The following is a 50,712-nucleotide window of genomic DNA, read 5'->3' as shown; positions in this document are numbered from 1 at the left end:
TCACCTCCAGGGCAGGGATCGAACTCATGCTGAAGTGGCTTTAGCTTCTTAGTGCTGTGCTTTAACCCGCTGTGCCACCAGGGAGGGCCCAGTATAATTACTTTCAATCATACAATAGTATTGAAAATTCTTATATTACATTGTAAATGCTTCCTGTCTACTTTAGTAACATACTCTGACATAAAATAGCTTTTTCTCAAAACTTTTTATTATTTGAATGTTTTTAATGTAACTCTGAATAGTAAGTCTTCATTTTTTTTTCTCTTTGACTGTTGCAGATTTTCTTTATCTGAATCAAAACATAATTGCCATTCATATTAAATATCCAAGTATCACCAATTCCAGTTTGAAAGAATATCCTTTTAATATCATTTGCACCAATATTTATAGTTTTCTTGTCAGTATAGTATAGTAATATTACCATAAACTACACATATAGTTTTCTTTTTCTTAATTAAGTATAATTGATATATTGCATTGTATTAGCTGTAGGTATTCAACATAATGATTCAATATCTGTAAATGTTGTGAATGATCACCCCTAAAAGTCTAGTTAACCTTCACCATACATTTATAGTTATTTTTTAATAATGATAGAATTTTTTTAAATACTCTGAATATCTTTCAAATATAAAATACTATTAACTATAGTCATTATTTTGTACACTAAAACCCTGGTATTATTTACTTTATGACTGAAATTCTATACCTTTGACCACCTTCATCCAACTCTCTTATTTTTCATTTTTTTTATATTGTTGTTAATTTTTGGACAGTATTTTATTTCTCCCCTCAGGTGTAGTCTCCATAGTTATCCCACCACCATAGCAACTTGGTCTATCACCACAGTCCCTTGTTCTCTTCCATCCCCTGTTTTGATCCCTCTTCCATCCACTCCTCTGCTGTCACCTCAGATCTCTGGTCAGCTTGCAAGTTTTATCTTTTGCCCAATCCTTTGTTTGGCTTCTCAATATTCCACATATAAGTGAAACCATCTGATGTTCACCTTTTTTCCATATTAGTTATTTTGATTAGCATAATCCCTTGCATGCCATCCATGCTGCTCCAAACAGCATGATGATCTTTTTTATTGCTGAGTAATATTCCATAGTGTATATGTACCACATCTTCTTGATCCAGTCATCTGTTTGGGGACATTTAGGTTATTTATACTTTTTAACTATTACAAATAGTGCTACTATAAAAGTGCAGGTTTCTATGGAGCTTCCCTACGACCCAGCAATCCCACTCCTAGGTATCTACCCAAAAGACACAAAAACACTGATTCAAAAAGATACCTTCACCCCCATGTTTATTGCTGCTTTATTTATAATTGGAAAGACATGGCAGCAGCCCAAATGCCCAAAAATAGATGACTGGATTAAAAAGATGTGGCACATATACACAATGGAATATTACTCAACAACCAAAAAAAAAAAAAAGAAACACATGTCTTTTGCAGCAACTTGGATGGAGCTGGAAAAGATCATGCTTAGTGAGATAAGCCAGAAAGAAAAGGAAAAATACCGGATGGTTTCGCTCATAGCAGGAATATGATGGACCAGGCAAGAAAATAACAAGAATAATGAACAACCATACACAGAGACATTTTATGGGGGTGGAGTGGGGGATGGGATCAAAAACGGTGAGGGGAGGGAAGGGCACTGGACTATGGTGATGGCATATGGGTGACTTGGTGATGGGAAACACATGGGGATTACAATTGAGATGGGGGAAAAAATGTACAAAATGATGTAAAAATAAACTATTATATTATTTTTTTTTAAAGTGCAGGTTTCCTTTCAAATTAGTGTTTGGCTCCCTTTGGGTAGATTCCTAAGAGTGGAATTGATGGGTCATATGGTAGATCCATTTTTAGTAGCTTGAGGGTCCTCCACACAGCTTTCCATAGTGATTGAACCAGTTTGTATCCCCACCATCAGTATAAGAGTTCCTTTTGCGGCCCTCCCTGGTGGCGCAGCGGGTTAAAGCACTGCACTAAGAAGCTGAGACCACTTCCGCATGAGTTCGATTCCCGCCTGCCCTGGAGGTGACCACATGGCGAGGCAGACCTCTCCTGACCCGCCCCCTGCTCCCCTCAGCAGTGTACTTCGTTGATCTGCCTGTTCTGCATCCCGCTCTGTCTCTGGCGAAGTCTTTCGCCACCCCTGAGTCCTGAGTCTCTGGCCTGTACCCCAGTTCTGTATGCACAAACAAATAAATCTTTAAAAAAAAAAAAAAAAAGAAGTTCCTTTTTCACTACCTCTAAACCAGCATTTGTTGTCAGGTTTTTTGTTTGTTTGTTTTTAAGTTGAGCCATCCTTACTAGTGTAAGTTGATATCTCATTTGACTTACTTTTCCCTGAGAATAAGTGATGTCAAACATTTTTTTCATTTGTTTATTGGCCATTTGCATTTCTTCGCAGATGTATCTTTTTAGCTCTTCTGCCCATTTTTTTTTATTAGAGTGTTTGTTTTGTTCTTGGTGAGTTGAATAAGCCCTTTTTTAGATCTTTTATATAAGTCCTGTATCCAATATATGGTGTGCAGATATTTTTTTCTTTTCAGTAGGGTATCTCTTCACGTTGGCTTCTGTTTCTTTTGTTGCACAGAAGCTTTTTAGTTTGATGTTGTCTCAGTTGTTTATATTCACTTTTGTTTTCCTTATTTCTGGAGATGAGTCCACAAAGTTGTATCTGAAATTTATGTCATAGAATGTTTTGCCTACGTTTTCATCCATGTATATTTTATGGTTTCCAGGCTTACATCCTAATCTTTTATCCAGTTGATATTTCTATATGGTGTGAGATAAATCTAACTTCATTCTTTTGCATGTGGCAATCAAGTTTTCCCAGCACCAATTATTTAAGAGACTTTTCTTTTTCCAATATGTGTTCTTTGCCCCTTTGACAATGATTAGTTGACCATGTATGTATAATTTTATTTCTCAATGCCCTATTCAATTCCATTGCCCTGGGTGTTTCAGCTCCAGTACCATGTTGTTTTTATTATTATGGCTTTGCAGTACAATTTGAAGTCTAGTAGCATAATGCCTCTGTTCTTCCCCTTCATAGTCATCAGGGCTTTAGTTATTCAGGACTTTTTGTGATTTTCAAAAATTTCAGCTTTTTTCATTTCTTTCAAGAATGCCATTGAGAATTTTTCATTGGAATTGCATTAAATCTCTAAATTGCTTTTGATAGAAGGCTGTTTTATAAAGTTGATTCTTCTGATCCATGAGCAGAGAATGTTTTTCCATTACTTTTTCTTCTTCTACTTCTTTGGACAATATTTTATCATTTTCTTTGTATAGTTCTTTCACATCCTCTGTTAGGTTTACCCACATGTATTTTATTATTTTTGGTACAACTGTAAATGGGATGGTTTTCTTAATTTCTTCCTCTCAGAGTACCATCATATTACACACATACTTTATTTCATTCAAACTTCCTGATACATGCCTCTTGGAAATGAAATCTCTTTTGTGTTATCTCTGAGCTGATTTTGGTTTTGGTTTGGCTTTTTATTCCACATGTAAGTGGGATAATATGGTGTTGGTTTTTATCTAACATATTTACTTAGCTTAATGTCATCCTTAAAAGTTCACCTTGGGCCTCATAAACAGCAAAGATTTCATTCTTTTTCATGAGTTAGTAGTATTCCATGACATTCCTATTTACATATATATGACATATCTTCTTTATCCACTCACTGATCAATAAACACTTGGGTTATTTCATTGCCTCCTTGTTGCAAATAATATCACATTGGACATAGGGATGCAGATTACTTTTGAGTATATTTTCATTTTCATTGACTAAAAGCCCAGAGTTGGACTTGCTAGATCATATGGTAGCTTTTAGGGCCTTCCATAATTTCCTGCACCCATATTTCTATACTTAAGAATGTCTATCATTCTTTAATTCCAAAAATATGCAATTGTTATATTTTACAGTGAGCACTGCAAAACACAAAAATATTCCAGGCTGCTGCAGCCACTGAAAATTTGGAAGTTCTAGGTTTGCATCACTGTGAAAATAATTTTTTCTTTGTTCTCCCACAAAACAACACATTGCTGTTCATGATATTAACAATAATATTTAAAAGCTTACCTGATACTTGTCTTTCTTTCTGTAAGTATTCGTCCAGTGTTTTCTAAATAAATGATTTAGTTTACAACTATTAAAGCATCATACACTTACAACTTACACAAAATAATTGCATACAAAAACAATAAAAATTAAATAAATCTTAACTTTTAAAAATGAAGACCAATTTCAAAGATGAAGATAATGAGATAAGTATCCTAGGAGATAGAATGTTTCTTGAATACCAGGTGGAGCCCAGGGGGCAGAGTAATACAGGTAGTAGAAGTTAGAAGCAATAAGAATGCATGGAACCTGCCCACAACCTGCAAGAGACAATGCAAGTATGTTATGGGGAATAAATGATACAAACAATGCAGTAAATAGGTGAGGGATCCTACTTCAGAAAACAGAGGAAAGAACTGATGAATGTAGGAGCTAATGAGAGGGGATGAGACCCGGGTACAGTTAAGGGACTGGTCTTTCACAGGACCATGGACAGCTCCTCCATTTCCTTTCTGATTCACCCAGGATGACTTTGGAAGGAATAAACTTCACCCAGATCTCTGAGTTCCTCCTCTTGGGCCTCTCAGAGGACCCAAAGCAACAGCAGCTGCTCTTCATACTCTTCCTAAGTATGTACCTGGTCACAGGACTGGGGAATTTGCTCATCATCCTGGCCATTGTCACCGACACCCGACTTCACAACCCCATGTACTTCTTCCTGGCCAACCTGGCTTCTGTGGACATTTGCTTTACTACCACCACCATCCCCAAGATGCTGGTCAGTCACGTCACAGGTTACAAAGGGATCAGTTACACTGGGTGCCTGACCCAGATGTTCTTCTTCATTTGGTTCATCTGTATAGACAGCTTCCTCCTGGGTGCCATGGCCTATGACCGATATGCTGCCATCTGTCACCCCCTTCACTACACCACATCTGTGACACCACTGGTCTGTTTCCTTCTGGTGGCAGCATCCTGGACTGCAGCCTTGGGGAATGCTCTGGTCCACACAGTATTAATGGCCCGCCTCTCATTCTGCAATCACAACCGTGTCCCCCATTTCTTCTGTGATGTTAGCCCTCTGCTGAAACTTGTTTGCTCTGACACCTCTCTTATCAATGCAGTACTGAACACTGTGGGTGCCCTTCCCCTTTTCATACCCTTCATCGGCATTTTGGTCTCCTACACAAATATCTTTGCAGCTGTGCTGAGAATCCCATCCACAAAAAGCAAGCAGAAGGCTTTCTCCACCTGTGGTTCTCATCTCTCTGTGGTGTCCCTGTTCTATGGGACACTCATTGGAGTCTATTTCAGTCCTATGTCCTCCCACACAGCCCAAAAGGACACAGCTGCTGCAGTGATGTACACCGTGGTCACTCCCATGATGAATCCTTTCATCTACAGCCTGCGCAATAATGACATGAAGGGTGCCTTGGGGGCCCTCTTCAGCAGGAAGCCCGCTTTTATTCTGTGAGCACAGCATTGTGACATCTGAGAGTCAGTGCCCATCTGCTCTGAATTCTCCTGCACAGTTCTGATCTTCAATACTTCCTTCATATTGTTTTCAATTCATTTATTTCTTGCTTCACTCTTCTAACACTTATTTATTGAACATCTATTAAATTTTGGCACTCTTAAGGACTGAGGTTCCAGTAAGGAACAAACAAACTCAATGACCTGTGACACTCTGCAACTTGAAGAACACATGTGGTTTATAAAAATAGGACTCGGTCTCATTTTTCTTAAAACTCAGCTGTAGATATTATAACAAAAAGGCCCAAAATATGAAAGATCAAAGGTCATAAGGTTTTTTCAGACTGAACCATTTACTGCTTTAGCACGTACCTAAAGAATTAGAATTGCACCTAAAAAAAATTGTAGGCATCTGGTCTGTTGCTTCTAGTTCATGTCACTGTTAGAAACCACAACCAATATTCCTTTTCAAGCCAGAGTTCATGTGTCAATTTAATTTGCAATATTTTATCCCTATCACTGCCTACATTTAGTGGTCTGTAAGTTAACAATCATCTGAAACAATAGCCTTGTGTGGGAGGCAAGGCTCTGATTCCTTAAAGAACAATTGGTCCTGTCCAGAATGTCAACTGATGCATTTGGTTCTTGCCAAAATGTCTCTGACATAGATAACAAAATCATTAGGAGTATATTTTTTAATACAAACATTTACTCTAATTCTGAAATTGGTGTCAGAAGTGGGATGCTATAATAAAAAAATGAAAAACTAGTGCATTTGCTTAGTGTACTGACAGGACACAAAGATTGCAGACCAGATTGCTGGTATCTCTTATGCCAATGAACATCATTTTTGTGTTACCATCATCTGTCATTAGAAAAGTAGATCATATGCCTACATGTTGGTTTTCTAGAAGCTTTTGGAAAGAGCTAAATGTCACTGTAAGTTGGCTGCTTGTTGGTGATTTGCCCCCACAGTCCTTCAACCCACCCATAGATAACATATAGGCAGCTCCTGTAATTACCAGCAACTGCCAACAAAGAGCATTATTGGCCTTGGGTGGAACAGTCCAGAATGCCAGGGTTTTACTCAGAGGTTAGAGGGGAGCCAAGCCCCAGTGGCCCACAGCAGTAGCTCACTCAGGGATGTTCCTCCCTTCCTTGTCTCCTTTCCCTACTTTTCATTGGGTTTCCAGGGACCACCTCCCACAAATCCTTATTTGGAGTCCATTTTTGGGTAAACCTAAAGTGATACATAAACAAACAAAAAAAAGTAGCAGCAATTTGGAGTGACTAATAGTGCATCTGAAATACTTACTTGGCACCTGGCATATAGGAGTCAACAAATGTTGCTAATTGCTGTTGTTACTTATTTTACACATAGTATAAAAATTACCATGTTAATCATTTGTTAATGTCCAGTTTGGTGGCATTAAGTATATTCACACTATGTGCAACCACCACCACCTTCCATCTCCAGAACTTTTTTTTTTTTTAAAGATTTATTTATTTATTCATACAGAACTGGGGTACAGGCCAGAGATGCGGAGGGTGAGAGGATTCACCAGAGACAGAGTGGGGAGCAGAACAGGCAGATCGATGAAGTACACTGCTGAGGGGAGCAGCGGGCTGGTCAGGAGAGGTCTGCCACGCCATGTGGTCACCTCCGGGGCAGGCGGGAATCGAACTCATGCGGAAGCGGCTTTAGATTCTCAGTGCAGTGCTTTAACCCGCTGCGCCACCAGGGAGGGCCACCATCTCCAGAACTTTTATCTTCTTCCCAAAATGAAACTCTGTTCCCATTAAATACTAATCCTCCTTCCCCTCCCCCAGCTCCTGGCACCCACCATCCTATTTTCTGACTCTGTGATTTGCACTACTCTAAGAGGTTCATTTAAGTGGACTCCTGCAATGTCTGCCCTGTTACAACTGGCTTATTTCACTCAAACTATGTTCTCAAGAACATCCATGCTGTAAGCATAGCTCAGAATTTCCTTCCGCTTAAAGGTTGAATAATAGTACCTTATATGCCACATTTTGCTTATCCATTCATCTGTCCATAGACAGATGGCTTCCATCTCTGGATACTACAAATAATGCTGCTATGAACAGGAGCATGCAATGTATTTTTTTAATCATTCATGCATTCATTTAAGGTTCCAGAAATTCCAGTATGCAAATGTTCAAGCTGCAGGATAATGTCTACATAACTATATACTTTAGGAATAATGTCTACATAACTTGGAAGTATAAAGATATTTCTCAAAAAAAGATTCCTTAAACCAAGTTAAGACAGGTTTGCTAAATGCCTAAGACACTGGTTCTACTAAAAGGAGTGCTCCTCACAAGGAGCTGGTTCAGACTACCCCCCAGGGACATTTGGCAATATATGGAAACATTCTTCATTGTCATGACTGGAGGTGGACTGCTAATGGCATCTAGTGGGTAGAGCCAGGGAAGCTCTGCACCCTGCAGTGCTTGGGGCAGCCTCACACTGTAAAGAATGATACAGGTCAAAATGTTAATAACACCAAAGTTGAGAAATCAGCCTTAAGGGATGGCATGCTTCAACTCTTCACCACCGAACTCAACACCAGTTAAGCCAACCGCTGAGGTAGGACCTAGTAGGCTAAGTCCAGGGTCCCAGGGGAGACATCTTGGTGATATGTGGCCTCACAGGGAGAGCAAGTAGGTGTCTAGAACTGTGAGGGGCCTATGAGTTTATGTGTAAGCTGACAATTTAACCTGTTAACACTTTCGCAGATGCTTCCAGAAGACAAGGGACTCTGGACTCAACGACAAGGTACTCCTGTTACTTGAGGCACAGCATGAACTCCGAATTTTTGCCATCCCTCGCAAGTCCCCCAGGACAATGCAGATGAACCCAGACAGGCACTGGCCATACGGTGGGCTTACAACACAGCTGAGGCCTCCCAGCTTAGAAATCCCAGTTTCTTCTAGTGAACTCCAAAGAAGCAGGCCCCACCTCTATGTGAGAAGGAGGCATTATTTTTATTATATGAACAGCAAACAAATCCTTCCTCTGTTCTACAGGGAAAAACTCTGTCTTCCAAGACTTTTTGTGACATAAACATCTTTGAAAAGAAAGCCCAAACAAATACTGTACATGCCCCTACTTACAAGTTGTGTAAAAATTCCAGAGACTCAGAGAGAATTGTCTCCCAATAGTGGTAGCACCAACACTCAGTGGGCAATGACTGTTCTCTGAAAGCATAATTTTAGCACAAGCCTTCAAGGGTTTAGAGCGTTCTGGGTATAAGATAGTGGTTCTGGGTGCAGACTCCAGAACCAAACAGTCTGGTTTCAATATCTGTATCTGCTGCTTTGTAGTTGTGCGGCCTTGAGCTGCTGCTTTGTAGTTGTATGGCCTTGGGCAAGTTATTTGACCATTCTGTGTCCTAGTTTCTCATGCTATAAAATTGGATGATAATAATAATAATCCCTATTTCGTAGAGTTCCATTAACCTATGAGCTAATGTCCAGCATCCTTAATCATCAGGGAAATGCAAATCAAAACCACCATGAAATATCACCTCACACCTGTGGAGAAGGACTATTATCAAAAAGACAATAAACAAATGTGGTGAAAGGGGCCCCGTGTGCTATGGGTGGCAGCATATACTGGCGCTGCAACGTGGAAGACACTATGGAGGTTCCTCAAAAATTAAAAATAGAACTTCCACATGATCCAGCAATTCCACTTCGGGACATTTATCTGAAGGAAATGAAAGCACTAGCCAAAAAGATATCTGCCCCTCGCGGCCACTGTGGCGGTATTTACAGTAGTCGAGACGTGGAGGCAACCTAAGTGCCCACGGAAGGATGGATGGATAAAGACATGGTGTACATACTCCAGGAAATACTACTAGGCTAGAAAGAGAGAGAATCTGGCTTCCTGTGGCAACACAGACGGGCATTGAGAGTCTTTGACAAGTGATCTAAGTCAGACAGAGGGAGATGAAATATATAATATTGTAAAATTTATCTGGTGAATGTAAGAAACAATACAATATGTGTAATCTAAAAAATCATAGAGTCAAGAATAAGTTGGTGGTTACCAAAGAAAAGAGAGGTTGGTGGGGGTGGGGGTGATGTGAGTGAAATGGACAAAGGGGGGTCAAGAAACTTGAGGAAATTTCAAATTACAAAATAAATGAGTCAAGGAGAAGATATAATGTACAGTCTGGGGACTATACAATATTGCGATTTGAAAGTTTATAAGAAGAGATGACAAGATGACTTGTTATGATAATCATTTCACATGTATACGAATGTCAAGTTATGTTGTACACCTGAAACTAAAATAATGTCATTTATACATTATATATATTATATATATATATTGTACAATATGTAATGTATATATGTAGTTGTATTATACATAGTATTATTATAATTGTACAACTGTATATATACATTATCTATTATATACATTATATATAGTACAACTATATATACATTATACGTATTATGTACATTATATATGTTGTACAATGTATTATATACATTATATATATTGTACAATATATATATAATATATATAATATATAAATGAGATTATTTTAGTTTCAGGTGTACATTATATATATTGTATAATATATATACAATTTATATGTATATTATACTGTATATATAATATGTATTTTTTGTAGAGAAAAATATATATGCATACACACATACCACAAATATACATATAAGCTTCCATGCAAGGCACTTAGACCAACCCGAGTAAATTGAGGGCCACGTCTGTGTTAGCTATAATTATCATTAATTATCATGATGAGGCGGCAAAGCTTGTGGTAGTGCCTGTTTTTCGGCATTTGCTGGCAAGCTCTGTAACCCACACAGTTCCCTTAGAATCTGTCTCAGCTACTCTCAGAGGCTATCGGTCCATTGCTCCCTCCCCATACACCCCCACACTGACTTGCTGCCCCCTGGGGGAATTCCTACTGGACAGGAGAAGTGGTAGTTTCAGCTCCTTGGGAATTGACTCAAGTTCAAATCCTGGTTTTGCCACCTGCCAGGTTTATGACATTGGTCGAGCATCCTCCCCCCTGGTGACCCTCCAAGTCCATGCTGCATCAGGCTGGGGCAGAAGGTCAATGAGTCCCTGTTCCGCTGACATGTCGCACACACATGGTACGGTCATCCTTAACTGACACCATTTTCACTATCACTGTCATGTCATTATTAGTGAGCAAGACTGCTTAGGGAGGAAGAGCTTCTTTGCTCCTTTCCACGAGTACTTGGCAAATTCACTCTGGCCCCTCTAATTCCCTGCAGACCTCAAACTCCAGCAGACACAGTGGAGGCCACCCTCATACGCTCTGTTGTCTGACCCTGGCAACCTCATCACCCACCACTCTGCCCCTGCCCAGTCTCTCTGCAACTAATACACACTCATCCCTCTCAGCCCCACCTTCTTGTGGTCTCTACTTCCCCCAACCCATGTTTAAGTCCCCTTTCAGGCCTCAGAGCAGCTGCCACCTCCTCAGGGAAGACTTCCCTGACTTGCACTCAGGACTAAGCAGGCCTTTGTGTTACATATTCCAGTAACAGTTTTAGACATTCTCAATGCCTGCCCAGGACGTTGGCTCCCACTGATCTCCTCCCAGCCCTCTCTCCTCCCTTCTTCTAGCACCTGTATGGGAAAGGGGGGGATCTTTCTCCAGTTGCTGAAGTTGACATGACCCACACAAGGTTAGGTCAGAAATTCTGGCAAATGCATGCAGGGGAGCAGCCTTCAGTCAAAAGGACAGTATTGCTGGATAACTACCCCCAACTCCCTCCAGCTCACTGCCTACAATTCGAAAGGACTTGCTCTCTACTTTCTCCCACTTTCTCCCAGGAGCCTGGTTGGACAGTGCCCCTGGCCTGGTAAATGGCTCCATTATGCAGCCTTTACCGGCCTTCTTCCCTTCTCTGCCTCACTTCCCCACCCCTTACGTGGGTCTCCTTGAGTACCTCCTAAATAAATCACTTGCTTTTCAATGCTTGCCTCAGGATCTGCCTCTCGACGAGACTAACCTAAGCTAGCAACTTGTCCCATCGTCATGAATTCTGTAATCACCTGCATGTATTGGTAATGTCTGCCCACGGGGCTGAGTGGTGTCCACCACTGTAATCCCAAACCTGAAATGTGCCTGATATACAGTCAATGCTCCATAAATGACCGTGAGTCTCATGACTGTTAAGTGGTTCTGATGGCAATAGGGAGCTCTGCTCCCACTCTATCTTCAGAGGCCCCCAATAAGAGAATTAAGGCATAGGAGACATGCTCACTCCTGCACTATTAACAGTGGCCTCTCATGTCCCAAGTCATGCACCATAGGCAGCTGGACAATAATTTTCTGAGACCAGGAACCCCGGACCCATCTGGCCCTGGCCAAGATTCCTGGAATGTCCCTGGGGAAGAGACAAAGAGAGAGCATAACTCTGTTCCCAAGGCTGCAGACAGGGGCTCAGCTTGTCTCTAATGCCATTCCTTGCCCCCTGGCAACAAATACCCTTCTGGGAGCTCCCTGAGAAACTATTCCAGGGACAAGCCTGCCCTACCTGGCCGGAGAGCAAGCCAGTGTTTCTTAGGGGAAGGACCCCTTTCTGCAGCCAGTACTGTCAGGTCTTGAATTAGCCACCCCACCTGTGGTGAGGCTGGTCCCAGGACCTGGGGAGCACTAAAGAAGGGGGCTGAGGAGGTGGAGGGTGTTGATCTGTAATGACTCAGCCTGAGACAGTTAAAGGATAGGAATCAAAGCCAGAAAAGCATGGTGAAGGCTCTTGTGTCCTTTCCCCGCTCTGTTCTAGAATCAATTGTTCAGTTTTCAGCTCTAGCACTCACAAACTAGTGAGCTGTTCTGGATCTTAGTTTCTTTCTCTAGAAAGTGAGAATATAAATAGTCCCCTGCCCCTTGGGTTCAGGAGTAGGGGCAGTGTAAATAATCAACATGCTGCTGGCTTGTGGCAGTCACCATGAACTTCATTATCTATCTCGTGTCCTTTCTTTGCCATTGACATTCTACAAGATACGATTATGATTGTTGCTTTCATCAAACAAGGAAAATGAGTCTGCCCTGCCAGGACATGGGACAGGGATAGAAAATGGACATAGGGAAACAGGAAAGAGTCCCAGGTCAGCCCCCTCGGTTCCAAAACACAGGGAGGATTCAATATCTCTGGAGCATGAGAGAGGTTCCAGAATATTCTGCTTGCTACTCTTTCAGCCCCCAGGCCAATGTGGGTGGAGTTCTCACCATGACAAAGAGGAAACTGGCTTAAGAGGCAATGGACAAGCAGGACTGGGGTAGATGGGATCTGGGAACTTAATAACTTGGTCTGATCCCCAGACTCCCCAGAGGCATTGCACTGCCCAGTCTCTTTATGCAAGAAATGCAAAGCCTCACCACCTCCACACTATCTACAAGTCTAGATGTTGGCTCAGGGTGCAAGTCTCTATATAGAGTCCAGGAGGGTTCCCTGATCTGGGCTTTGAAGAATGAATAGGAGTGTCCTAGTCAGATAACTCTGTGAGTGTGTGTGTGTGTGAGAGAGAGAGAGAGTAAGAGAGAGAGGGAGAGAGAGGGAGAGAGAGAGAGAGAGAGAGAGAGAGAGAGAGAGAGAGAGAGAGAGAAAGGAATTTGTGTGTGTATGACAGAAAGAGAAAGGAGAGAGCCATGAGCATATAAAGGGAATTGTATTAATTAGCAAGCATGTCTGACCCTCTGGGAGCCGAGCACTCAAGGAACGATGGATAAGACCAAGGAGGCCTTGTAGCAGCTCACAGTTCAAAACAATGATCAAATAATAATAATAGTAATAACTCCCACACTAGAGTGTGGGGTTCATCAAGTGACTAAACCTTCCTGCCCCAGTAGCCAGAAGAGAGAGGAACCACCCACGGAAAGGCCTGGAGATAGGACATGGAGGCCTGGATTAGTAAGTGGTAAAAAGGGTTCTGAGTTCCAAGTTGGGGAGACTTGGAAGCAGGAGTCTGGAGTGAGAAGTTGGGCCGTAAGGCGCCTCCTGCTCTGAGGATAGTGGACAGCCACAAGGGGATTCTGAGCCCGAGAGGGAAGGTAAGCGTGAGGCCTAAAGAGGCATCAGGAAGCTGTGCTGGGAGTTCCGGAGAGAGGGACACACAGGTCTTCCCAGCCTGGTGAGCTTGTCGCCGGTGATGGTGGTGGGGAAGAGGCAAGAATATAATGGGGCAGACACAGAGATACCAAGTTCCAGAGAAAAGACCAAAGAGAGGAGGAAACAGGGAGATAGAGGTGGAAAAAAGAGAGAAGGGAAAAAAAGAGGGAGGTAAAGAGATACAGAAGCATAGATGGGGAGAGAAAGAGACAAAAAAGAAATGAAGAGAGACACGGAGTCACCAAGAGACAGAGGCCCACCAGAAAGGGGCAGGAGAGGGGGGTGCTGAGCCAGAGAGGAAGAGGTGGGTGGGCAGGCAGCTCCCCCAGGGCCCCTATTTTGCACCCACCCACAAGTCCTCTCCAGCCCTCCCAATTACAAGCAGGGAAACTGAGGTCAGCAGGCTGACCCCCCCACTCCAGGGCCCTGGCTGGGGTCCTTCATCAGCATTGTGCCCGATGGTCCACAGGGACCTGTGTCACCAGGTTAAAAAACAGAAATGGCTCAGGCCTTTTTTCCCCCCTTTCAGAAAATCCTAGGCCCAAATAAGGTGAGGGTTGTGCGGAGACTGATGAGTTGGCCACGGCCTCCCGAGCAAGCGAGTGGCGGCTGGCCCAGCCCGCCTGGTCTTGGGCCTCCTCCAAGACTCACCCCAGCAGCAGGGCGGTGCGCTCGGAGGCTATAAGGTCCTCCCTCCACCCAGGCTACTCACTTGCCAGCAGCCAAAGCTCAACTGCACACCTCTGCACCCACTCCCCAAGCCTAGCCATGGAGGCCATCAAGAAGAAGATGCAGATGCTCAAGCTGGACAAAGAGAATGCCATCGACCGGGCTGAGCAAGCAGAGTCAGAGAAGAAAGCGGCAGAGGAGCGGTGTAAGCAGGTGAGGTGCCTCCGCTGGGCTGCACCCGGCTTTCCAGTGCCCTCTCTGGTCTGGTTCCCAAGGAAGCAAGGCTGTGGGGCTCAGGATGGGGGTTAAGGAAACCTTGGAACCTCAGGGTTGGAGTGAGGACGGGTATTTGATATTTGACAAGAGTGGGAAGACTATTGTCTTCCTCAGAAGGGCCCCTGGAGTGGAGAAAAAAGGGTGACAGGACCCAGTCCCAAGAGAGTGTAGACAGAGAGGGACAAAGGGAGGGGCGAGAGAAGAGAGAGAGAGAGAGTGTGTGTGTGTGTCCAGGTCCAGATGGGACTGGGAGCGTGTGGGGAGTGTGCTGGCGGCAGGGTCAGCTACAATAGCTGCTGAGCAGCTGGGGTGTGGGATGGGTGAGATGTGTGAGTACTCGTCGGGGTTTCATCGTGAGCTGTGTGTACTAGACGGTGTGGCCAGAGGGACAGAATGCGTGAAAGTGCACCATGTGCATTCGAGCTGCTCTGTGTGTGTACATGTGTGTGTGTGGCTGCTGAGAGTTCAGGTGAAGGTCACGGGGAAAGCATGTGCATGGAGAGAGGGCCCATGGCTGGGGAGTGAATGTGAAGGAGTGGGCTGCCCTGGAGGCTGCGTGTGCTGTGGAGTCAGCACGGGCGTGTGCCTGGGGAGAGGCCAGTGGTGCGCTGGTGTGGAAGCAGGCGTGGCAGTAATGGAATGTGCCCTGTCTGGGCGTGTGCGCCAAGGTGAGGGTGACAGCAGGAGCGGTGTGTGCACGTCTGGGTGTGAGTCGGGATAGCAGTGGAGCTGCATCTCAGTGGCGGTGACCCCATGTCCAGGTCCAGATGGGACTGGGAGCTTGTGGGGATGTGGTGGGGCAGGATCAGCTGCAACCAGCTGCAATCAGCTGGGGGAGGGTCTGGGCACCAGGTTGGGCAGAGACTTGAGGGTGAACATGAGAATCCTGATGAATCCCTACATGCACGGGGGTGTCCCTGCTGTGAGTCTGGCTGGGGAAGGCAGAGATGCCCATGGTGAGCAAAGGTCTTAGACTCCAAGTTTTGGGGACAAGATCTTGGGAGACTCCCAAAACAGGGGAACATCAGGGAGCTAGTGAAGGGGCAGTAAGGCAGAGGCCTGCCCCGGGCAATGGCATCGGGCAGGACAGAAGCCAGTTGTGTTAGTCCAGGTGTCCTAAGCAGTAGGCGGAGGAAAGAGGGTCACTCTGGTCCACAGCTCTCTGCCCCCACAGGAATCATCCACAGGCACCCCACCAGGGTCCACACTGAGCCCGAAGGAGTAAAATCGCCTGGGTCTCAGATAAGCCCTAGTAGACACCCAGGGTGATGACAGGTGCCCAGCCCTGCCCAGCCCAGGCGCCAGGCCAGCTTGACAGGTAAAAGCACAGACTCTAAGTTCAGAATGACCCCATTCACGGCTTAGTCACTGAGCACCCTAGACCTAAAACCTTCACCTCTCAGTGACTCCACAAGAGTGAGAAGGGAAAGTGACAGCCTCCCTCATTGCTATGGCTGGACTCAGGGTGAAGGGTAGAGGAGCAATTGGAATCCTTGACCTGCTGCCTGGGCTGAGAAAGTGCTTGATAAGTGTGGAACTGTTTCCTGCTCCACCCCACTTCCGTTTGGGCCTCCCCATCCCCCTTTCCTGACTTTGCCCTAAGCACCTGTGACACTTACAGCAAGTAAGCCCCACCCCAGTGCTCCCTGTCAGAGACTCCCCTCCTCCCTTCCTGTGCCCAGCCCCTGCAAACAGACACCCATCCCCCATCTGGCCCTGGCCCAGAGCTGCCATTTCCATCCAGCAGTTAGCCCTCAGCAGGAGGGCCTTAGTTAGAGATTCAGAGAAAAGCAAATTTATGACTAATTTTCACTAAGGTGTGAATGACTGGTATTGCATAGCCCCCCCCAAGGCAGACACAAAAGAGGAGTCCTTAAACCTCCAGCCAGTTTTGTGCCCAAGGGGCAGGGACATTTTCCCAGTCTCCACTTGAATTTTCATTTCGTTCATTTTCCCTCCCCCCCCCCCCAAAAAAAACCACTCTCCTCATGGACTTAAACTTGAATGCAAGCTGGATGGTCTTCTAGCTTTGTGTCTCAGAGTGCATTGCTGCCCTTCTCTGAACCATCAGTGTTTTCATCTACGAAATGGGGACAAACATTGCCTTCTTATGGTTGGGCATGGAAGCCAAGATTCCAAAGATTCAAACCACAGCCCCGTGGGGCCCAAGAGCTAGTCCAGCTGGTAGAACAGAGGTAGAACAGAGGTAGAAGCTGTTGAGCGAATCCATTATGTGCTTTATGCTTCAGGATGCCAGAGAGCACGGGTCTCAGAGCCAGCCTGGTCCCAGGGACTCTGCAGCATAGTCTAGATTCTGGGCCCTATCTGCCCAGTATGGAAAGCCCTGTCTGCCCAGTATGGAAATGACCAGCCCGCCTGCTTCCTGCCCATTCCCTTCCCAGGGCAGTGACATCCGCCATTGCTGACATTTGCCTGCACATCCTGCCTCAACCCTGCCAGAAAGCCCATTTTTCAAAGACTAAGGTGTACCGTTCATGATCCTCCCAGCCATTTTACATGCAGGGAAGCTGAGGCCCAACAAAAACTCTGCAGAGCCAGGACAAGATTGTATCCCCCAGCAAGGGCCACATCCCAGCTTATGCTTTGTGCTTGGAATTCAAGCAGAGGGTAAAGAAACAGAATTGTGTGTGCCTTATTTATTGTGCAGGCTTGAGATCCTGCCCCCGAAGGGCTTGGGGCTGTTTGATTCATTCTACAAACTTCTCCCAGAGTTCCATGATGAGCATTGGGCCCAGCCCCATCTAGACCCTGCTGGGGTGACCTCAAGGATGACCTCAGCCCAGGCCTGACACCTGGGGAGCTCCAGTCTGGAGAGATCAGAGCCAAACTTGCAGGGACCCCCTGCTTTAGAGCCCAAGCCTGGGCAAGTGGGAAAGAGAGGACTGGATGGTACAGGAGAGTGTCAAGAGCTCTGTCCAGAGCAGCAGGGCAGCCCCCCAGGAAGAGGGTAACTCACCCTCAGGAAGAGGATCACTCATACTGGCTGAAGCTCAGCCAGGAAGGACATGTGGGCTGTGGGTACAGCATGGGTAGTGGTCAAACCAGCTTTGCAGTCAGAGTGACAAGGGTCCCAACGCCCTAAATGTGTGACCTGGGGTAAGACCCTCCTCATTCAGAGACTCTAAAATAAGGGGCTTCAGTGAGATGGTGTCAGTGAAATGGCATATTGTAACATTCTAACTGCTTCATAACTCCCCACACCTTATCCAATGTTTACTGTTCAAACATTGCAGAGAAAGACACCAAAACCACAATCCTCTTTCCACCCAAAAAGCCCAATGCTGCAGAACAGGCTCCTGCACTTTCATGTTAAGAGAGAACTGTGCCTGGCACAAAGTTGGCACCTCATAAACACTGAGCCCCAGAGAACTAGATGGAAGTCACGGACACTGGGTCACGCCAGTCTGGCTTGAAGGAAGCTGGCCCATTTTCTGTCAATTTCAAAAGCAGCTGCTGGGAGACTCAGAGACCACCATGCCAAACCGTTCTCAGGGTCGTACAGATGGGCTTTGGAACCAGGCTTCAGATTCACCCTGGAGGTGAAGGTCAGGCCTGCAGAACTGGACGCAGGTCTGGATCTCCTGCTCCTTCCTTTGGCTATGGACATCCTTGGGGTGCTTCTAGGGCCTTCAGACAGAATAACCGCCACCCCAACTCTCTGTGGCACCTAAGCAACTTTGGCCAACCCCCAAAACTATCCCTACCCTCCTCCATCTCTAACCACACTCAGCAGCTTCCCAGATGGGGCACTAGCATGTTTAAGAATCTACACTTTTAAGAACTTGAGTACACACACACTCACACAACACCTGGCACACTTTGCACATCATCTCCAGAGTAAGCATGTAACCCAGATAAGATTTAGGGCTTAATCTGGAAGCTGCAGGTGCAGCAGCTTTTACAACATGCTTTTGCAAAGGAAATAAGACCCAAGTCAGAGAGAGATGCAGGAAACAGGCCTGGCATGAGGAATGCTCGGAGGGTTTACATTCAGAAGAAATGGGCTCAAATCCTGTTGCTCTGTGCCCTGGGGGAATCACTTGGCCTTTCTGGGCCTCTTGCCATGGGAAAGAAACAGGAAAATGAGGGGGGCACAGTGGGCCTGCCTGCCTACTGTGGGTCACGAATAGGGTCGGGTCAAACCACCTGAGGCATAAATCAGATCAAGACAGGGGCCGGACATGATCACCCCAGCCCTTAGTGAGGAGGAAGGGAGGGAGCTTGGAGGGGAGGTGGAGGTTTCCTGAGTGGATCCTTGACTGGTGTGATAGGGGGCTGGAGATGGAGAGGTAAAGGGGTTTGTGGCTTGTATCCCATAGATTTGAGCGCACATAGTAGTGGTGTAAGGGGAGGCAAACTCAGGATAAAAGAAAACTAAAACTTGGGGGGACATAAGGGACATCTTCATTTAAATGGACAAGTCAAGTGTGGAGGAACTTAAAAGTGTAGTGGTAGTGTTCTTTGAGAAGTAACTCTTCTTGCCAAGCCCCCAAGGCATATATATGCAGGGTGGCTCTAACTCTTCAGAGCACTTTGAGAGAATGTCTAGAAATGACTTTGGCATTGGAGAGCCATGGCAGGTTCCAGGCAGGAAGAGGGAATCAATCACACCTAGAAAGTTTCCCTGGCAGCAAGCTGGAGGGAAGGGGCAGGCTGGGAGAAGGGGAAAATCCAGGCACAGACAATGAAGTTCCTCCTTTCTGCTTAACCCAGGGGAGGCTAAACCCCTGAAACTGGACGGCAAAACGGAATGTGCTTATGGGAAATCTGTGGGGACTTCAGTTTCCCAAAGTTGGAGTGAAAACTCCAGGAGTATTGGGGCCCCCCCCAAAAAAGATGAGCACAGCGTGTCCCAGGACAAGAGAAGGAAATGAAAGTCCTATTAACCGGTAGCATTCATGAGTGTGGTGCACAGTATTGTTATCCCTGTTTTACAGATGAGGAACTGAGGTCCAGAGAGAGGTGCACAGAGAACTCTCCTACTTGTCCGGGCCTCCCGGTCCTGCTTGGGGTGGGGGGACATACCTCCCAAGGTGATGCATCCTCCTCATCTGTCCCCAGGTGGAGGAGGAGCTGACGCACCTCCAGAAGAAACTGAAGGGGACAGAGGACGAGCTGGACAAATACTCTGAGAACCTGAAGGACACGCAGGAAAAACTAGAACTGACAGAGAAGAAAGCCTCAGATGTACGTGCGCAGTAAAGCGGGTGCCCGCGGCAGGGCCACGAGGGAACCCCTGGGCTGGGCGGGCAGTCAGCACCGGAGGAAGAGAAGGAGGAGGAGGAAGAACTGGAGGAGGAGGTGGCGCCTCCCGGTGCTTTCTCCAAATAAGTCCCGAAAGGGGCCCCTTCCAGCAGCTGTGGCCAGCGGTGCCGACGTCAGGCCCTCCCCCAGCGGTGCTGACGTCCGCCGCTTCGGGCCGGGTGACCTCATCGCCCCACGACGGCCGGGCCGGGGGCGGGGAGAGGCGGGGGCGGCCCCGGCGCTGGCAAAGGCTCGGGGGCTGGGGCGCGGCTGCTGCAGCTCTCGCCGGAGCCGAACCGAGCCGCGCTCCCGCCGCTGCCCGCCGCCCGCTGCGTGCGCCCCCGCGCCCCCGCGCCATGGCTGGCCTCAACTCCCTGGAGGCGGTGAAACGCAAGATCCAGGCCCTGCAGCAGCAAGCTGACGAGGCGGAGGACCGCGCTCAGGGCCTGCAACGGGAGCTGGACGGCGAGCGCGAGCGGCGCGAGAAAGTGAGAGCCCGCGCCCGGCCCCGCGCCGCCCGGGAGCGCCCTTCTTTCTCCCTTTCTCCTGCTGCCGTGCGCCCCCCACCCACCCCATCAGCCCGCCTTCGCGCCTCTCTCGCTGGGCCCGCGCCCGCACCGGCCACCGAAACCCCTTGCTCGCCTCCATCGTCCCTCCCCTGACCCGGGATGAGGGAGGGGGGCCTCAACTGGGTGGGGCGGGCCGGCCGCACGGGAAGTGGAGGGGGATGGGGCCTGGAGGGGTGCTCTCTCCCGGAGTGGGGCGGGGGTCTGGGGGGTTCGCCCAGCGCTCCGATTCGGGGCTGTAGCTCTGGCGCGGGCCGGGGGACGGTGGGGCTGGGGGGGCGAGACACCCCTGGAGCGGGAAGCGAGAGTGGAAACGTGGAATTTCCATTGTCTAGGGCTGGGCTGGCCGACACCGACTAGGGGGAGCATCGCACTTTCTCGCCTCCTCGGTTGCTTCCTAGCCCCAGCCGAACTTTCCCAGCTGTTCCCAGGGGCGCGGTGGCGGCGGCGGCGGCGGCGGCGACGTGTCTGCTCCAGGGTGGGGGGCGGGGAAGGGGGGGTGAGTGGGGGACGGAAGTTCAGTCTTGAGCCGCCGGCCTAGCCATCCTTCCCCAGTTAGTCTCTGAGGGATCCCGGGCCGAGGGACCCCGCCTTCCATCCTGCAGACCCTTGGAATGTTTGCGCGGGGCGCCCGACTCACGGTCCCTTAGTTTGCCTCCACCACGAGGCCAGAGGCAGATCTCGAGACCGAAAGAGGTGGGGACCTCACAGGCGGCTCCTTGCCCCCTCCCAACCCTCTTCTCCCCCAGCTCCTACCCCCGGAAAGGGGCAGATGGTGGGAACCCGGAGACCTAATCTCATCTCTCAGACCACTTGTTCTTAACCCCTAGGATCATGCAGCCCTGGCTCTAAAATCGAGATATTTAGCCCTAGGGGAGTTAAGGTCTTGGGAGTAAAACCTCCTGCTTGGCATCTAGCACATAGTGGATGTTCCATTCTTGGTGGGTTGGTTTGTGTTTGTTTGTTTTCTTATGCTCCTTCTACCCCCAGAAGCACTCATAGTCTTATGAGGAAAAGGGAGACAAATAATACTAATGGATGGGGGGCGGCTGGGGGAGGGGGGCTGTGGACTCTGTTTTGTTATAGGAGCAAGACAGGGGAGCAGCCAACCTGGGGCAGAGGCTTCAAGATGGAGGGTGAGGGGGTACCTATAAAATAGTTTGCTGGGACCAGCAATCTGACTGGGCAAAAACTCAGAGGCAAGCAAGTTGGGGAACCCCCTGGAAGGCCAGGATCTGTGAAAGCGGGAGCACTGGGACTCATAGTTGAGACCCCAGAAATGGAAAAGATACCTGGCTAGGCAGAATTCTGCAGCGACAGGTCTGTAGAAGAGCCTTGGCCTGAGTCGGAGTTTAATCCTATAAGGGCTGCTCTGGCCCAGGAACTCCGTGTAAGCCTCAAACAGTAGCTGGTTTGGCCTCTTTCACACAAGTAACCAGCATAACCCTCCCTCTGATCTCATCCCAAGTCATCTCACTGGAGGACAATTACTTCTGCATAAAAATGGCCCTCTGCCACCAGCCAGGGCTTGGGAGTGGGACAGGAAAGATGTTTTGGGAAAGGTTGTGACTTTTCAAAATTTTGATTTCCAGAGCATTCTCCTTTTTAGTCAGGAGGAGGAAAACTGAAGAAAGTGTAGAGAAACTGCACCCAGAACAGAGGGGTGGGGAGGAGGGTGCTTTCTCTTGTAGAGAAAGCCAAGAGCAGGCGTGTGGCAGACTTCTGAGGCTGTCTTCCGACAGCTGGTTTCATTTAGATTTTTGTGTGATTAACCGACATCTTCCTGTTCCTTTGCCACATGTATCTAGCTAGCCTCTTTTACCTTATAAGGGAAATCCTTTGTAGAATGTAGAGGCTTTGATTGCAGGAAGGGGTGGAGCCCAAAATGACTAGCAGTGACTAGCAGTTTTTCAAAAATACATATATTGTACATGTGTGCATAAATGCATGTGTTTTGGAGCTTTTTCGATTCCAGACAGTTGAATGTGTGCCAAAAACGTGCTTGTCAAGATTCAGAATTCCCTGCATAAGGAGTGACTTGGTTTTGTTTTTTCTGAATGATTTTAAAAATCAATTCCATGACTGCCTAATGGCTATGGGCTTTCTTTTTGAACTAATGGGAATGTTCTGGAAGTAGTGGTATTGACTGCATAATTTTGTAAATAGACTGCAAACAGTTGTCATGTGGGGGGGGGGGTTGGGAGGTGGTATAGAGGGGAAGCTATGGAAAGTAGATTCCTGGCTTCAGTTGCTAAAGGAGTTGAGTCCTGTCATTTACAAAAGAATAAAAGGTATATGTTCCTTGGGAGGAGCAGGTGACATTTCTTAAAATAGTCCATCAGTCTTTTTAGTGAATTCTCCAAATTGGTGATTTTGAGAAAGCTTGGACCAGAAACACCTTGGGAGTTTCCCTCCAACTGCTGCTAGAGCTTAAACTGAGAGTTCACTGTGTTTTGTAGTAGTTTTGGCCTCATTCTGTTACCCTATTTTTTGCTGTATAAACTAAGGGGTAGGGGAAGAAGTGGTTTCCCACAAATTTTTATAGCCTTCCCCAATTTTAAGATTCTTCAGTTTGTCTTGATGTGACAAAATCACTGTGGCTTTGCACTTCCCTCCTCCATGGAGCTCCATTTCACCAACTTAATATTCCTTCCAAAGTGTGATTGGTCTCAGCTCCCCTGCAGGATTCAGTGTGCATGTTCAGAAAGGGGAGGCCTTCAGTGGGGTTCGGGTGACCATATATGACTGCGACACTAAATCTCAATTGGGCCTCTCCATTTTCCCACCTATAACATGGATGAGATGGGCCAAAATGAAATGGGGTGAAATCTCAGTGGTAAGAACTGCCCTTTTGTGGGATGTCCCTTCAAGTACAGTCCTCATAGCTGAGTGAAGAAACCAGGCTTTCTCTTTTATCTTTCTTTTCCATCATCTCTCAGTCAGACTTAGTGAAGGACATTTTCCTCTCAGGCCTGCCCTGCCAGAACAACCACCAGTTATATGTACTGAGGACTCCATGGTCAACATTTAACTGAGGCTTCTATATTCTTGCATTGTCATCATTCAGGTGACTGGGTGAGCAAGGTCACCCATGGGCTTGCTCTCAGGAATCCCAATGAGAGGCCAGTGCTGGACTCTGGAACATATGGTGTTCTTGTCGCCTCCCTTTTGATTTGACTGTCCATCCTGTTTATCGTTGAGTGTCAGATATTCCCCTATGGTTTCAGAGAAACTCATGTGGAAAATTTATTCTCCAGACAAGAGTGTGTGAATTCCTTGCTGCCTGGTCTCCTGGGTGTGCTTTGGGGACATGGGTAGCTTGTAGGCTAAGGGAGAGGGTGCCATGTGACCGGGGGCTCCCACCACTGACTGGCTTGTTACTTAATCTGGCCGCACCTCTGACCTCCCCAGGCTGAAGGGGATGTGGCAGCTCTCAATCGACGCATCCAGCTGGTGGAGGAGGAGCTGGACAGGGCTCAGGAGCGCCTGGCCACAGCCCTGCAGAAGCTGGAGGAGGCAGAAAAGGCTGCCGATGAAAGTGAGAGGTAAGGAGGCTTCAAACTGGGTGGCCAAAGTGCTTGCTTCCAGGAAATGGGGGTGGTACTAGGACCCTCCCCCCACCCCACCCCCGCCGGGGCTAGAGTGAGAATAAATGAGGCCACATGGACTTGCATGTGTACACATGCGTGCAGATATGTGACAGCACCCTCTCTCTAGAAGCCACAGCACACTTTATCGATGTTCTAGACACATCTGTTTCCAGGGTGGTGTGAGATGTAGGTGGAGACAGATATGTGGAATGGTGCATGGTGCTGTCGGACACACCTTGGGCAGCTGTGTGGTCAGGCCCACAGTAGGGCTCTCCATCTACTAGAGCCAGCCGGTTCTCTGGCACACCTGAGCACGGGCTCTGGAACGCAGATGGTATAATTCACAAAAGCAGCCGCGCCATGGAGTACCCCTGAGTGCTCTGCGTGGCAGCAGCATGGGCCAGGCAAGTGGTCAATGTGCAGCCACCACATGGTTACTCCAGAATTCACCATTCACTGGCTTCTTGGTATGCTTTCCCCCAACGGGATCATTCTAAGTATGCTATTGTGATCATAAATTGGAGGTTACAAGCAAATGGGGAATGTTGGGGGTTCACTGAGAATTGTCCAAGAGGGAGATTCTTTGAGTCCAGTAGAACGAGGGGCTGTCTCCAGAGCACAAACTCCAGTGCAGTCTCTGCTTCAGGCATTTAATAGAGGGAGAGGGCAGTGGCTCAGCGCAGCCAGCATGAAGTTGGAGGGCCTGGCCGCCAGTTACTCAAGGCTGTCTAGATAGCTGCTGCCCATGTTCATAACCAGATCAGCAGAAGTGGCTGGATAGGGCCCTCCCTGGTGGCGCAATGGGTTAAAGTGCAGCACTATGCAGCTATCCACAGCCACTGCAACACAAGTTCAGTCCCCAGCCAGGATGCTGACTCACATGGCGCGGCAGACATCTCCTGTCCCCCTGCTGCTCCCCTAAGCAGTGTGTTTCAGTCAATATGCCTGTTCTACTCCCACTCTGTCTCTGGTGAATCCTCTCACTCCTCACCTCTGGCCTGTACCCCAGTTCTTGTACACATAAATAAATCTTAAAAAAAAAAAAAAGAAGTGGCTGGATGTCTGACTTCCAAGAACTCCTCACAGCAAATCCTGAAAGCCTAAGATCCCCCAGCTTCTGTTGGAAACAGATGTTTTGGTAAAAAGAATTCAATACTTGGGGTCCTCCCAGTGCACTTAACTGGTCTCGCAGGTCAGTTTCTTCTCTCCAGTGGCCTTTCTCTCTCTGCAGTGGGTTTTCCAAGCTTGCTCACATGCTGAGGGTAAGACCTTGTAGAAGTGTGCTGGGCACTTGGCAGCTGAGCATGGTAGTGACTGTCCAGATGGAAATATTTACTAGACAGCAAGGTATGTGGTGGTCTAGGCAGGCACTGCTACATAATCCTGGGTTGCCTCTTTGTCTGATTTACCCGGTCATCTCCACAGGCCAGAGAAAACTCATTTCAAGGCCTGCTGAGTTGTAGACTTCCAGCTGTCCCCAAGACACCTTCTGTTCCAGGTTGAATGTATCCACTTTAGCTTATTCCCTCATCCTCTTCACCACCTTGGCACCTGCCTATCACCTTCCCATGGCAAGATATCCATCTATAATTCTGGTTTGACACCCGCCAGGGATCCCCTGGCCTTTCAGCATGAAGCTGTCAGCATGTCATTTGGGCAACCAGCTTCTACTACAGTCACCGGTGTTCGCCCCTTCCTCTGGGGCACTCTTAGGCAGCACTCCCTCTGAAGGGTACCCCTCTGTTCTTCACTCGTTTGTGGACTTTTCTGAGAGGCATAAGCACCTCCTCCCTCACAGGCAGAATTTGTCACAGCTCTTCCAGACCCGACCGCCACGGTGGCCCAGCTCCTGATCATGTGGCTGGCACACCCTGTGCCATCTTCCTAGATGTCGCCACGGCGGCCCAGCTCCTGATCATGTGGCTGGCACACCCAGTGCCATCTTCCTAGATGTCGCCACGGTGGCCCAGCTCCTGATCATGTGGCTGGCACACCCTGTGCCGTCTTCCTAGATGTTGAGAAGCATCGTGGGACTAGTGGAGCACATATGCTGCAGCCAGACCACTGGGGTTTGAGGCCCAGCGCTGCCCCTTAGCAGATTCCTAATGTGGGCAAGTGGCTCGGCCTGTCAGCACCCATCTCTTCCTCTGTGAAATGGGCATAATATAGTGACTTCATAGGACAGCTGTGAAGTTTACGGCACTTAGCACAGTGCCAGCGTTTATGTGGTAAAGAGTGAGTTCTGTGGAGTCTGGTTCCTGGTAGACGTCAGAGAAGTGAGATGTGTGGTGAGGCAAAGTGTGCATGCAGAGCAATGACGCGGTTGCTCCTTGCAGAGGAATGAAGGTGATAGAAAACCGGGCCATGAAAGATGAAGAGAAGATGGAAATTCAGGAGATGCAGCTCAAAGAGGCCAAGCACATTGCTGAGGAGGCTGACCGTAAATACGAGGAGGTGAGTGGGGCTGGCAGATGCCAGCAGCAGGAAGCAGGGAGGAAATGGATCTGTGATAGGGAGGCCCATGGGACCGCCTAAAGGAAGCTCTTGGTTAGGTCAGCTGTCTTTCTGTGTCCGCATCCGTTTTTCCAGAGATGAACACTTGGCTGGGAGACGGAGTCTTCCCCAGTGCCAAAAAGTCCTGAGGAACTCTGTGACACCTGCTGAGGAAACCACCCAATGATGGCTTTCTATCCCGCAGCAGGGTGTCTTAGCAATTTGGCTAAAATTGGAAATTGTGGTTCTTAGCTGTGAACTTTCAGACCACAACCATCAGTCTTCCTCCTGCCTGCCTCCCAGGTGTCTCTCACCGGAAGGAGACAACTTAGATTTTCTCCATGACTATCTGAGATGAAGAAACAGTAGAAGACACGATGTTGTAGGTGGTCTGGGTGTAGCCTCAGTCTCTGTATAGAGGTGGGAGGGCACCCCGCTAGCCGTGGCTATTGGGGATCAAGATCTCAATCCTTTCTGTCTCTGCAGGTAGCTCGTAAACTGGTCATCCTGGAGGGTGAACTGGAGAGGGCAGAAGAGCGTGCTGAGGTGTCTGAACTGTGAGTGGCAGGGCTCAGCTCCTGGAGCAGAGCAGGAGGGTGGGCTGGGGTGGGCTTTATTGGGAATTGACTTTGAACTTGCAGGTCAGGTGTATAGGCCTCTAGGATCCAGTGCCGGAGCCTTCTCTGTGCCTGTCCACCTCCAGCCAAAAGTAGTCAGTTGTCTCATCAAAAAAATGGGTTTATTTGGTAACAACAAAAAGGCAGTTAGGGAAGTACAGTCTTAATGGCAAAACAAAAGTGCACTCCCCTAGCAAGCACTAAATAACCAAAGGGCCTCAGCTCCACATGCTGCCTTCCTCCTGGGTCTGGAAGAGTATCACTTCCTGTCAGAGATACAAGGCATGTTGGGTCTTGTAGTTTGCTGAGCGCATGCACGAGGGCTCTTCCAGCCTCTGACCTCATTTCAGTAGGATGTCTGTTCATTTTCATACCTCCATGACTAGCAAAGAGAGATGGCAACATTTTTTCTTACTGACCTGGGAGGTGCTGCCCACGTGTTGACTCTTCCCACAGGAATGTTGGGAAATAGAAATGAGACAAGCAGAAGCAGAAAAGCCCAGAAGTCTCACTGTCCCAGATAGGCTATTTTAGGAGGCTGTGCCTACCTCACAGAACCCTGACCAGTGGAAAGTGCACTGCCCTGCCAGTGTTTAAACACTTTGCCCCTGATGTCATTGTTTGGTCATGACACATTACAGGACAAAGGTGAGAAGCTTGATGAGAAACCCTGGAGCTCAAAAAATAAAACCCAAAATGTCTCCCCTTAGCCGGAGGTGAGGAATGCAGGTGAGGAATGCGGCTGCAGGAGCATCCTGCTGTGCTGATGAGATCTGGTTTCCTAAGTCCATCCCAACCTGGCTTCCTGGAGTGGCAATGCAAACTCTGCTCCTCCTGCTCCCAAGCGGGCTCATTCTTTTCTAGAATCAATCTCATCAATCAGATTTCACAAGACCCTGTGACCTCCCTGCTGGCAGAAACCCAGGAGTGCTCCCTAGGCCTTCCAGATACCGCTGGCCCAGCACGCCTTTGCCTGGCAGGACCGGGCTTCCATAAGTACAAGCACTAGACCTCAGAGAAAGCTATTAACATTTTTCTCCTGCATCCTCCTGGGGGCCCTAGGCAGTGTGGATTCCTCCTTTTTTAAATGTCTTTTAGAGGAACTGTGAAGGAGGATAAGACACAGATACCCTTTGTCTTTGCACAGAAAATGTGGTGACCTGGAAGAAGAACTCAAGAATGTCACCAACAACCTGAAATCACTCGAGGCAGCATCTGAAAAGGTTAGTGGTTGGCTTGAGTGAGAACTAACTGGCCAGTTACCTCTTTTCTTCCTGAGTTGCACAGGAATATGCTAGGGAATCAGGGCCGGGTCTGCTGTGCTCAGCAACCAGGGTTATGCATACACACAAAGAGGGGTCCAGTGGCCAGATTCTCCTCTTCTGCAGGGTTCTGCACATCCCCTATGAGGTAGAGATGGAATATGAGGTTGGTACCTGGTCAAGCCCCATTTAGGGAAACCTGAGTGTAGTTGTGTAAATACCAAACCCCACTGTCACCTAAATCCTGGTTCTTCAAGCAGCAGGTATCTGAAGCTGAATCACTCTCCAAAAAAGCTATGATAGGAGAAAACATTAGAAGCAACATAGACACTCCTCTGTGTCCTGTCCTGTCCAAACCCCTCAACTCAGGCTGTATTGAGCTTTAGTTTCAAAAATGTTCTGCACTCATGTGTCACTGTCCCATTCTTTGAACCTGCTACCCACTCAGCAGGCTCAAAGGGGTGACCATTCCTTGTCTCATTGTTTGATGACCTCCTGTCTTCTTAAATAGCTATTTAAATGACGCTTCAGAGAGGCCTTCCTTGACTGTCCACTTGGGTTAGATGTGTCTCAGCAGGGTGACTCCCTTCTTTTCCTATCATTGTATTTGATCACATCCATTGTAATCTCACTCAGTTAACTGCATGCTTTCCTTGCTGGATGTGGGCTTTGAGCACAGCTACCCAGTGTTTTTTAGAGCTGTCACTAGTGCCAGTGTTGTGACTTGTACAAAAGGATATTTAGTAAGTGTGGCCCATGTGTACGTGCCAGAGGCTGCCAGGGCTGTGGGAATGATGTTTGCAGTCATACAGTGCCTGCTTTTGAAGAGCTGAGTCCATTGGAGTAGAAATGCAGAGTGAATGGAAGTGATCGGGTTTTTCGCCCTCCCACCATTAGCATAGGTTGACACCTATGGGCTTACACACATGCCTGGCGCGTGGTGTGGTGTGGTGTGGGCATGCGTAATGGACACACCTGAGCCAGAGACTGAGCATATGAGAGCAGCATCACGGAGCTCAGCGGTAGGGGACTGTGCAGTGGGGTGCAGCAGGGACCAGCGAAGGACCATGAGGGAGCACCTGAAAGTCTAGAAAGAGTGAAGATTACCTGGGGGCTAGGAGGCCCCCCCAGACTCCTAGGCTCCCAGCCTCCCCACCTGCCTCACGATAAATGGTGTAGAAAGGTAAGTAAAAGCCTGAAAAGGGGGCAATCCCTGGTGGCGCAGCGGGTTAAAGCACAGCACTAAGCAGCTAAAGTCACTTCAGCATGAGTTCGATCCCCGCCCCAGAGGTGACCCACATGGCTGGGCAGACCTCTCCTGACCCGCCCTCTGGTCCCCTCAGCAGTGTACTTCGTCAGTTACCTGTTCTGCTCCCCGCTCTGTCTCTGGTGAATCCACTCACCATCCCTGCACCTCTGGCCTGTACCTCAGTTCTGTATGCACAAATAAATAAATCTTTAAAAAAAAAAAAAAAACCTGGAAAAGCCACTGAGGGCTCCAGGACTCACTTTTCCCATCTGCCCTGATCGTAGAAAACCTGCTCTGTGCACTACAGGAAGTCAACTGACAGTGTAACAGAGTGTGCTGGGACTTCAACAGAGAGACCTTGGAAAATTGGGACAGGTGTCATGGGAGGTGTAGAGCATGGCGATAGCCAGGAGCTCAAATTCCTGTTACTTTCTAGGTGTGGCTTGGTCCATTCATTGCCATGCGGCTCTCAGCAAATTACTTAATCTCTCTGTGACTCTACATTCATCTGTAAAATGGGATGGAGGATGTCTGGTGAAACAGCAAGCAGTTAATGCAGGCCAAAATTCATCTCAGTTCAGCCTTGAAAGACGTCATTTTTGGTCAATAATAATGGAGAAAGGATGCCCCTTCCATGCAAGGGGCATCAGTCATAGTTCAGGGTTGGGAGCCCAGAAGTACACAGAATATATTTGGGAAGTGGCCAGCCCCTTGAGGAAGTTGGTGGGAAGTGCAGCTGGAGACAGAGATGAGGCCAGCTACTGTGAAAAGCCTTAAACAAGGTACGACTCCTTCAGTCTTCTGCTCCATCATCGCCTTTTATCTCAAATTAGCCTGCTCTGTTCGTCAGGCGAAAACCATCCCAGCGGGCACACCCATTGTCTCAGCTTCACATGCATTTCTTGTGCCTGGAAAGATGCCTGAGTCTCCTTTGCCTCTTAAGCATGCTGACAGCATTCAAGCCCAGACACTGCCCCAAGAAGGGGGAACTTGCATACTTTTGTGCTTTTTTTTTTTTCCTCATTTTTAAAGCATTGTTTTGGTTTTTCCCACAGTATTCTGAAAAGGAGGACAAATATGAAGAAGAAATTAAACTTCTTTCTGACAAACTGAAAGAGGTGAGTTTGATCCCACCACCCAGCTAGTTGCTTTGAGGTTTCTCAGGACCAGACTTGAAGCAACAGTGACACCTTCTTCTTTTCTAGGCTGAGACCCGTGCCGAATTTGCAGAGAGAACAGTTGCAAAACTGGAAAAGACAATTGATGACCTGGAAGGTATGAAACTACTACATAATTACGTTTGCTCTGCCTCCCCAGAGCTGACACCCCCACAGACAGTTAGAGGATGTCTGTTAAAGGGGTTGAATGGGCTTCATTCGCCTTGGGAAAATGAAATGCAGAAATGATGTCACATCTGGAAGTCTGGAACACTAGAATAGGACAGTACAAATAGATTCAGACTTGGGTTGCCATTTTTCAAGAAGTAAAATACCTCTGCTAAATAGCCCCTCGTGTGAGTACAGAGAGCCAAATTGGGCTGATTTTTTTTTTAGGTCTTTAGAATTTCTTTGAATTTGCTCATTTTTGAGATGTCTTGCATGTTTTAAATACCTTGCATTTTTTACAGAAGCTCTCTCCCAGAGAGCCCAAAGCTTATCAGAATGTGAGAAAACAGAAATAGAATGTGAAGATCTGAGTAAAGACTCCAGTCTATAAGCCTGGTGCCCACACATCCCAAAACTTGTTCAGTAATTCCAACTTTAAAAATACTGTCCTGTGTTCTTTATATAATAATCCCTAAATTCCAGAATTCTGGGGTTCAAACAGAATCTCCCAAACTGCCTATCCCACCAAGAAAGGGAGCATAATTCATCCCACAGACCACGCACCTTAGTTTTTTGTTTGGAAAACAAGGGTTCCATGTAAGGGGAAATGCCCCATTCCAAAGTATAACCTTTGGGCCGGGTGACATCACTGAGTCCGAAATAACCTGGCGTTGGCAGCAGGAGCTTGGTGGGAAGAAGCCCTTGTCGCCATTCTTTTAAACATTCATGTGACTAATTCCCTGCAGAACCTCAAACCACTCAGAAATCATTTTTTGTTTTCTCACTCATTGTACTTTCTCCTACTTCATGCTTTGTTTCCTCACCTTTTTCCCCTGCTTTTCATTGCTCGTCTGTGACAGTCCATTCCAATCCTCTCATTCTGTCGCCTCTGCCCCTTCTGAACTCTGCCCGGGGAGTGCCACACTATAGATGAGCTCTATGCTCAGAAGCTCAAGTACAAAGCTATCAGCGAGGAACTGGATCATGCTCTCAACATGACCTCTCTCTAAGAGGCAGATGGGTGCTGCCCTCTGTCCCAGCCTGCTTATTGTGGTGGGGGCCGTCTAGAAGCTCCAGTTTCCAGCTTCCTGGTTTGATCTTTTAAGCCTTCCCCAGCTATAGCTGTGCCTGTGCAAATGGAATAAAGATAGGCAGTCCTCATCCTCATGCCTTCCCACTTTTTCTCTACTTACCACTTTTGAGCCATAGCTCTAATGCCCTTTACTGTGGCTGTGACTGAAAGTGGGTGATTCAAATGAAGAGTTCATTTCAAAATGAAAATTATGCACACAATCTTTTTCTGATGATGTGAAAATAATATGGCCTGAGCTCTCAAACATGGTGTTAACGTGCTTCTACAATAGAAATCATTTTGAATGCAGGACCCTCTAGCCTCTTAAGCGGTTTAATGGAGTCATCAGGACTTGCAAATAAGACACTGGCGGGCTTGTGTCTAAAGAGATGCATGGGGCTGGATCTATAATTCAGGTAGTGGCAGTGGCATTTTTGTCTCCCCGTTCACATCTCTTTTCTCTCTGTTATACTCTGAGAGTGTGCCTGGGATTCTGTGGGCCTGCATTATTCATGGAACATCTATCCAGCTCCCAGTCTTGGGGAGGATGTTCACCAGTAAAGCTCACCTCTATACCTTGCCCTTCAAAAACAACCAGACACAGAACTAAAGAGCAGCTCACCAGTGAGAAAATGAAGTGACATGATTCTTTCCTGAGTTCTAAACAAAGCTGCCTGTCACGGTAACTTCTACCCCACCTTGTACTTGAATTAAAGCATTGCTTTGGTTGCATAAGAACACATAAAATTGACCTGTGGGTGTTAAAAGGTCATACTTCAGTGGCCAAAAGCCCACTTGAATTTTTCTAATTCAAGTTTCAAAGTTTCTCCACTTCTCCCTTGCACCCAACAACCACCTCAAATTGCCCCAGTAACTCTGACATTTTCACATCCATCTTCCAGACTGCCTCTTAAACCTGGAAATGGATTTAAAATCTCCAGTTTATTTTATCCAAGCGGGGGCTTTTGTCTCAATTCCTCTTCATAGTCATTTTTCCAAAGCACCCTCTCTAAAACCACCCATAATCTTGCACCCCCTTCCTCTTCATGTTCCTGTCATCTACCTGAACTTGTACATAAGCCCTCCCCTCACACACTGCCACATATATGCCTTTAGAAAGATGACAGACTGTATAGGAGCGAGTGTTTCTCTTTACCCTCTGTTCTGAATTTTTTCCAGAAGTGTATAATCTGCACCCTTTGAAATAACGGCAGCTCTACATAGCCAGTCATTCTGCCTCACTGAGCAAATAAGTGGAACTTTATTTATAGATATTAGCATTATCAATCCACGACTACCTGGTGACAGTCGATGGGCCTGTCACAATTCTCAGGGCAGCTAACACTTTGAGGGAGTTAGTTTATCTCAGACCTGATAACACAGGGACTCCAAGTGACAAGGTGAGATGAGGTCAGGAATTGTTGTTGGGAGGTCTGGGGTTGGATCCTAGCCCTACCACTTGGCAGTGCAACATCACACTCTTAGCTGTTCTGCAAATTACAAGTAATATCTCAGTTATTGCAAGGATTCAATGAGGTAAAACAGAAATTGGTCCACACATAGTAGGCATTCAATTGCCATATGGTCAATGAGACTGGACAGGCTAAGATCACCTCCCAGATCATGGGAGGTTTATTTATTTATGTTTACAATACTGGGGTATAGGCCAGAGGTTCAGGAGCAATGAGAGAATTCACCAGAGACACAGCGGGAAGCAGAACAGGCAGACTGATGAAGTACACTGCTAAGGGGAGCAGTGGGCAGGCACTACCAGGGAGTGCCGTAGTCACTTAACTTTCAGTGTCTTGTCAAATGAAAAGTTCAGTAGCTGAAGTTGACAGCCTAATAATCTTTTATTTTCCTGAAAGTTTCCAATTTGATCATATCACATTTTATGAGCATTTTGCTTCCTCCAATATTTCAGTGAGTCTTAGACTGATTCCTCATTGGCCATTATGCATTATTCTTTCTGGTGCTTCTGTCATGCATGGTTCTAAATGGTATCTTGGTTATTTTTTGTTTTTTCTTATTTTTTTTTAGTTTGTTTCATTAACTCAGACACTTAATAATGTACCCTGTAGTCTCACTGAACTTTCAGCAGTTACATTTACTGGGATTTGACTACATTACTGTGGATACAAAGACACAATGACACAATTATACTTAGAATTTAAATAGCCATTCCCAGAAGCTCAAAAGGAAAGATTGCTTTACAGGGTTATTCTCTTACCAGAGACTCAAGGACTAATTACTGGCACTCGGGGATAATGTATTAAGTCACCCATATGTAGGACCAAAATTTTTTGTCAGTGTAGCACTTCATAGGACCTGAAGCATTTCTCATGTTCCTCATGATAATCCCATAGGTACTGTTAGCCTTATTTGACAGATGGGGAAACTAAGACCTACAACGATATAGGTGGATAACTTCAGTGGCTTACTCTGAATTTCTTGTTGCCAGATTTAGCAAGTTAAAGGATGCTCAGTGAAATGTGAGTTTCAAATAGTCAATGAATAATGTTTAAGCATATCAGTGCAACATTTGAGATGTAGTTACATTTAAGTATAGTTTTTCTGAAACTGAAATTTAACTGAGCACCCTTCATTTTATCTTGCTACTATGTTTGATTCTCAAAATAATTGCTCTGTGCTATCTCACAATGGTCTGGGTAATGAAAATGTAAACTACTTTATCTGCTATCACTTTGATTCTGTCAGTTAGAGTTTAGAAACCCTTGCTTTTTTTTTTTTCCTTTAACAAAGATGTATATTAATTTATTTTTTCCCCCACTCTTAATCCTCACCAGAAAAACTTGCCCAGGCCAAAGAAGAGAATGTGGGCTTACATCAGACACTGGATCAGACACTAAATGAACTTAACTGTATATAATCAAAACAGAAGAGTCTTCTTCCAGCAGAATCTCCAGAACTCTTGTGTCTTTCTCTTCTCTTGTAAGAAGTTTCTTTTGTTATTGCATCTTCGCTTTGCTGGAAATGTCAAGCAAATTATGAATACATGGCCAAATATTTTGTATCAGAGAAGCTTTGGGCACCAGTTAAATTGAATTCCTTTCTTTTTTTCAAATAGCACCAGCTTTTTCAGCTCTATTTTTATCCTCAAGTTGCATGTATTCCTAAGGTAGGCAGGGTATTTCATATTTAACATATTTTCATAAGACTGAGGGCATTTGGTTCCTGGGAGAATAGACAACCCCACACTTTCAAAATACAAACTCCAATATCTAGTCATGGGTCATCTTCTTAAAAACTAAAAAATGTAGCCTTCTATTTGGTCATAGTACAGGACATTAGGGACCATCACAATAAAGTAGGTGGGAATATTTCATTTAGAGAAAAAAAAAAAGGTTCCAGTGCCTATTGAGCAAGATCAGAAACCACAGATTAAATTAATCATCTTGGCTCTTTTCCACACTCCACCATATAGAACAAACATCCTTTGAGCAGTCCACATAAGAATGCTTGGGAAATGGCAATCATCATAATCACCCAGATATTTTCAGGGTAGATCCTGACCATGATTTTCTACATTTCTTTCATTCTAAAGAAGCAGGCATTTTGTTCCAATAATGACCCATGCTTGTCTGCTCTAGTGCCATCCACTCAGCAGGAATAGTAGCATTCAGTCCTATTCAGGGAAGCAAAGTTGAAAAGACTGCCAGCCATCAATAATTGAGCAAGAGTGTTTTTCTATTAAAATCTATTGGCCAGCAGGGGCCTCTCTTGCAGCAGAGTATGGCAAACTGGAGATTTATCCAAGGATTTAATTCCTTCTACAGGACCAAGTTAGTGAATGAACAAGAAACTCCTGACTAAACTGGATATGGAGTAATTTATAGACAAGGCTGCACACTCTGGCTTTGTTTTATTTCTGCTTCCTCAGTTAACATCTCAACACTGAAACATTCCACATTCCCCAGTAGTGTGGGGGCCAACTCAAGTTTACAACTGACTAAAAATCACCCTGCTTCTCTAGCTTACTCGAATCCTCTGCCCCCTCACGCCTATTTATTAAGCATCACACTACCCAGGAGATACACTAGCAAATTGTGCAATTAAATAAAACCTACACTTTCGTTTAGATTCTTGCAACTGTATCATATGTAATAGTATCACTTTTTCTACATTTTGGTCAAATAAATTTTTACATAAACTGTAATTTGTGTGTATTTTACAATGTTTGTGGACAGGGATAACTGCCAAGAACATAGCAAGGTCTATTTATTTGCTTTATAACGTAACATCTTGCTATAAAGATCATGACCATCACACATTTACTTTTGTAATACAAAAGCTCTCCTGTCCTTTATTATCACAGTAGGTTGTAAAGGATGAGTATGTGGTCCCCACTCCTTGAGTCAGGAAAGCACAAGTCCTACTGCATAAAACTCTTATTTGTTGCATATAGAAAGAAAAAGAAGTTGAAAAGTAGACTGGGTCCTCACTGATGAGAACATGAACATAATCTGGTCAGGAATGAAAAGCCACCAAAGACTACAGTAATAATAACTCAAAATAATTTATTAAGGAAATCCACTGAGCATTTTTAAGACTGGAAAGGGGAAGATGAGTCAGTAAGACCAGTTAGGAAGGTGTTTCCATAATCCAGGACAGTACTTGCCATGGAATAAGAAGGAAGAAATTATCTGAATATACAATCTTTTGTTGCCAAATGCAATTAAAATTTCTTCATATTCAATCTTACCTGATTGGAGTTTGCTTAGATGGCAGATGCAGAGAATGTAAACAGGGTATATAATCCATCCCATCTAACCCCCTCTGCCCCACCATTAATAAAGTCTCTTCTTTCTCTCTTCCCCACACCCTTGGGCTAGAATCTAATCTCCAGATACTGTTTTAGTCATCCTTGTGGATGTAACACGTGATCTGGCTTTGTTAAACTGACCGGTCTAAGCATTAGGGGGGTTCCCAGCCCAGTGTAATACACGTAGAACTGAGGTGAGATTATGATCAGATTGTGAAGACTTTATCCTATCCTAATAGCAAGAGTGAATACTAAATAAATATTTTATAATAAACACTAGGAATGGGAAGGCACAATTCAAGAGCTATTTAGAACTCCCTTAACCATGATGGGTTTCACTCAGATAGCAATCCAGGGCAAGCTAGTTCAGATGAGTTCAGAGGGTGGCTGGACTAAAGAGTCTCTTAAATAGTGAGAACCACTAGAGTGGAGATAATAGTAGCCATAGGAGTGAATGAGATCAACAGGAAAGTGAGAACAAATAAAGAAAACCATGAACGCTAACATTTAGGGTATAGCAAAAACCAAAGAGTTTGCAGTGGAATTTGAGAAGTGCCCATAAGGGAGATGTAGGTGGTAGAAGACAAGAGACGAATAAAATGAGGGTACCAGAAAAAAACAACTGTCAGAGAAAGTGGTCAGTCACGTGAAATAATAGATTGATCAGTGGCTGTGAGTGAAGCGTTTCCCAAACCAGGGTTAGATGAGCAGAAGAATGAAAAGTAAAAGGGATAGGAGGTCGGGATCACCTTTTGGAAGCTATTTGGGCCAGTCTCAAGGCCTTTCTGATGCTCCCAGGTGACACAATGGGAGGTGGTTTGGCGCATCTCTGAGAAGCAGAAACAGAATGATCAAGACATTGGCCTCCCAGGCTTGTCGGTATAAGATCCAAAACCAACTTCCTACTTCAGCACCTGGACAGTAACTTCACCTCTCTGACATAGACTTTCTCATCATAAAACTGTTGGAAAACAGAAATACCTACGCCGGTGGGTTGGTACGGGGATTAAATATATTTTTTAAAGTGTTGACATCACTGTCGGGCGCGAAGTCAATGCTCCTGATCCTCACTTTCCTAACTCCATTGGTGAGTTGTGAGTCTCCAAGCGCACCTCAGACACCTGCCTGGATGTGGGCTGGGGCTGTCCATCGCAGAGGGTGGCACCTTGAGGCAAAGAGTGGCTCAAGCAAGCCTTCAGGTTCGCAGAAGTGTCCCAAAGAGAAAGACGCTGAGTGCCTGGTCTTTGCTTGTGGGGGCCTAGGTACCTAAGGACGCCTCCTGATCAGTACAAAAAGCCCGGGGCAGGTCTTCTTGGGGACCTCGCTTCGAATATGACGTTCGCGCTTATTCTTCCGTCCTCTCTGGCTCCCTTTGGTCAGATGCCAAGGTCTCAAGACACCCCCATAATTGCCACCGTCCTTTCCCGCGCTCTTACAGTACTCTGCGCCTGCGCGGGCCCCAAAGGTGCGCGCCCTCTGCATTGGCCATCCTCTCCTTGCGCGTGCGCAAGAATCTCAACCCCGCCTACCAGTCACCACACCCCCTTTCCCTGCCTCCGGCTGCCGGCGCGAGGGCAGAGGGCGACGCTCTCCTCCCTTCCCCTCCCATCAGGGGCGGGGTGGAGCCCCCCAAGATTGGAGGTGGAGAAGAAGGCGGGGACAAGAATTCCACACCCCCGACCCTGGTCTTCATTTGAAGCCCCTACTCCTCGCGGTTGGCCAATTGCAGTGCGCCCTGTCTCGAGCGCCGACCAATGACAAGCATGCTCGGGTCGCTTCCGGCTTCGCGCTCCGCTCGCCCCTGGCCCAGGTTTCCGCGCGACGGGCGGGGCACGGGGGCGGGCATAGGCCTCGGTGACGCGCTGCGAGCCGACAGCCAATGAAGCGTGGATTCGTCCCTGATAGACGGGGCGGGCGGCCAGTGGTGAGGCGCTGGCCGCACTTCCCGTCGGAGAGAGAGTGTAATATGGCGAAGACCTACGATTACCTGTTCAAGCTGCTGCTGATCGGGGACTCGGGGGTGGGGAAGACCTGTGTCCTGTTCCGCTTCTCCGAGGACGCCTTCAACTCCACTTTCATCTCCACAATAGGTAGCGGGGCCCGGGAGCGACCATGGCGCCGAAGGCCGGGTCTGGGACTGAGGGAGCGACTGGGTTGTACGGACTAAGGAGTCTGAGAGGGTCCAGGAGGCCGAAGGGAAGAAGAACAGCTGCTCCCTTCGCGGTTCGGGTGGTCCGGGGCCTTGGGGGAGGAGGGGAGGAGCAAGTGCCCATTTCTCAGATGTGGAGACTGAGGCCCACTTCTCGGCCTGCTAGTCAGGGAGTTTTGGACTGGACATCTCGTTATGTCCTTAAAACAACCCTCAAAGAGATCCTTTGGAAGGGCCCATATTACAGAAGTGGATGTATGCATGGAGAACTGGCCTTGGGAAAAAGCCTCTGACCTTATTGAATATATGACCTTACTGGGTATTTGCCGTGTGCAGGGCACTTTACGTGCATTTATCTCGGTCTTCTGTGTTAGGTGCTGTTCCAATTACAATTCACGGATGCGGGATTTGATGTTCAGGGTGGTGAGAGAATCGCCCAAGGGTATACAGTCTGCAGGTGGTGAGGACGGGATTTGAACCCAAAACTCAAGGCTCAACAGACCAAAAGAGGTGAAAGTGAGCCTACAGCCCAAACAAGCACAGCTGATCCATCTTGGAGCCAGAACTCTAACCTAGACTCTCCTGCACATTGCTATGGAGTGTTTAGGGGTTGGACCCCTCTCCCTTTCTTCACATGTAGGCAGATTTCCTCTAGAAGGAATAGTCAGAGAGAGACCAAAACCCTGCCCAGCCCTGATTTCCATCCACTCAAGGATAACAGTGATGGTGACAGCTGCCTGCCCCAGGACCTTTTGTCCCCAAGGAGATACCAGAGAAAAGCTTCAATATGAGAAGCTTAAATCAACCACTGTCACAAATATCCTGACTTCCCATCTCAAAGCCCAGAATACTAGTTGTCTGCATAACAGCTTTTACCAGAGAGCCAGCCTACACTGTGGTGGAACAGAATTGTGTTGTTGCTTCTCAAGTCTGTCATCCACAAAAGTGGAGCTGATTTCTCCCCATGCCACAAAATCAACCACTGCCCACATGATAAGGTTTGACCTGTGAGTAACACTGATCTATGTGAGCTGTGCAGCTTTGCTCTGGATTGAGGAAGTAGGAGAAGTCACCAAATCCAGGAGTTGATTCCAAATCCCCTGGGTAAAAAAAAAAAAAACCTAAGGAATAGGCTTTGCTTCCCCCTGTGTAACTTAAACCCAGTCACACTCTATCCCTGAACCCCCTGATGATCTGTCTATTCTCTCCTGCAGGGGCAACCCTTTGTAAAACAATAATATACCAGGTTTAGAGTAGAGAGATTTGGACTGGTAATTGTTTTGTCTGGTTTCTGGGTGCTGTTTATCCTTGAAAAAGCACTTCATCTCACTGAGCCCCGTTCTTCACGTTAGGAAGGTGCTCTGGATGGTTGAGAATAGGAACTATTTGATGTGTAAGGAGTTGTCACCACTGAAGCCATTTAAAGGAAGCAGAATAATTCCTGTAGCGACTTCAAGGTCAGGTGTTGGGCTAACACTTGCATCCCCACCAGTCAGGAAGTGATGTTAACCTCTAATGCTATGGAAGGGTCTGTGGCTCTCCCAACCCAGACCTCAATTTCCCAGGATCAGAAACTTCAGCACATCTCTAGTGGCATCATTTCAGGGGGTTGTTTTCCAATTCTTGACCAAAAAAAAAAAACCAATGCAGTAGTGCAGGGATCTGAAGAGGCTGATTTCCATTTGCACATGAGGATGTGACTTGGGCAAGGTCACCCCGTGAGGTGGAGGAGGCACCTGAACCCAAAATCCCTCCCTCCCAACCTAGTATTCTTTTCATTAGGGCCATAGCCATAATGCCTCTGCAGGCCTCTGTCTTCTAGGAAAGTTGTTTGTTTTTTTGTTTTTTTAAGATTTATTTATTTATTCATACAGAACTAGGGTGCAGGTCAGAGATGCGGAGGGTGAAAGGATTCACCAGAGACAGAGTGGGGAGCAGAACAGGCAGATCAACGAAGCACACTGCTGAGGGGAGCAGCGGGCGGGCCAGGAGAGGTCTGCTGCGCCATGTGGATCTCCTCCCGGGCAGATGGGATTCGAACTCATGCGGAAGTGGCTTAAGCTTCCCTGTGCTGTGCTTTAACCTGCTGCGCCACCAGGGAGGGCCTGTTTGTTTGTTTGTTTGCTTTTAAGGTTTATTTATTTATGTATACAGAACTGGGATACAGGCCAGAGGTGCAAGGGCAGTGAGAGGCTTCGCCAGAGACAGAGTGGGGAGCAGAACAGACCCACTGATGAAGTGTGCTGCTGAGGGGAGCAGCGGGCAGGTCAGGAAAGGTCTGCTGTGCCATATGGATCACCTCCAGGGTGGGGATCGAGCTCATGCTATAGTGGCTTTAGCTTCTCAGTTCTGTGCTTTAACCCGCTGTGCCACCAGGGAGGGCCCAGGCCCGTAGGAAGGTTTTATTCACCCTGACCTTGACATTGTGGCCTTATAACTCTTGGGTCTCATAAAGTTTATACTTCCTAATTAAATTTGGTATATTAATAAAACCTAGGAGGTGGATGGGGGAAATTGATGCACTGGGCTCTGTTGATTGAACAGAGCTCCTTAGTTTCACATTTCCCTGCGGGTCCATGACAGAAGCAGGAGATGTTTTAGGAAGAGCTGTCACAGATCTTCTTAGTCTGGACATACAAATTAATACATAAAGGCAGTTCTGTGTTTGCATTGACTGTACTCCTGGGTTTCCTTTATAGATGAAGTATAGATTAAGTAAGTGGCTGTTCATTTTCAGCCTAGGTTATTTCTTGCCAGAGCCTCTTCTCATTGGCATAAGCTCCATCGACCATTTGTGGTGTAAACTTGGCTCTGTGACTCCCTGGAATCAGTTCACCCCAGTCTGACTCTGCTCCTGCAGCCTCTTTAGATCCCCATTCATTTCCCTCAGTGAGACAAACCAAGTAACACACATAGGGACCCACAGAGCTCGTTCTCATTCTCACAGTTCTTTCATTCATCTTTATGCATTCTTTGAATTGTCTGCTTTGTACCAGACATTCCTCTCAGTGCAGGGACTGCAGAGATCACTTGGATGAATCAGGAAGTAGAAATGAGGGTGTATGTGCAGGACAGGAAGCATCTGGCAAATTCATATCCAGCCTCTGCTGGCTCAGTCACTGAGTGAGACATGGGTACCTGCTTATGGAGCTGATATTCTAGCAGGCAGAATATGGGGTGGCAGTCCCTGTGGTATCAGGGACAGCCTTGGCAGACCAGATGGAAGCAGCATCCCATCATGGGTTCTGAGAAGTCAAGCCAGGCCTGACCTTTAAGGCTTCACGGGCCAAGATTTAGAACAAGCTCCCAGGACCAAAGACTAGGTTTAGCTCCATATAGACTATTCAGATCAGTGCATTTTACTCATACATTCATGGTGCAAGTAAACATACTTAAAATGTTGGGGGTAAGTGGGTGAAGAAAATAAGTAGAATGAAATATGGTGAATCAGGAAGGTTCCCTGAGGAGGTGACTGGGAACAGGGATCTGAGAGAGCCAGGTAGCAATGGAAGGACGATCATTCCAAGAGCAGGAAGAGCCAACCTCAAAACCCTGAGGCCAGACATGCCTTGGATGTTTAGGCAACAGACACATGGGCCTTGTGGCCAGAGAGAAAAGCATGAGCATTGGGTGCTAAGGGGTGGCTAGGTTAGGCAGTACATTCGAGCACTCCGGCAACTGTTTGGCTTTATAGTGGGGGTGGGGGATTCACTGGAAAGGATGATGAGAGGGCGGTTATAGAGCTATAACTTACCAAACAGCTCATTTCATATAAATGGGATCACATACTCTGTTCTCTATGTCTGATTTCTCTTAGCATATTTTCAGTATTTAACCACATTGTGCGTGTATCAGGGCTTCACTCCTTTTCATGGCTGAGTGATAGTCCCTGTGTAATGGACTACGTTGAGTTCATCCATTCATCTGTTGACACACTGGAAGGTTTCGAGTGGAGGTTTATGATAGGCTGAGTTTGTGTTTTGAAGCTGGAAAGGGACTGAGGGTGCAATAGTGGACCCTAGGGAGCAACCAAGGACACCAAGTTGCTCTGGGCCTAGGGAACTAAAGCTGGTGAGTGGGAGAGGAGGGCCAGTCTGGAAGGCTTTTGGAGGTCACCTTCCAGGGGGTCTTAAAGAAGCACAAGTGTGACAGGTGGGCAGAGAAGGGGCTCCGCAGATAAGAAGCGGCATTTGCAAAAATGGGATTCCCAAGCACACCGTCTTGGTGCCCTGTGTGCTGGGAGAGTCTGGGGTGGGGTGGCAGGAAGTGGGGAACTATGGCTCTGTGAGGCCGCCTATGGGGAGAACAGAGGAGGAGACTTTGGCCAGCTGGCCTATCCACCTGCTCTGCTAGCCACACCTTCACTCTGGGCAGCTCCTGGCTGCCCTCTGAGCCTCAGCTTCCCCTTCCATAAGATGAGGCCCTTCTCCAGGTGCCTCCAGATCCCATATGTCCAGTGCCAGGTAGGTCTTCCCAAACCTGCCATGGCTGTTAACATCCACAGGTTGACAGTGGTCATCTTAGATCCAACTTGAGACATGAGCTAATGGTGGTGTAACTTCATTTCCCTTTTTTTTCCCTTCAGGAATTGACTTTAAAATTAGAACCATAGAACTCGATGGCAAGAGAATTAAGCTACAGATATGGTAAGAGTTGTTGATCTTTGTCAGCCCCTTCACAGAGCACTTGGAGCCAGAGCCCCTGGCATGGCCGTCCCTCCCTGGCCTCCCACTTCTCTCCTCTGAACAGCACAAAGACATCGTGCTTTCTTCTGAAGCTCCTTGTGTCTGCGCTCCAGAGTTTTGCCAGCACCTTCTGGTGACACAGCCAGCAGTCCCAGGGAGCTCAGCATTCCAGTGTGGGCACAGACTGGATCTGGGCTTCAGAGCAGCCTGCTTTGAACAGCAGTATAGGCCGCTGGGCGAGAGGTGCTTCAGCAGGCCTTGCTTTTTGAGCCTCTCAGCTTTCTGAAGGTCTGTCTTGCTTCCTCTTTTTCTCCTGGGGAAGCCTAGACCTTGCTTCCTAGAGCAAAGACCTGAAACCCTAGAACTAAAAATAAATGAAGCTAGGCCACCTGTGCGAGCTATTTCTACCCCATTAACCTGGGCCTGACTTCCCCGAGCCACAGAAAATGAGAGAAGTGTGACCCATCACTGACTGCTGTCCAGCTCACAGGGCAGGCAGCTGATCAGAGGCAACAAAGTCCCACCCTGCAGGGAAACACACGCCCTGAGCAGAAGAAAGGGGCATCACATTTGGAAGTGTGGCACGACCTTTCCATCCCACAGAAAGTAGGTATCAGGGGTGCTGGGAGATGGGCCACAGCTCCCCGCTTCAAGTCTTGGAGCTTGAGCTCTGCCCCAGCTTGCTGCTTGGGCCTTCTGGCTTCAGGTGATATTCACTTGTGTGTTTGCCTTCGTTCAAAAGCCGGGTGAGGCCCAGTGCCTCATTGATCCCACTGTGCTCAGTAGCCATTCTGGGCACCTTGTAAATTACAGACCATAAAAGTTCCTCCACTTGCAGCTTGTTGGCACCCCAGCAGCCTCAGTGCCGAAGTCCACAGCGAAACCGTCCCAACAGGCAGGAGTTTCACTTTCTTTTCCTCCTGTGTTCCTGCTTCTCCTGTGATAGCAGTCTGGATAAGTTTAGTGACTTTCTTACAGTTCTAGACCAAGACCACAGTAAGCATAAAATGACCATGACCAGTGTTACCTGCTATCGGCATCAAAAAGTCATCTTAGCCACAAGTAAGGTCTGTACAACCCACACACACAGCCCTGCGGGTGTGCTGGGCAAAGGACAGGAGTCTTGCCCTGGCTCCGTGCTGACCACTTCGGTCCTCCTTACACCAGACGCTAGCTGCTCTCTGTGCCTGCATCTGGGCAGGGCACAAACATGTCTTATGCAGCTGTCACCTCCATACCAATGAGCTAGGTCTCTCCCCCTCACTTCCTGGTAGTTGGGCCTCTGCAAGCTCTGCCCTCTCAGCCTACTAGCTACGACTGTCTTCCTCCCCAGCCATGAGACCAGCCTTACACATGCAAACCCAGGGGTTTTGCATACACAGTTGACCTTTGAACCATGTAGGGGCTAGCTAATCTGTCCCGTTTGCAGTCAGATATCCATGTATAGTTTCTGACTTCCCCAAATATATATAGCTACTAGTAGCCTTACTGCTAAACAGACAATGAGCACATATTTTGTATGTTATAGTAATTATTCTTGTAAAGTAAACTAGAAAATGTAAAGTAAACAAAAAAAGGAAATGTCATTGAGGAAATCTTAAGAAAATGAAAATACAGCTTTTGTAGCTCTGGGCTATCCTTCTCTATAATGATAGGGAAATGGGGGTGCTGCACCACAGCAGAGGGTGAGTGAGGAACAGACCTATAAGATACCCCAGCATCCTAGGTAAACACCCATATTCTCACTCATCATCCCAGCCCCTTCTTTTTATCCCCAGGGACACGGCTGGCCAGGAGCGGTTTCGGACCATCACAACAGCCTACTACAGGGGAGCAATGGTATGGATTGGCTTCATTCTGTTTTCATCTTTTTTTTTTTTTCCTTAATCAAAATTCCTGTCACTGTCCTGGATGTACAAGTGTGGATGTTTCTGGAGCACCCATGCTTGGCTCCTGAGGAGGGAAGGCAGTGGGGAGCAGGATCCTTGGTCCCAGGAATAGGTCGTGTACCCCGCTCCACCCTGTACACATACACCCCCTTCTGACATCAGAGACAATGCAGGGTTTAAGTAGAGTGGAAACCTAATTCTTTGGGAATGAAGGAAGACACAGGAAGCCGGTTCTTCCAGGTGAGGTCAGCGAAATCAGAGACGACATGCCCCAACATTTAGGTACTTTCACATGGCTCACATCCATCACTGGAATTTGCTCCCGAAAATTTGAAGCCAGTCCAGGAGCTGACTTGCTCTGGGCTGTTGGCCATTATTTCTGTTGCCCAGACTTGAGGGAGGTGATGTGATAGGAAATCTGGCTTGTCATCCCTCAACTATTTACTGAGTGCCTTGTCCAGCCCAGATCTGGAGGGGGAGACCTAGGATGAGCCCACCCTACACTCACTTCATGGGGTAGGTATGAAGGAGGTGCTCAGGGGCCAGAGGGTTGCCCTGGGCCACCTAAGTCCCATAACCTTGCTGGATTGTGGATGGAGGAGTAGGACTGTGTGCCAACGGGGCCATGTCCCCGTTTCTGGCTCCTACTACATCCAGCCCTTTCCTTGACACACCCCATCATTTAATTCTACAGGGCCACATCTTGGTGACAATCAGGTCCCTGACCCTGGGAATCGTGGGAGCTCAGGGAATATTGGTACCCAGGAGAAATGGATGGAAGCATCAAGTATTTAAAATACCCCACACAGCTTTGGAAACATAATGGAAACACAGTCAACCTTCATGTTCCTCATTAAAATTTACTTACTAATTTTCCTCTCACCTTGCTTGGTTCTGGTGAGGCAGGGGCCTAGGAGCATCAGGTGACTAGGTGAGCTTCTGTGTGACCTCAGGTAGGCCCCAGCCTTCTCTGGGCTGTGATAGCCACCCCTGCCCTGTTCACTGAGCTTTTATTCCCTGTATCACGCACTCTGTCCAGGTCGGCCATGAACCCCTCCCTGAGTATGGGTACCATAGATAACCCCCTATTTTAAATCTAAGATTCAATGCCATCCTGAAATCTGCTTATGTTCACATGGAGGGTAAAATCTGGGCCAGTAACAGCCCGCTCTTTCTAACACTCCTGCGCTCAGCCAGTTCCTGATCAGAAGTCCAGCTCCAAGATGATTGTGGTTCAGAATCCTTGTAGACTTGTATAAAAGGTACTAGCAACTTGTGATTTGAATCTGGTTCTTCTAGGTCAAGTCAGCAAAATCAGAGACAGCATACCCCAACAGTTAGGTATGGATTTAAATGAAAGGAATCTGTCCCCTTGATGGCACCAGCCACAATTCAGATAGCCCACAGTGACCTTATGGGAATACACAGAGAACATAGCCTCCATCATAATTTAGGGTACATCGAGTGTCCCAGCCAGGTGCTCAGAAAATGGTTACTTGTGCCCTGAGGGGTGTTTCAGGAGCACCCAGAATAAGGTGACACACGTTTTCCAGCTAGTCACTGAAGGACAGTTCCATCAGTGAAGCTGCATGTACAGCAATCATCCCCAGTAGCTCAGATGTGTGCCAGGCTGCACCATCTTAAGTTGGTACCATTGTGCATGACTGCTGCTTTTTTCTGATAAAGTGTCCCATCTGCTGTGCCACCCTTGACAGATAAAAATTGGAGACTTTGGGATCTTGGATACATGGTGCCACCTTAGTGGGTTGGTAGGATTGCTGGGTCTTCAGAGGGGCCAGTGCCTGGCTAAAGAGGCAGAAGTTCTCTTTCCCCTAATGGTACTGCACAGATGCGCCGATAAGTCTCGGAGCCTGAGTCCTGTGGCTCTAGATGCACTGCAGGATTGCTCCTTGGGTGCCCTCAAGGATGTCCTGAGCAGCACCTTGAAAGAGCGGCCCCATGTGTTGCTAGATCTTGAGGAAAGCCCAGAGAGGTTCCCAACAGGAGCTGGCATCGTCAGCTCCTTCAGCACAGCGCTGGTGCACCACTGTTGCAATCAGTTAGCACGAGGTACTTAAACAGAGTGAGCCTTGCCTGGCCTTGAATCTTAAGAGTTTCTGCTCCATGCCTCAGTTGCTGCTTATATCAGACAGAGTTACTTGCCCTTTATTGTGATGGTGAGATTATGGGCTCAGAGGCTCAGTCTTTTAAGACCCATGGACTTGTAGTTGCTCACACATAGGACCTGAGTGGTCTCAGTGTAGCCAGGTCCCATGCTTGAAGGTACCTAAGTCAGGCCACCTCAGGTTAAGACCCAATTGTACCTGGAGGAAGGAACCTAGACTCCAGATGCAGCCTTGGTTTTCCCATCTGCAGAATGAGGGTGGAGGGACCTCTTGACCGGTGCCTGTGAGACTTTAGCAAAACTGTGCTGTATAGTACCCCCGCATATCGTGGGCACTGTAGTGGGGCGATGTAGGTCACCCAAGTGCTGCCCATACTTCGGAGACTGGGGCAGAGGTTGGTGGTGGGTGAGGGAGTGGAGGACTAAGGATGTGAGGTTCAGAGGTTGGTGGGACCGCAAGTGCTACTTGAGGCTAGAGAAGTGCTGGTGGAGGAGGTGACTTGTTGGGACCCTGTCACCGCGTCCTGCTACACCTCTCAGAGAGCTTGCAGCTTATCTAGAGTGTGGTTCTCTGTTTCCCTGCCCAGGGCATCATGCTGGTCTATGACATCACCAATGAGAAGTCCTTTGACAACATCCGGAACTGGATCCGAAACATCGAAGAGGTAAGGCCGTAGCCCTTCCCTGCATAGGAACTCTCTATTTGTATTCTCCCTGGTCCTCGTTGGTACGTCCTGTTTATAAGATCTCTGAAGCATAGAGACTTCTAGAAGAAACTTGCCCAGAGCCCTGTAGCAGGGGACACAGTCAGAATGGGACTAGAACCCAGAGACCACCCCAGCCTGGTTTGTCATAGATTGGCTCTGAGAGTCGCCTCCCCAGCTGACTGTCCAGTCTGGGAGATATCCCAGTTTTAAGAGACGGCGATCCAGACTTGGTCACCGTGAGCATTTGTAGTGTAGAAGAGGAAGTACTAGAATGGGTGTGTCCTTGTGGGAGGTGGTATCAGGTTGTACTTTGAGCTACCCTGTTCAGCAGTACTGAAATCATGGCTGGCTGGCCATAAAGGGAGACCTTTGAACTGTGGAGGGAAGAGGAGGGGGCACCCTACATCTCCAGCCCAGACCATTCTGCTTCCCAAAGAGCTCTCTCTCACCCCCAAGGATTTGTTGTTATTGGAACTGCAGCTTTTGATTACTCACCAGACTGGGATTCTAGGTCTGAGGCACACAGCTGATGGATTTCACCCACCCAGGAACGTGGGCCCCTGTCACCACCTGCCCAGGGCTTAGTGAACACCAGGACAACCTGAAAGACATTTATGAGCAGTCACATCAACTGCCTCCCCAACGACTCTGCACTTACTGCCAAGAGGCTGTGGCCTGGCTCAGCAGGAGGGACTGCATCTCTGGGGCCTTGTGGAAGCTGTTTTTCGCCAGTAGGCAGAAGGGTCTCCTAGTAGGCAGGGATCTGCTGTGCAGTTCACCAAGACCACATTGAAGGAGGTCTTCCTTCTGAAGTAGAGTCCCTTCTAAAGCCCCAGTCCTTCAAGAGGTTCAGACCCTTTCACCAGGACTTGGGGGAGGAAGGGTGGAGATTTAGGAGAAGCCATCTTTGGTGGAAGCAAGGAGCTAAGGGGATGTCATAGCACACAGGACTGATGGCAACAGGAAACCGAGACCCCAGCACAACCTGTTTCTGGAGCCCAAAGAAGGCAAACTGGAGCCAGAGCTGAAGATCCCAGCACAGCAGCCAGGGCCTCTAGCTGGGGAAGGAAGGAGGGAGGCAAGTGGGGGTACCTCCTGCAACCCCTTGGAAGCCTGGGCACAGGTACAGGAACTTAGCTGGCAGCCTGTTGAGAAGCTGTCCACAGCAGCCAGACAGCATGCACTTGGGCAGAGGCCTGGACTCCACCCTAGCCTGAGCTATGTGACATGGGACAGGCCCCTCAGCCTCTGAGCTTCAGCTTGTCATCTGTACAGGGTCATGCCTGGCAACCCTGACTCCACCACTGTGCTTTCAAGGGATGGGTCTCAAGATAGCCTGTCTGATCTCTCACCACCACCTCTGATTCCCCTCCCCCTTAGCATGCCTCTGCAGACGTCGAAAAGATGATCCTTGGGAACAAGTGTGATGTGAATGACAAGAGACAAGTTTCCAAGGAACGGGGAGAAAAGGTGGGACTGGTATCTGGTTCCTTTGGGACAGAGGGACCTGGGGGTTTGAGGGTTACATGCATGGAGAAAAGCCTTGCCCTGCCCCCGAGTGCCCTAGGTGTTCACCAGTAGAAAGGCTGGCCTTGTGAAAGGATCCCTCACAGTCCTGACGGGCATCGAACGGTCTGCTGTGTGCCTGACCTCCAAGGCTGAGAGGGTGTTAGAATGAGAGGCATCACCAGACAAACAGGGACAGTTGGGTTGCTTCTATGTGACATTTGTCATGGGAAGAGTGAGACACACTCTTCGGGCTCCAGGCTCGCTCTTCCCTCCTTCAGCTGGTGGCTCCATAGAACAGTAGAAAGTCAAATCCATAGCCACAGGCCCCACTTTATTTTTTATTTTATTTATTTATTTTTTTTTTAGCATTTTCAGTTAGCACTTTCTTTTTATATAAGTTTATTTTTACATCATTTTGTACACTTTTTTTTCCATCTCAGTTGTAGTCCCCGCGGGTTTCCCATCACCAAGTCACCCGTATGCCATCACCATAATCCCGTGCATTTCCCCCCTACCGCCCTGTTTTTGATCCCATTCCTCACTCCACCCCCACAAAATGTCTGGTATATGGTTGTTCATTATTTTTGTTATTTTCTCACCTGGTCCATTATAATCCTGCTATGAGTGAAAACATCCGGTACTTTTCTTTCTCTTTCTGGCTTATCTCACTAAGCATGATCTTTTCCAGCTCCATCCATGTTGCTGCAAAAGACATGTGTGTCTCTTTCTTGGTTGCTGAGTAATATTCCATTGTATATATATACCACAT

The 50,712-nt window shown here is 47.4% G+C and overlaps 3 protein-coding genes across 5 annotated transcripts in view; all 3 read left to right on the top strand.

Annotated features, from left to right (window-relative positions):
- The first annotated feature begins 4,617 nt into the window (after positions 1-4,617).
- LOC101621513 (olfactory receptor 1361-like) lies at positions 4,618-5,565 on the top strand. Its single transcript, XM_004688200.1, has one exon. It carries the CDS (start codon positions 4,618-4,620, stop codon positions 5,563-5,565), a length of 948 nt encoding a protein of 315 aa, XP_004688257.1.
- An 8,913-nt stretch (positions 5,566-14,478) lies between these two features.
- TPM4 (tropomyosin 4) lies at positions 14,479-36,727 on the top strand. 3 transcript variants are annotated; one of them, XM_004688659.2, is made up of 9 exons: positions 14,479-14,594; positions 19,740-19,865; positions 23,900-24,033; positions 26,415-26,532; positions 27,058-27,128; positions 28,336-28,411; positions 30,755-30,817; positions 30,905-30,974; positions 34,904-36,727. In XM_004688659.2, the coding sequence occupies exons 1-9, from the start codon at positions 14,481-14,483 to the stop codon at positions 34,984-34,986; spliced, it is 855 nt and encodes a 284-aa protein (XP_004688716.1). In that variant the 5' UTR covers positions 14,479-14,480; the 3' UTR covers positions 34,987-36,727. The 3 variants fall into 3 exon arrangements, with proteins under 3 accessions (XP_004688716.1, XP_004688718.1, XP_004688719.1); XM_004688661.2 differs by lacking the exons at positions 14,479-14,594; positions 19,740-19,865 and adding an exon at positions 20,157-20,410 and having other exon boundaries at positions 34,904-36,291; XM_004688662.2 differs by lacking the exons at positions 14,479-14,594; positions 19,740-19,865; positions 34,904-36,727 and adding exons at positions 20,197-20,410; positions 31,955-32,062.
- A 1,762-nt stretch (positions 36,728-38,489) lies between these two features.
- The window catches only part of RAB8A (RAB8A, member RAS oncogene family), a 26,223-nt gene continuing 14,000 nt past the window's right edge, over positions 38,490-50,712 (top strand). The window contains exons 1-5 of the mRNA XM_004688658.2: positions 38,490-38,969; positions 43,614-43,674; positions 45,492-45,552; positions 48,315-48,392; positions 49,815-49,904. Coding sequence (XP_004688715.2) covers positions 38,759-38,969; positions 43,614-43,674; positions 45,492-45,552; positions 48,315-48,392; positions 49,815-49,904 — 501 coding nt within the window. The 5' untranslated portion in view covers positions 38,490-38,758. The remainder of the gene's footprint in view (positions 38,970-43,613; positions 43,675-45,491; positions 45,553-48,314; positions 48,393-49,814; positions 49,905-50,712) is intronic.

Source organism: Condylura cristata, unplaced genomic scaffold (assembly GCF_000260355.1).
Source record: "Condylura cristata isolate star-nosed mole 26May11 unplaced genomic scaffold, ConCri1.0 scaffold00024, whole genome shotgun sequence".
NCBI lineage: Eukaryota > Metazoa > Chordata > Mammalia > Eulipotyphla > Talpidae > Condylura > Condylura cristata.
The sequence above is the reverse complement of the archived record's forward strand: the minus strand, read 5'-3'. Positions and strand labels throughout refer to the sequence as shown.

Coding starts and splice junctions, on each gene's coding strand:
- TPM4 (XM_004688659.2), top strand. CDS start 14,481: ATGGAGGCCATCAAGAAGAAGATGCAGATGCTCAAGCTGGACAAAGAG. Junction 14,595..19,739: donor CAGAGGAGCGGTGTAAGCAG/GTGAGGTGCCTC, acceptor ATCTGTCCCCAG/GTGGAGGAGGAGCTGACGCA. Junction 24,034..26,414: donor GCTGCCGATGAAAGTGAGAG/GTAAGGAGGCTT, acceptor TGCTCCTTGCAG/AGGAATGAAGGTGATAGAAA.
- LOC101621513 (XM_004688200.1), top strand. CDS start 4,618: ATGACTTTGGAAGGAATAAACTTCACCCAGATCTCTGAGTTCCTCCTC.